This window comes from Rhincodon typus, chromosome 4, assembly GCF_021869965.1.
Source record: "Rhincodon typus isolate 14 chromosome 4, sRhiTyp1.1, whole genome shotgun sequence".
NCBI lineage: Eukaryota > Metazoa > Chordata > Chondrichthyes > Orectolobiformes > Rhincodontidae > Rhincodon > Rhincodon typus.
The window spans coordinates 89,257,030-89,314,825 of record NC_063335.1 but is presented as its reverse complement, the minus strand read 5'-3'; the positions used below and the strand labels follow the sequence as shown (position 1 = coordinate 89,314,825).

At 41.1% G+C, this 57,796-nt stretch overlaps 1 protein-coding gene across 2 annotated transcripts; it reads right to left on the bottom strand.

Moving 5' to 3' along the window:
- Positions 1–10,298: 10,298 nt before the first annotated feature.
- On the bottom strand, positions 10,299–53,234 carry nradd (neurotrophin receptor associated death domain). Of its 2 annotated transcripts, none has more exons than XM_020514408.2 (7): positions 53,074–53,234; positions 52,593–52,742; positions 19,509–19,641; positions 17,086–17,442; positions 14,696–14,891; positions 13,910–14,052; positions 10,299–13,157 (listed from the first exon to the last, which is right to left on the bottom strand). In XM_020514408.2, the coding sequence occupies exons 2-7, from the start codon at positions 52,626–52,628 to the stop codon at positions 12,850–12,852; spliced, it is 1,173 nt and encodes a 390-aa protein (XP_020369997.2). In that variant the 5' UTR covers positions 52,629–52,742; positions 53,074–53,234; the 3' UTR covers positions 10,299–12,849. The 2 variants fall into 2 exon arrangements, with proteins under 2 accessions (XP_020369997.2, XP_048452373.1); XM_048596416.1 differs by having other exon boundaries at positions 13,916–14,052.
- Between the last annotated feature and the right edge of the window lie 4,562 nt (positions 53,235–57,796).

Here is a 57,796-nt window from a genome sequence, read left to right as displayed (position 1 = left end):
CTAGGCCCGAAACGTCAGCCTTTCTGCTCCTATGATGCTGCTTGGCCTGCTGTGTTCATCCAGCTCTGCACCTTGTTGTCTCGGATTCTCCAGCATCTGCAGTTCCTACTATCTCTGATTCAAGGATTGTTGCATTTGGTCACCATTCTGGGTGTACTATTTTCCCACTCATTCTAGTTTGGAAGCAGGCCACTCAGCCCATCAAATCCACACCAACCCTCCAAACAGCATTCCACCCAGACACACCGCCTACCCTATCCCCATAATCCCACATTTCCCCTGGCCAATCCACCTAACCTGCACATCTTTGGACTGTGGGAGGAAACCCACGCAGACACGGGAAGAATGTGCAAATTTCACACAGACAGTCACCTGAGGATAAGATCAAACCCTGGCACTGTGAGGCAGCAGTGCTAACCACTGAGCCAACATGCTGCCCCAAATCTTTCTGTGGTGTAAGGGATACAGCTGATGCAGTGGAGCTTGATTCACAGTGAACTGAGTCAATTTCAATTGCTTGTGACTGCTGAACAAGGAACATACAAAGCCACATAAGCACCTCTACTTAAGAAGGATTCATGATGACTTTGGAATGACAAGGGATTAGATTAATTGGTAAAGGATAAAAGATCAAGTACCAGATTTCTGTCAAATAAGATGGCATTGCCAGCAGCTAAAAACATCCTGCAGCTGGAGGAGGTATCCCTGACTAATTTACCATGGCTAAGGCCATGGAATGGCAACATCTTGTATTAAAGGTGCCATTTCCTGTACAAGTTAAGAAAGTAGAGATATTTAAAATATTAGCACAATATTTAGGACCAGTGGAGAGACAAGACAGATTGAATGACTGTGAGAGTGCACTGGAAATCAAGCCCCACTATTCCTGGAGTTGTTAGAAATGTGAAAATTTAATTAAACTACTGAATTACCAATTTTACCTAGCTGTCTAATTCAGGTTAAAAAATGCACACCATCCTTTTCATTAACAAAACAAAACAATTTATTGTAATCAAACTGGTTGTTCCTCCCTTATTGTCGACAAACAAGTCTATAGTCACCTTCTCAGGAAGCAATCACTTGTTACTGAGCTGAGCACTCCAGATGAGCACAATTGGTCCTGATTGAAGAACCAATCAAAAGACTTTTTCTAGGCAAAACTGCCTTGAACAGATACATACAAAGACAATATGTCTAGCATTCCCCAGCCATATTTTAATCAGGTGACCTTGTAGACTCAATTCACAATGAGTTCCGATAACTGGTTTTTATATCTACAGCATGTTCTTTCACAGTTTCCAAACAGCTGTTCTCCTTAGTTGAAGGGTCAATAACTAGGGGGCATACTGTTAAGGTGAAAACAGGGGACTTGAGGAAAATCTTTTTGCCCAGAAGCTTGTCGTGCACAGCCTGGGAGGTTGGTTGAGGCAGGAAACCTCACAACCTTTAAAACATAATGGGATTGGAATTGCAATATTGTTGCATTCAAGGCATAGGCCAAGTGCAGGTAAGTGGATCTAGTGTAACTTTGGGAATACAGATTCAATGGGCTGAAGTGCCTCTTCTGTACTGTATAATTCTAAGATCTTTACCCATTTTTAGATCACTGTACAAAAAAATAGAAGTGGGCTCTAAAATACACCAGGTAGCGAGTCATTCGAGTTAATGAGAATTTAATTGCAGCTAAATCTACTTAAACATAAGAGAAATGAAACTTTAACAAATTGAACATGAGGAATGAGTTAGAGAAAAAGAGTTCTGAAGAATATAATTAGATATTCAGCAGGGAAAATAACACAGAGAGGGGTAAACTAACAGAGGCATGATAAAATGCTTAGAAAGATAGAAATTAAGAAGACTTCAGATGGAGAAGAATACTCTGATGAGGAAAAACCCTCGTCATGTGAAAGTCCAATAAGGAAATGTTAAAAGTTTGCAGAGGCCTTAACAAAATTTGGGGAAAAGGTTTAGAGTAATTCTTTATGTCATTTGAAAAGGTAGCAAAACAAATGAATTGGTCAGAGGGAAACTGGGCATTGCCCATGCAGATCTGGTAACACCCATGAAGTTTATGATTTTTTTATTCACTCATGGGACATGGGCATTACTGGCTGGCCAGTATTTAATGCCCATCCCAGCTGCCTTTGAACTGAGTTGCTCACTATGGAATTTCAGAGGCCAGTTCAGTCAACCACGTTGCTGTGGCTCTGGAGTCACATGTAGGCCAGATTAGATCAAGATGGCAGTTTCCCTCCCTGAAGGACATTAGTGAGCCAGATGGGTTTTTCTTGACAATGGTTTCATGGTCATCAATAGATTCTTAATTCTTAATTCTGATTTCTTTTAGATTGTGGCAGGATTCAAATCTATGTCCCTAGAACATTATGTGAGTTTCTGGATTAATAGTCTAGCAACAATACCTCTAGGCCATTGCTTCCCCTGAATTACTATCAGAAGAGGGTTCTATAGATTATGAGGGTTCTATAGAAAGGGCTAATCTGGGTGCACACAAAGCACGCAGGCAAAAATTTGAGAAAGTAGACTGGGCAAACCTCAAGGGAATTTGATAAGGTAAAGCAAAGTTATTTGACAGAGTGCTGCATACATTACCAGTAAACACCATGTATGAAGCACTCAGAGAATTTTTTTCTGTTAGAAGTATTTAATAACTTATTGCCGTAGGTAATTAGAACTCAAGTTGAAGAACAGAGGGTTGCAATTTCTGCTGATTATGAACTGATCCATAAAGTAAACCCTTTTTTTACCATGGCATGTGTCCAGGTAAAGGATGGACATCTGGGAATTCCCTGGGATATCTTCCTTAAACAGGAAAGGATAGTACTGAGGGTGGAAGCGAAAATAAAAGGCTGAACTGTTTTCTTTGTACCAAAATAGGACACTTTCATTTAGCATGCAGGAAGCCCATGGGACTTGTTAGGACTCTTAAAAGGGAGTCCGAAAAACAAACTTGCAAAGTAAATACAGCGGATTAACTGGTAGCGTTAACTACAACTATGAGACAAAGGTAAACAATGCTGAGAGTTAACTAAGGTAGATGAGAAATAGAGAAGATTTTTTCAAAGGATACTGGTGCTGCTGAGTATCTTGTTCTGGAGAAGGGCATAGTTTTTCCTCCAGAGAGTGCATTGCTAGTCAAAGTTTTAATAACTTGAATAGGCAGAGAACGCATGCCTATTGTGCAAAATGCAATTTGCATTTACTTAATGTCTGGAGCAGTGGTAGTAGGAATTACTTAGAAATTATCTGTGGATGGAGTTGACTTACTCCTAGGTAATGATTTGCCCAGACTGATGGGTATAGCTTTGCATATAATTACAGGCAAGTCCCAATGAGCTGAAAATGGATGGAACACTTACAGGAACAAGTTCCAGGTGTCTCTCCATTGTATGCAATGACCAGAGCAACGGCGAAACAAACACCATCACCAGAGGTCAAAGTCACACCACAATCTGAGGTTAGAGTAGGCAAAAGCTTCTTCAAGGAGGAAGATAATTCACAAGAAATATTTGGCAGGTGTTATTTAAACAAGGCTGAAGAAACAGATCCAGAGTTGAGCAAGTTAACTCAATCAACCCATATTGAAGCTGTGGTTGAAGGTGTTCCAGTGTGTTATTGTGTTAGAAATAGATTTCTGATGACGATGTAGAGACTTCATCAAACATGCTGATGAGGAATGGACAATTGTTTATCAAATACCGGTATTGCCCAAATATTCTAAGGAGATATGACTACAGTTATGGACTGGATCAAATCCCCTCAAAACATATCAAGGAGATAGCCTAGACCCTAATTTTTAATCTTATTTAAAGGCAAGTGTAAGGCACTGTATTCCAGATGTGATTTGATTGGTCAAACTACTAGGTTTTAAGCAAAACATGCTTTACTCTTCCATCATTGTTAAAATAAAAACAACAAAAGAAAATTGGCAAAACTTTAAAATTGAAATACAAAATAACATATATTTTAACTGCTACTCAACAACATCCAATAAACACACACAAGGCAATTTCAGCAAAATGGGTTTCCCTTACTTGCTATCACCAACAGAATGAAACTAGCAGCAAAGAGAGTACTCAAGCTTTTGTAGCAGCAGAGTGTATCTAGCAGCTTCAACTCCAAAACCCCAATTTCAACAACTGAAAGCAACACTAAAATCTTGGGTCTATGTGAGCCTGACTCCAACCAGTCATGTTTCTTTTCTCTAACTAAATAAAAAACAAAGCTATTTGCTCTGCTTTACATGGAGCAGCGACTCAGCACCAGGTTTAAAATGCCCATCTTTGAGAGAAACAGGACAGAACAAATCCTTCTTAAAGGCACATATCATCACACTACCTAATTTCCAGGTATAATTCTATGGAAGACAATTACAAATAAAGTAGTGGGGGAAAACTTCATTCTGTTTTTCAATCATTGCAGACTATCAATTGAAATACAGTCAGACCAAGGCTCCAACTTTGTGTCTAAGGTTTTCAGGACATAATTAGTAATTTGGGTATAAAAAAGATATCCCCATCATATAACATCAATAAAGAAAAGGAGCTTTCGAGAGATAGCTCAGACTCTCAAAATAATGATATCTGCATTCCTTGAGATGATGCAACACTCACAATGGTTTAGGTAGGGAATTCCTAGCTAATGGTCTTTGCTGGTCCTTAGTTCCAACTATATATTGGATCAACTTAGTGAACAGTAACATTATTGAAGAACGTTTGGGGTTGTCATTGCATTGAGAACTAAATCAGAAGGTTATGAGCCTCACTCTAGAGACTCGAACAGATAATCTTAGTTGATACTCCATTGCAGGACTCAGTCAAGTGTTTGAGTCTTATTCTAATCTTACTGGGGGGCCTCAGTTAAGGGTCATTGACCAATGGGCAAGATGTCACCCAGGTTGAAAGGAATAAAGAAACAATGTTCCTAACACTGAGAATTTATAAACCATTTACAGGATTTAACATCATTCAAAGGGAAGCCCCACTAATTCCTGTTCTCATTACTACATTGAGACCAGCATTGTACACCAGCATCTCACCTCCAGCATCCAGCTCACTGAGGCAGCCACCACTTGGTTCTACCTTTACCTATTGATATGTATCGAGAGCACTGACTTCCCTTCTCTCACTAACTCTGTTAACTTTGAATTTCTTGGTCTCTCCATTTCAGTTACTGATTTACTGCTCATCAGTGAAACTAAACCCAGAAATGGAGTCAGTTCACTCCACCCTCACTCCTCAACAATTGCTTTTCACTCCAGAACTGACATCAGACTCCATATTGACTCTACCATAAAGAGCAATTAATCCTACTCTCACCTCCACCTCAATGCCCAACTGATCAACACTCAAGATCCAGGTAATTGAGTTCAGGGGTCAGTTTGTTAGAGACAGACACACACCTTGGAAGTCTGACACTGTAGCTAGGCAATACTCAATCTCAATAGGTTGCTGCTGAGCAATTTACCTAGCACTAACCCACATTGTACCTGATCTGACAATATGTAATGGGACTGTACAAAAGGAGATTTGGTCTGTATCTGACCTGTCCTGTACCTGCCTTGAGAATTACCCTGAGACAGAGTAAAGGAAGCCTGTGTTATACCTGAGCTGATTCAATAACAGTGGGTGATCTCTTCCCTGTTGTGCTTCTTGAAATGAGAACAAAAGAATGTATCATTTTATTGTAATTAAACCATAGTGACCTCCCAGGCTGACAGTGACTTTGAAAATATACATTGGCACAACTATTCTTGTCAGTTACACAGAACAGAACAACACTGGGCTGGATCCTTTCTTTGAAGTCAAACACACACTCGTGAATCGGAGTACTTTCCATCAGGAGGTCAAAGCACCAAAATAAATTCCCTCTCCAATATGTGGATGCAAATATGAGGGAAGGAAAGCGAGAAAGTTTTTGATTAACCTCGCATGTCAAGAAACCTGAAGCTGTGGCATCCAGTTACCCAGTGAAAACCTTGCAGATGTCTGCAGGGAATGAGATGATTAGGAAGTCAGATGAAAGCTGGCTCAGACTCACCTTCAGTATTGGAGCTTCTCTCGGCCTTTTACAGCTCTCCATTTCTCAGTAAGGTTCTGCAACATCACTTAGGGTAAAATGCGATACAAACCTCACGGTTTTCATGTCGAAGTAAAACCCTGAAATAGTGAATTCAAATTCTACGAATGAAGAAGTGTGAAACAGATATTTAATGAACTTCTGCTTGATTTCCCCTTCCACTAGTCTTCTAAGCCAGACATCACCTCAGTCTTATGCTAACACCAATTCTGTACCGTAGCTTTCATTTTGGCCGTGAATTGCACTTCCTTTTCCCTGGACCTCAATTCTCACTAAACTGATGACCGTCCAACTTTTCTTCAGGACCCCATGTCAACTAGCCGATATGGTCAACAATTCCCATTCCCAACTATTGTTATCACCCACCTTTCACCCCTCTTGCCCATTGCACTCACGTTTAATTTTCCTTCCCTCTCCAAATCTTTGCTCTCACTCCCAATGTTTGAAGACTTTCAGTAAGGCTTTGATCCTGTTAGAGCACTGAGTTAGCTTCAATTGTAGTCACAAATGACTTGCAAGTGACTTTAGCTGAGGTGCACTATCCATCATCATCATTCTGGAGCCTTTGACACAGACAGCAAACCATCTGACTGCCACATTGTGACCTCTGAATTTCATAATAATCTATCCTTGATCCCATGTCTTCCTTATCTGTATCTTGCCCTTGACAAAATGACCCGAAAACTAGATTCATATTCCACATTTGTATGCTGATGACTGCAAGCCCTGCCTCACCATCACCTTTCAACCTTTCCAATGTCTCTGTATTGTCAGAATTCTTGTCTGATATCAAGTTCGAGAACCAACCTGCTCTCCACCAATGATTGTAAATGCGAAGGTTTTTGTCTTCAGCAATAAATTCCACACGCAATGCTAACAATTTCTTTTCCACCCTGCCCAGCGTCTCTGGCTGAAGGCAACTGTTCACAACCTTGGGATCTTACTTGATTCGGAACTAAGTTCCAACTTTATATTCCCTCCATCATAAAAACACTTACTTCCTTCTACATGTATAACCAGCTTCACCCTGCCTCAGTTGGTCTTCAAAGCACCTCATTTGTTACAAAATTGCTTTTGGACTTCCTGCGATTACCAAAAGCACTATAGAAAATCTTATGATCTTTCTCTGCCGAGAACTCTGTTAGCCAGGGTCAATGTTTTGAAATAGCTTCTGATATCTTACAGTAAACCATCCCACTCATTCGTCAACTTTGTCTTTGTTGATCTACTTTGGCTTCTGTTTCACTAGTGGTACCAATTTACATTTTCTTACATTGCATCCAAGTCCCTGTAATGCCTAGACCCACCCCTTCCTCAATATTCTTCTCCAGCTACACGAAGCTATCTGAACTCTGCTTTCTTCCAATCTGGCCTGTGTAACTCCAGTTTTCTTTTCTCCCCATCATTAGCTGCTGTGTTTCACTGTTGAAGCACAAGTTTCAGAAATTCCCTTGGCCTCTCCACTTGTTGCTTATCCTTTCAGATCCAAATCCTCCCCACATGCACCAAGCATTTTTGATTGCCCCCAGGTAAACTCTCTTTCCTTAGTCCAGCATTAACTTTTATCTGATTGCACTCATCAATTGCCTTGCCATATTTTACATATTCAAGGAGCTACATAAATGCAAGTCATGATTGTTATGATGTTGGTAACTTGTGAGATTGTAACTATGGTAAGTGTGTTTAAAAAAGCCATGAAGCATTGTTGTTGAACTCATGTAAAAATCTAACTGGATCACTAATATCCATCCTTCACAGGAGACAATCTGTCTTTGTTATCCAGACTGGGTCTAAGGGAATAACAGTCATACATGATGTGATTATTTCAATAGGTGCTCAGCAACCTGAGAGGACTAAACGCAGCCTTTCTGTTTACATCTGAACAACCTGTGGTTGTTCTGCTTGTGTGAACCTACAACGTAACAGGAAGTTGATCAACTAGGAGAAGTCTCACATGTTCCTGTTAGCCTATGAATGTTCCTGCTGATACACTACCACAGCTGATTTTTCCTTCAGCCCAGGACCCTGTATCTATTTACTGCACTTGCAGTGTTCAGTTAAGGCAGTATTGAATGTATCTGATAGTTGAACCATTGGGACACAAGTACCTTCACTCATCAAAGTAGAAGCAGCTGGTGCCTACCAGTGACCTAACTGGGAAATGTTGAACTTGTTCTGAGACTCGGACCAATCACAGCTCAGACATCCATCCTAACCACTTCAGTTAAAATCAGCAGATTAACGTGAATGCTACTTAGTGTCAGTGTTCCCTAGGTCAGTGAGGAAAACACACAGACTGTAATGTTTATTTACACACAGGAGTAGGCCATTCATGTCTGTTGTACTACTCAATGAGATCATGGCTAATCTGCACCTTAACTATATACCTGCCTTCACTCCATATCCCTTGAAAATTGCATTGAATAAAATTAATCTCAATCTTGGAGATGTAACGTGTTCTAACAGACATTTTTTTGAAAAAAAAGTTTGTTAATGGGATATAATCATGACTAGAAAAGGCCAAGGTAGTGGGGGTACAGTTTGAGTAGTGTAGGAGCTCCAGACTTTGACTAAAGTTTGTGAAAATGTGCTTTGTGAATTGATTGCTAAATGAACTGGTTCCAATTTGAAAACTGTGCCCATTGCTCTGCATTACTGCAGCAGAGGAAATGATTTATCGCTATCAATTCTGGTGAATCTATACAGGACTTCCTCCTGGGCCACTGTATCCTTCTTGAGGTGTGGTTTGCCCAACCTCTATACAAATCAAAGATCGTTTACTCCGCTTTGATGCCAGTCTGAGGTTCACTCTCTAGTTTCACATATTAATTGCCCATTTGAGTGAAGTATTCAGCGCACAATCACACAGGATAAAAAAAAACGCAATGTTCTAAGTGTTCCAGCCACTCCAGCTGGCCTTCCAAACCCAGCAGTAAATGTGTTCCATACAAAGCAACTGTCAATGCCATTCGGAATGTCACAGCCTTTCACTTTTGACCTCTGCAAATCTGAGCGCATTGAAGCTCTGCTTACACAGAGTATCACATTCTCTTTCAAAATCGCTTTGATCTCAATTAAAGCCATCTTTCGTTTGCAGTTAATGATGGATGGGGGCAAGCAGTATAGCAGTAAGAGTAGCTGAAACCTCAGCAGGAGCAGTGCTAAACTCGGGTAAGCCATTTATAGATGCAGAGTCATTCTCCTGCTCCCCCACCCAACTTCCACATTTATACCAGATCAGACTGGACAACGACACGCTCCACAACCAAATACATCATTATGACAAAGAATGGACAGTTGTGTGGAGGCTAGCTGGTGCCTGTGGAACCCCCTTTGAGAAGAGGGAGGAGAGGAGAGGGGAAGAGCAGGGGAAAGTTTACATTTCTTATTCCATGAAAATAAATGATATCAGCACATTACTTAACGCACAAGAAAAATAAACCACAAGCAAACTGGAGGGGGTGGAACTTAGTATTTCAAATGTTTATTTGGAATGAGAAGATAATTTCAAAGAATATAAAATTTCTTTGTCAAACACAATTAAGTAATAACAGCACAATGAGATGAAGATTAAACGGTCTGCAACAATTCCAGGGCAGAAAACCCCTCAACTGCATCTCTTCATGCTTAGGAGAAAGTTCCAAAAAAGAAGACATCAGCCAAAGAAAGCTGACAATTCCTCATTTTTCAAAATCCCAGATGTCTATCATTTACACTTTATCAATAAAAAGTACACTGATACATACAAGGATAATGATTTGCCTTAAATTGGCATTACAGACAATAAATCATTGGTAATACTTTGTAATGCTGGACATCGGTTGACATTTTAGTTAATGTTGCAGTCATTTTGATTTTCTCTGCCTTAACATTTCTTTTAAAAGAGTGTTTGATTTGCCCACCTTGAGAGCACAAAATTCAATGCCGATCACTGTAAAGATTTTATTTTGGCCACAGGGAAAGCAATAACACAGGGTAAAAGCTTCCACTACACTTCATTCTCAAATCTAGCCATAGCAGAGCAACACCCACAAACAATGCTCCCGAAATTTCCACTGGGTGAATGTCAACCAAGGATCACAAGTTCTACAGGAACAAAAACAGAAGTTGCTGGAACAGGTCAGCAGGTCTGGCAGCACCTGTGAAGAAAAAAAAATCAGAATTAACGTTTCAGGTCCGGTGACCCGAAACGTTAACTCTGATTTTTTCTTCACAGATGTTGCCAGACTTGCTGAGCTTTTCCAGCAACTTCTGTTTTTGTTCCTGATTTACAGCATCCGCAGTTATTTTGGTTCTTATCACAAGTTCTACTTCTTGTTGCATTGTGCTCAATTATCTTTGGGAATTGGAAACTATTTGTTCTGTTTCCCATTTCACACTTTTAAGTAGGTCACCCCACAGTTGTATTAGTTCTGTCTGTGGACAGTTGTGCTGTTTTCTCACCAGGGCCTAGATTGAGAGACCTGCAAACTCATGTCACGTAAGACTAAAGAATCATGCACCAACTGCAGAGTCGAATACTTTACAACAGCCTGCCACTCCCAAAGTAAAACATACCCATGTCCCCAATAGTTACATTTTCAGAATTACTGACTTAAAAGTCAGTTTTTGCTTGCATTCTTTTGGCCTTCGAATATAGTTCCCCAAAGCCACCAATCCCCTATCCATCCAAATAACCATATATTGTGTGGGAGCCTATCTAAATCTTTGCAAGATATTACAACTCAAAGGGTCACATTCAACATTCTATTAATGTATAGTTCTCAAACATGTGTGACTTCAGACCATGTACGGACGGGTGAAATTACTCTGCAGATCACCTACTAACCTACTCGCTTTCATGTGCCATTCCAAAACAAGTCAACATATAGGAAAGGCTGGTGTCTCATGAAAAGCTGTTGATTCCAAGCTGGAGAGTTTCAGCCTCAGTCCTGGGCTTCATGGTCAGTCACTTCATCCTCTTCAATTTCAGCTCCACAGTGATGAAAATCTGATCACGTTTGTACAATGCAACAGCATCTTGAACACTGTTTATTAAATGACGATATTGTTGTTGCTCAGACCTACGATAATGGATGCTGTGCAAGTCAAAGCCAGTCTGGTTGTGGGGTGTCATGGCAACGGCAGAGATAGGATTTCTGGCCTGTTGCCTGGCCTCATTCACGCTAATGTCTCTCAGTGACTTACATCTTGAACCATGTACAGAAGACCTGGAGAAAGCCCATGGGCCACTATAAAACTGCAAACTGCAATGGAGGACAGCAAGAGACTGAACATTTGCTAATATCTGTCCCCCATTTCTTTAAAACATAGGTAGTTTTGATAACAAAATTAGCACTTCTCCAGCTTCAAAGCTGGAATGCAGCATTGACTGGTGCTACAGTGTCACATCCAGCAAGGACACGGTCATTTTAAGTGGAGCTGCAATTCCAAAAAAAAAGCTCATTTGTAAAATAAACACAAAGGTTCAGTTATTTTTGCAGTCAGACTTATTGTTCAGTTGGCCATTTTATCTGTAGATGTTTTGCAGGGAATCAAATCAACAGGCAGTTATTTTAAGTGAACAGCGCCTAAACCATACAAACCTGGTTTAGGAGTCAACAAAATCAACTAAAACCGCCCATGTACACAAGGAGTGTGATCAAGACTGTAGACTGACTGGACATCCAAGCCAGAGGTCCAGAAATGACATTAACTATCTGAATCCAGTTTGGTGCTAAGAACCACAAATTCCTTTCTCTTGTTGTGGACAAAGGATGAAGCTTTTCCTTACTGTCCAGAGGCACACACCCATCCCTTAGTGAGAAGTGCCCACAACAGTCTTTGGTCATCTCAGAAAACTGGCTTAAGTGTGATGCTATTTCAAGCTGAAGAGTTCACTGACATATGCTATCCCAGACAAAGAAGTCACTGAAGTGAGGTAGTGGAGTGAAGGCACTAAAAGGGATCTGTTTTATTTTAAAATTTGTTAATTCACAGGATCAGAGCTTTGTCAGCATTTAATACCCATTCCCAATTAATTAACCTTGACAAATTGGTAGTGAATTATCTTCTTGAATATATCAGTGGCTCACTGACCACTGCAGAGGCCAGTGAAGAATCATGCACATTGGTGTAGGTCTGAAAACACACAGACCAGGCGAGCAAAGATGTCAAGGTTCCTTCCCCAAGCAGGTACAGTGAACCAGACAGGATCCTACAACAATCTGCTGGTTTCACAGTCACCATTTTCATTCCAGGTCAATTCATTGAATTTAAACTCCCAAGCTGATATGTTGACATTTGATCTGATGCCTGTAGATATTTGGCAAGAGCTCTTGGATTCAGAGTACAGTAACATTACCAATACCCTGGCTTACCCCACTCAGAGGAGACTGTCAGCACCTTACAAAGAGAAGAAATTGAGCAAACAGAAACCAGTAAAATGGAGCAGACTGTTCTGCCCACGCAGCTCATGCATAGGATACCTAAAAATGAAACAAAAAAAAAACTCACATCTCAAAACATTCTAAGATGTGGGCCAATGGCAAGACTTCATCCACTGAGTTTCACAAATTCCATTCCAATTCCCATACAGCCAAACCGATTGTCTCACCATTCTGTCCTAGCTACAGTCAAGACGTTTTCTCATTGAAAAAGTTGAAGAGACTCAGCACATTTTGAGTCTGGGGTGACCCCCTTCTGCCGAGAGAAAAATCTTCAACACCTGAAGAGGGTGAGGGTGGGTGCTGAGAGTGGGCGCTGCTCCTTACATCACAACAGTGAGGTCACAGCTGACTCCGATTTTAGACACTCTGCGATGTCCTCCCTCTCCATCCTCCCCAATGCCTTGCAGAGTACATCCAAGCTGCCGCCATCCCTCATCGACCAATCAGACAGCAACGTGTGAGCCGGGTCCTCTCCACGGCTAATGGTGGCCACCCGCTCCTCATCATAGCCCAGGTGGCGTGCCAGACTGCGCCAGTCAGGTCGGGTGCCATCCTGACTATCGAGCAGCTGTTCAACCTCTTGGCGTTTCTGCAGTGGGAGCTTGCTGTACATGGATGGGTCAACATGAACAACTGACAGGAGAGAGGGAAGAAAAAGAACAAAATCTGGTTAGACATCTAGTTGTCTATACAAGAACCACTATTGAGTGTCAACACCTGACATCTGGCTGATGAGACAGAAAACAGCATGCCTACGAGTGAATGAAACATCTAACTGCAGATGCTGGAGATCTCAAATAAAAACAAATTGCTGGCAAAACCCAACAAAACCAATGAAGAGTCACCAGACTCAATGTTAACTCTGCTTTCCCACCATGGATGCTGCCAGACCTGCTGAGTTTTGCCAGCAATTTGTGTTTTTGTCCTAGAATTGAATTACAGGCTAGAATCTAAACTGAGGGATTTGGTTATTTATAGGAAAGAGAACAGCAGGTATCCAGGAACAAATTCCAGGTTGCAGCTAACACGTGGCATCTTGCATGGTCATAAGGAGGACTTCTTCCTTGAAAGCAGAACTGAACCTGAGAAAAGGAGAGTGCATGAAACAGCACTCCTTACTTTCAACTCCAAAGCCACTCCACTATTTCACCACTTTTTCCATACATCTAATCCTGAAACCTTCAGTCCATGAAAGCAGGCTCCTACCAGTGGCTCAATCTATTCCAGGATTAAACGTCTCACCTAACTTTCTTACTAAACATACATTGGGATCAGAGCCTGGCTACGATGCCTCTGCAGCCGCACACACAGACTTTGATGAGCAGGTAATGCACTGAAGGACTTTCACAGCACAGACAATGTCGGTCACTGTCAAACTGTCATACCCTTACTGAGTTGTGGCTCATGGAGGCTGTGGGTGTCAACAAACACGCCGCTGTCACCATGCAGCTTCTCGCCTTCAGGTCCCGCGTCAAGTTCACCAGCTCGAGCCTTCGCCAGCTGCTTCTTCTGCTTACACGTGTTCCAGCTGTAGGGGGAGAGAGAGGGAGAGAGAAAGAAGTGTAAGAGCGAGGAAAATGATATTAAAGCAGAGAGACTAAGAGTGGGGCAAGTGCGAGCAAGAATAACAGAAAGGGCCGACAGCAAGGAGGGTGAGAAAGTCAGCAAGAAAAACAGGAAGGGGAGAAAGGAGCAAGTGAGAAGTGATGATGAGGAAGAGTGAGTGAAAGGAAGATGAGAATGAGTCAACAACTGGAGTCTCGGAAAGAGGAGATGGATTTGGCTTATAAAAGGGAGGCAGCACATGAGGGTAATAAGACACAAGCAGAGCTACAGGAAGTGGGACAAGACCAGTAGTCAGGCTTATCCACCCAACAGCACAAGCACAAAATCAAACTACATGAGTTAATTAAACATCTCTTATTCCTTCACCTTCACTTCCATCCCCCTCCCCACCAAATTGATCTCTTCCCTCTTCTCTGCTGCTAACCAAGTATTTAGGACAGACCAGGGATTAAACTTCAGGCCTTTGGAAGCTCAATCTTACACTCGGTGGTGACTTTCCTTCCTTTCCAGAGGTGGAGGACACAAACAGTAACAAAATGTGAAGAGCCATTCGCCCTTCCCTGAAATAAAATCTTAATCTGAAGTTATTCGGCTGTAAAATTCACCATTTCACAGTGACGTAGATCACAAGTCCCATGATGACTGCTGCAAGAATGGAGAAGTAAACTGGAATGATGTTCTTTCCTGTATCGTAAGCAGTGAAGTTGACTGTACCAGATGCAGGTTCCACAGGATTTACAAACTTGGCGTCATCTCTCACTGGCTCCACTTCTGGCCTCCTCAGCAGTGACGAGTTTTTGCCTAAACAGGAAGTAGGAGGGAATGAAAGCTACATTTTAGATCCACTGTGCAACAAAGTCACTGCAAACAATTCTAAGTTTAAGAAACAGCAGAGCTGAAAATCAAAACAATAGATGCTGGAACTGAAAGAATGTAGGAAGCATTTTGGATAAAAGAAATAACCCCAGGGTGTGATTATAGGCTCTGTTCAGAAAACTACACACTCATAATCATTGTGTAAATTTATTCAGGACAGCATTTCATGCTGACATGTAGATGCTCCTACAAGGAATGGCTCAGTTCTGGAACTAATTCTGGGGAATGAAGCCAGACAGCTGTCCAAGGTAGTGATGGTGACCACAACACTGCAGATTTAGAAGTTTGTTATGGAAAAGGGAAAAGACAGTCTGCAAAAAAGGGGGCTTTGGTTTTTCTTTTGGTTGGTATTGGGTGGGGGAGTGCACAATCTTATTAAAGTGAGGCAGGATTTGGCCAAAGTAGACTGTGAATAGCTACGTTTACCAGAGTGCAAGTGCATCTGCGGGTGTTCAAATTAGAATTGGCAAAAACACAGGCCCAACATGTTCCCTTTAGGGTGAAATGTAGGAGCAACAAGCCCAGAGAGCCCTGGATGTCTAGGACTATTCAGGACTAAATATGAAGGGAAAGAGAGGCTTTTAAACAAGTACAGAAGGGGACAAATCAATGGCAGTCCTAGTGGAGTACAGAAAGTGCAGGGGGAAGCTTAAAGCAATTAGGAGAGCAAAGAGTTTCATGACAAAACACTGATGGGTAAATTAGGGAGAATCTAAAGGCATTATATAAATAGGGGTAAGAGGAACTGTGAGATTCTTGAGAAAATTAACTTAGTGAGTGAGGAGGTTTTGGGCTTAAAAAGTAGGAAATGTTTTTGACTTTTATCCCAGGCTGCTGTGGGAGGATATTACAGGGGTTCTGACCCAAATTTTTAATTCCCCTCTAGCCACAGAGAAGATGCCAGAGGACTGGAGGACGGCTGATGTGGTTTTACTTTTCAAGAAGGGTGGTAGAGATAAACCAGGAAATTAGAGCAGTGAGTCTCCCATGAGTGGCATAGAAATTAGTGGAGAAAATCCTGAAGGAGAGAATTAATCTCCACTTGGAGAGATAAGTTTTGATCAGGGAGAGTCAGTATGGCTTTGTCAGAGGAAGACCATGCCTAACAAATTCAACTGACTTTTTCACGGAGGTGGCAGGTCTGTAGATGAAGGATGTGATTGCACTGGAGGGAGTGCAGGGGAAATTCACCAGGATACTGCCTGGAATGGGCAGTTAGGCTACAAAGAGAGGCTGCATAAGCTCAGGTTGTTTTCTTTGGAGCAGAGAAGCCTGAGAGGGACCTGATTGAGGTGTATCAGGTTATGAGAGGCATGGACAGGAAGCAGCTGTTCCCCTCAGCTGAAAGGTCAGTAGAATTAGAGTTAGGGAGCATAATTTTAAAGTGAAGGACCGCAGGATTTGGGGAATTGATGAAAATTCATTTCACCCAAAGGGCAATGGGAATCTGAAATGGACTGCCTGGGAGGGTAGCAGTGGCAGGAATTCACAACTTTAACATAGTACTTGGATCAAATGTTGGAAAGTAGGACTAAGGCAAATTAGTTTTTATCGGTGCAGGCACAATGGGCTGAAGGGCCTCTTCTGTAGTGTATGATTCTACAAGATACAGGTCTAAAGGACAGGACTACATTACATGTAGTTTACGCCAATTGTGAAGATAGCATGATGAGGAAAAAAAACTGAAACAAGCCAGGGTCTCTTCCCTGGCATGAAACTCTGATTGCAGTTTGGTGCGTTTGCAAAGTCTTTGAGTGTCTTGTAGTACTTGGTTTATGATCCCTGGAGTACAGAAAATTGACATGTAATCTGTTTAAGGTGTTGAAAATGCTGCGGATGTCGGGAATTGGCTCAAACTTTTAAAATGAAAATGTTTGGGTAACATTTATTGTTGCATCATAGATTGGGCACAGGATCAAAGGATTAAAAATTCCACTATTCTCCCTTGCCTCCACACAACCAAGTGGATGTCCAGAACCATGGGGGTTGGCCTGACATAGAAATTCTCGATATTTTTAGAAAGGTCACCGTGTAGTGCTTTACAGGGGAGTGCAGCCCAAAAGAAGTTACAGATTGAACCAGAAAAGACAACAATCAGAATTCCAATAGGGGGCCTTACTCAGGCAGACCGTATCAGAGGTCACTTGGCACTCTTGCAGAACAAACTGATCCTGATCACAGGTCCGACAGGGCGCACATGGTTCAGAGTTGCTTGCTTTCTCAGAGAAGGTGCCTTCAGGGCAAAGCTCGCACATGACATCTCTGTCCCTGCTGCACTGCTTCAGAATCTGATTGCCCCGTGGACAGATGGAACATGGCACACAGCTCCTGCTACCAGCCTGCAGGTAGTACCCTTCCATGCACTGACACTGGGTGTCAAACGTGGCGTTGCAAAGGGACAGGATCTCCATCTTGTCAGGACAGCTTGAGCAGGGCTGGCAATGAGAGAAGCTGGCACTGGGTGAGAAAGTCACACCTGCAATAAAACAAGCAAGGAAATGGAATTAGTACAATCTAGGAGTGTTCCCAGTTTTAATTCCCAAATACTCTCCTACCAACCCATACAATTTGTAAATAGATAAAGAATTTGCACTTTTCACAATCCCCAAAACCACTGAAGTACTTCGCAGTCAGTGAAATACTTTTGTGTATAGTCACTATTTGTAACATCTGGCACCAAATCTGCACACAGCAATATCTTAAAACTATTAAAAAAGTGACTGGATAATCTGACATTAATAGAACAGTAACAAATGTTCAGGAGCCTGGGAAATCTTATCTGCTCTTCTTCGGAATAATGCCACTTTATGCTTTGCAACCACTCAAGTGCCTGGGGGTAGGGAGGTCCATCTGAAGGGATGCACCTTCAACAGTGCAACATGTTCTCACAACTTCAACACACGTTATAGTTTTTATTCTTTATGAGGGATGAGGGCGTGGCTGGCTAGGCAGCCCCTCACGTCTCCTTTGACCTTTCCCCCTCTGTCTTAAATGCATGCCCCTTAGTATTAGACATTTCAACTCTGGGAAAAAGATTCTGACTGTCATTAATGAATGTTTTTTGGTGATACATTTCGGTCAAAAAACTTGAAAGGACAATAACAAAATAAAGGGTACAACTTTAAAATGGCTGCAGGACCACAGAGGTCTTTATTATTTTATTGGATATGGACATTACTGGCAAGGGCACCATTTGTTGCCCATCCTAACTGCCCTTTAAACTGAATGACCAGCTGGGCCAGTTCAAAGAGTCAACCCTACATTGCTGTGGATCTGGAGCTACATATCAGCCAGACCATACATGGGTGGCAGATTGATTTCCCTAAAGGGCATTGAACCAGATGGCGATTTTTAAAATAAAGCAATTGATAACTTTTCATCAGGAAACCATTGCTGGAACTAGCTTTAAAACAGAATTTAAATTCCACCAGCTGCTATGGAAGGATTAGAATCCTGTCCAAAAGCATTACTGTAGGCCACTGGATAACTTATTCCAGTGATTTTATCATTGTTCCATCATCTATCCATAAAAGCATTAACGACGGCCAACAGGTTGAGAGAGCAGTTAAAAAATACCAGACCGTATCCTGGTTTTATTAACAGAGGCATAGAGTACAAGAGCAAGAAGTTTACATTGAACTTGTTAAGAAACTAAAACAAAGTTGCTGGAAAAGCTCAGCAGGTCTGGCAGCATCTGTGAAGAAAGAAACAGTAAACGTTTTGGGTCCGGTGACCCTTCCTCAGAACTTTCTCAGTTGTGAGGAAGGGTCACCAGACCCGAAACGTTAACTGTTATTTTCTTCACAGATGCTGCCAGACCTGCTGAGCTTTTCCAGCAACTTCTGTCTGTGTTCCTGATTTACAGCATCCGCAGTTCTTTCAGTTTTTATTTTGTTAAGAAGCTAGTTTGGCCTCAGCTGAAGAATTGTGTCCAGTTCTGGCCACTGCACTTTAGGGCGGATGGAAAGGTATTGGAGAGAGTGCAGATGTGACTTCTAAGAATGGTTCCAGGAACGAGGAATTAACGTTTCTTAAGATAGATTGGAGAAGCTTTATGACTATTTCCCGTGGAGAAGAGAGCTGCAAAGAGATCTGATTACAAGGCATTTAGACAGAGTAAACAGTGAGAAAATACTCCCACTCACAAATGATTGAAAACAAAGAGCACAAATTTGAAGTAATTGCTAAAGGAAGGTTAAAAAATACAGCAAGTGATTAGAGTCTGGAATATACTGCCAGAGAGCATGGCGGTGGCAGGTTCAGTAGAGGAATCAAAAGCGAATTAGATGTTATTTGAAAAGGAGCAATGTTTAGGTTGTAGGGAGAAGACAGAAGAACAGCACTAAGTGAGATGCTCATTTGCTTTATCCGGGCTGAGTAGTTCTGTGATTGAGGACTAAAGCATACGAGGTGATTTCAAAACAAACTAGTGCAATGAACAATACACACATAGTTTGAGAAGGGGGAGAAAAGGTGGGGAAGCAGAGAGGGAAGAAAGCCAACATTACCTTAAGCGGTTACAGACTGACTGTACATACTTACCATCCTCACAAGGCTGACATTGGGTATTGGTGGTGTTACACTCTTTAATGACACCATGACCTGCAGGACAGAGGTCACAGCAGTCGCCCTCCAATGTAAATTGTCCGCTGTGACAAGAGTCACCTGCCATCACCTGCAGCATCAAGAAAAGAAGATTAAACGAGATTGATCAGCAAGGGTAAGGCCAGCTTTTCCTCCTTAAGATGTCAATTTGCACCATGATTACAGATTGCTACAAAGTGGATGTCTGAGACCTAAAACCGAAACACCCAAACAGGAGCCCCTTGCTGTATAATCTGTAAAAGGAGTGTGAAAGTGGTGTAACCTGCCTTTCAGTAACTTCTAGTGGTTAAAAGAAAATAAACCCCTGACACTCACTTTACAATCAACAAGTAACAATTTATTTATCTAACTCTAACAGTGGACAAATTAACTAAACTGTTAACAAACCAAATAAATTCCTTCTACCTACTAACTATTCCTAAATAAAGCAAGATTCTAATGGTATGTTGTTCCAATAAATACAAGACCCACTTATATATGTTAAAAAATATAGAATTTAGTCTATCGAAATTACAGCCAGATTAAGTATCTTCCAGAATGTTCTGTGCCTTCTCTGTTGATTCTTCTGTCAGGAATATTAACTACTTGTGCCGTCGATAACGTTGTTATTTAGATGTTGCTTTCTCGAAGACAGAGGAGGCTACAAGAGCCAGCGATTCTCTCAAGAGCTGAGCACCATTAGCTTTGGCAGATGGCAGCTAGCTTTGGGGTCTCTGTCCAATTGCCCCTTTCTTTTTATACCCTTAATGACATATCACTATTTCTTAAAATAGGACTTAAATTTAAGAATTTTTTGATATCCAAGTACTTGGTTCAAACTGATTGGCTAAATTCAAAAGCTGTTATCTTGGTAAAACTGTTGTTTGGCCTGCTACCTCTACGGCCTTTCGGTATAAATATTTCAAGTCGCGTGCGCTCTGTGTACTTGCAAACTTTCAAGCTGCGGCTCACAAACATCTATTTGAAATCTCTAAGCACAGAAAAAGCACATGACCTTTTAAAGAGACCACACAATGCTCTCCCCCCAGCATTTTACGAACACCAAATTCTAAATTCCTGCCTCCCAATCCACAAGTACTCTACCCAACTTTAGTTTTTTTTAATTCATTTGTGGGATGTGGGTGTCGCTGGCTAGCCAGCATTTCTTGCCCATCCCTAGTTGCCCTTGAGAAGGTGGTGGTGAGCTGCCTTCTTGAACCACTGCAGGCCTCCTGCTGTGGGGTGACCCACAGCTATTAGGGAGGGAATTCCAGGACAGTGAAGGAACGGTGATGTATATCCAAGTCAGGATGGCTGAGTGACTTGGAGGGGAACTTGAAGGTGGTGGTGTTCCCATATATCTGCCGCCCTTGTCCTTCTAGATGGAAGTGGTCGTGGGTTTGGAAGGTGCTGTCTGAGGATCTTTGGTGAATTTCTGCAGTGCATCTTGTAGTCAGTACATACTGCTGCTACTGAGTGGTGGACAGTGTGAATGCTTGTGGATGTAGTGCCAATCAAGCGGGCTGCTTCGTCCTGGATGGCGTCAAGCTTCTTGAGTGTTGTTGGAGCTGCACCCATCCAGGTAAGCGGGGAGTATTCCATCACATTCCTGACTTTTGCCTTGTAGATGGTGGACAGACTCTGGGCAGTCAGGAGGTCAGTTACTCACCATCGTATTGCTGGCTTCTGACTTGCTCTTGTAGCCACTGTGTTAATGGGATGATCCAGTCGAGTTTCTGGTCAATGTTAGCCCCCAGGATGTTGACAGTGGGGTATTCAGTGATGGTAACACCGTTGAATGCCAAGGGATGGAAGTTAGATTGTCTCTTATTGGTGATGGTCATAGCCTGGCATTTGTGTGGCGCGAAGGTTACTTGCAACTTGGCAGCCCAAGCCTGGATATTGTCCAGATCTTGTTGCATGTGAACATGGACTACTTCAGTATCTGAAGAGTCATGAATGGTGCTGAACATTGTACAATGATCGGCGAATATCCCCACTTCTGACCTTATGATGGAGGGAAGGTCATTGATGAAGCAGCTGAAAATGGTTGAGCCTAGGACACTACCCTGAGGAACTCCTGCAGAGATGTCCTGGAGCTGAGATGATTGACTCCTAACAACCACGACCATCTTCCTACGTATCAGGTATGACTACAACCACTGGAGAATTTGTCCCCTGATACCCACTGATTCCAGTTTTGCTAGGGCTCCTTGATGCCACACTTGGTCGAATGCAGCCTTGATGTAAAGGGCTGTCACTCTCACCTCACCTCTGGAATTGAACTCTTTTGTTTACATCTGAACCAAGGATTGTAATGAGGTTAGGAACTGAGTGGCCCTGGCGGAACCCAAACTGGGCATCTCTGAGCAGGTTATTCTGAGCAGGTGCTGCTTGATAGCGCTGTTGATGACACCTTCCAACACTTTAGTGGTGATCGAGAGGAGACTGATGGGGCGGTAATTGGCCGGGTTCGATTTTTCCTGCTTTTTGTGTACATGACATACCTGGGCAATTTTCCACATACCAGTGTTATAACTGTAGTGGAAGAACTTGGCTAGGGGAGCGGCAAGTTCTGGAGCACAAGTCTTCAGTACTGATGCCAGAATGTTGTCAGGGCCCATAGCCTTTGCTGCATCCAGTGTCTCCAACGGTTCTTGAGATCACGTGCAGTGAATCGAATTGGCTGAAGACTGGTGTCTGTAATGCTGGGGACCACTGGAGGAGGTCGAGAGGGATCATCCACTCAGCACTTCTGGCTGAAGATTGCTGCGAAAGCTTCAGCTTTATCTTTTGCACTGATGTGCTGAACTCTTCCATCATTGAGGATGGAGATATTTGTGGAGCTTCCTCCTCCAGTGAGTTGTTTAATTGTCCACCACCTCCATTCATGACTGGATGTGGCAGGACTACAGAGCTTAGATCTGATCCGTTGGTTGTGGAATCATTAAGCTCTGTCTATCACTTGCTGCTTGTGCTGTTTGGTGTGCAACTTTAGTGTTTTGCCAGGTCAGTGGCTTCACTAAATTGATACCTCGTCTTCAGGTATGCCTGGTGCTGCTCCTGGCATACCCTCCTGCACTCTTCATTGAACCAGAGTTGATCCCCTGGCTTCATGGTAATGTTTGAGAGTGGGATATGTTGGGCCATGTTACAGATTGTGCTGGAGTACAATTCTGCTGCTGTTGATGGCCCACAGTGCCTCATGGATACCCAGACTTGAGTGGCTAGATCAGTGCAAAGTCTGCCCCATTTAGCACGGTGATAGTGCCAAACATGATACAAGTTATTCTCAATGTGAAGGAGGGACTCTCTCTCCACAAGGACTGTGCGATGGTCACTCTTACCGATACTGTCATGGACAGATGCAACTGCAGCTGGCAGATTGGTAAGGATGAGGTCAAGTATGTTTTTCCCTCTTGGTGGTTCCCTCACCACCTGCCACAGACCCAGGTGATCCATCCAGTTTCATTTCTTTGAGTCTTTGTAGCGATTGGTACAACTGAGTGGCTTGCTGGGCCATTTCAGAGGGCAATTGAGAGTCAACTATATTGCTGTGGGTCTGGAGTTACATATCAGCCACACCTGGTGAGGATGGCATATTTCCTTCCCGGAAGGGCATTAGTGAACCAGATGGGGTTTTCCTGACAATCGACAATGATTTCATGGTGATCAGTAAATCCTTAATTCCAGATTTTTTTTAAAATTGAATTCAAATTCCACCAACTGCCATGGCAGGATTCGAAGCCAGATCCCCAGAACATTACCTGGGTTTTTGGATTAATAGTCTAGTGATAATACCACTAGGCCATCGCCTACCCGTACCCAATTTCACAATACCGCCCCCCTTAAGAAAACAATGAACCATCATGATGAAAAGATGGCTTCATTTCTTTTTTTTGGAAACCTTAACTTCATTATTAGTAAATCTATCGCTTATTAAATCATGAGTTACACATTTTGCACTAATTCTGTTAAAATATAACATAGAACACTGCCGTTTCTATCTCGTATAAACATTTCTGTTTTAAACTCGTGATAAAGCACCTGTGAGAATATGTTCACAACCCGTAGCATGTACAATCTGTAAATTAAATACTTGTAACATAAGACTCCAATGAAATAATCTGGTGTTCTCCTCCTTAAATCTTTCCAGAAATGTCCAAGGATTGTGATCAGTGTACAAAACTGTCTCTGATACATTGTTTGCAACGTAAGCATTAAAATGTCATAAGGCCATTACCAAACTCAATAACACTTTTTCAACAGTTGAATATTTTTTCTGGTGGATATTGAATTTCTGAAAAATAGCTGTTTGGACTTTCTATTCCACAATCATCCTCCTGTAACAACACAGCTCCAATACCTACATCGCTTGCATCAACAGCAAATTTAAAGGGTTTCAAGAAATTTGGTGTGGCTAAAACTGGTGCGGTGTTTAACGCTGCTTTTAAATTCTCAAATGCCTCCTGGCATTGTTCTGTCCACCGAAATTTTGTGTTCTTTTCTACAAATCCATCAGCAGTGCTACCACCCTACTAAAGTTTGGTACAAATTTCCTGTAGAACCCACTCAATCCCAAAAAATGTATCACTTCTTTTTCCGAGGTCCTCGATGGTCTTCGTCTTCACGTTCCTCAGTGTCACCCTTCCGTGCCCGATATTGTGCCCTAAGAATGTCACTTCTGCCTTCGCAAACTCTGTTCCAAGTCTACAACCAACTTTGCCTTCCGTAGTCTGTCAAAGAGCTCCGTCAAATACTCCATGTGATCTTCCTGCAAATGGCTAAAGATCACTAAGTCATCTATGTAGGCGGTACAATTAGTCAATTCTGCAACAACTCTGTTTATAAAGCCTTTGAAGAATGGCTGGTGCATTTTTCATTCCAAAGGGCATGACTTCAAAGTGACACAGCCCAGTTGGAGTAGAAGCTTCTTTCTCTCTCTCCGACAAAAGGTACTTTCCAGTAAACACAAAATAAGTCCAACTTTGTGATGTAAATGGCTTGTCTTACTTTTACCACACAATCCTCCGGCTTTGGAATTGGGTATGAGTGAGATTTTGTCATAGCGTTGACCTTCTGATAATCTATGCAAAATTGCTGAATACCATCAGGTTTGGGAACCAAAATGATTGGCAAATTCCACTCACTTTGACTCATCCCTATGATGTCTTCTTGCAGCTTCGCATCCACTTCCTTCTGAACCTGTGCTGCTTTGAGAGTATTAAGCCTGTAGGGGTGTTGTTTTATCAAAACAGCATTCCCTACATAAACCTCATGTACTATGGCATTAGTCCTCCCCATTCTATTTCTACAGAGGTCCTCATAGCATTGTAACAAGCCTTTCAATTCAGTTCTCTGTTCCTGAGACAGATAGCTCACCACTCTATCCCATTCCTTAAGGACTTCCTCATTATTCAATTTATTCTGAGGCACATCAAAATCCAAATCATCTGAATTTGATTCCTTGCTCTGAGTGGCAGTAACTAATACCTGTTTCTTCAGTTTTCTTTCCCTGTCGTAGTAATGTTTTAGTACGTTCACATGACCATACCTGATAAATTTTTTCCTATCTGGCGTCTTTACCAGATAATTGGCCTGACTTAACTTCTTCTCAATCTGATAGGGACCACTGAACTTTGCTTTGAGGGATCTCCTACCACTGGTAACAGCATCAACACTTTATCCCCACAGGCAAACATATGAATTTTAGAATTCTTATCTGTTTCTTGCTTCATTAGGTGCTGTGCCACCTTTAAATGTTGTCCAGCTAACTCACCTACTCTATTTAATCTTTCTCTCACCTCAGATATGTCATCCAGCTGTGAGATCTCTGGCTTTGGACCTATGAACTTTTCCTTAATTAATTTTAAAGGCCCTTTTACTTTGTGTTCAAATATCAATTCAAATGGAGTAAACTGAGTCAATTGATTTGGAAGATGTCTAACAGCAAATAATTCAAATGGGATACCTTTATCCCAAACCATAGAATCCCTGCAGTGTGGAAACAGGCCCTTCAGCCCAACAAGTCCACACCAACCCAACCAGACTGTAACCCACCTAATCTACACATCCCTGAACACTACAGGCAATTTAGCACCAATCCACCTAGCCTGCACTGGACTGTGGGAGGAAACTGGAGCACCCGGAGGAAATCCATGCAGACACGGGGAGAATGTGCAAACTCCACACAGACAGTTGTCCGAGGGTGGAATCGAATCCCGGGTCCCTGGCGCTGTGAGGCAGCAGTGCTAACCACTGAACCACCCTATTAAGCCTAGTGCACCTGGTATTCCAGGCAGTGTCTCATCCAAATACTAACCAGGCCTGAGTCTGCTTAACTTCTGCAATCAGACAAGATCGGGCGTTTTCAGCCTAGTATGGCTGTAGGCTGTGCCCAATCATTTGGGTAATCCTGGCAATAAGTCCTCAGCATTGTCTTTAGGGTCTGATGCCACCTTTCCAATGCTCCCTGGCATTCAGGATGCTATGCACTTGATTTAAAGTATTTGATGCCGAAACGATCCATGACCTCTTTAAATAATTTGACAGTAAAATTGGACCCTTGGTCTGACTGAATCTCCCTGGGTAGTCCATAATGGATAAAGAAAGCAAGCAACTCCTCCACCACTTTTTTTTTATCTTGACATTCTGGAATGGAATTGCCTCTGGAAACCTGATGGACATAAGCATTATGGCTAGCAAATACCGGTTCACACTTTTGGCTTGTGGGAGGGGACCCTCAATTATAACCTGTGTAAAACATTCTTCAAATGTGGGAACTGGCATCAATGGCGTTGGTTTTATCACCGCCTGTGGATTTCCTACCATCTCACATGTAAGACAGGTACAGCAAAATTCAACCACATCTTTATGTAATCCAGGACAATAAAAATGCTTCTGTATCTTAACCTGAGTCTTCCTCACTGCTAGATGACCTCCTACAGATAATTCATGTGCTACCCGCAATACGTCCTGTCTGTATTCTACTAGCAACACAATCTGGTGAACTTCCATACATTTCTCATCTGCAATAACCTGCCATGGTCTCCATTTCCACCTTAAGATTTTATTCTTAAGGTAATAACATTCTGGAATACACTCTGATTCGTTTTCTGGCTAGGCTTTCTGATATAAATCCTTTATCGTCTCATCTTTTTGTCATAATTCCATTAATCTTTCAGAACTAAACACCTCTGCCTGATCCTCTACCTGCTTAGGTTTTCTTTTATCATCTCATCAGAGTGTCAGCTAACTGGACCTCAACCCCTTCATCTTTTTCTTTTGTTTTCCCTTCTTGTTTTAACTTATGGCCGTGGGATTTTGTCACCACACAGTCTGAAAGATTCCAGGGTATTTTTCTTTTAACTCCTCAGTTCCATGGTTTTCTTTTGGCTTTTCCATATAATGGGCATCACTCCCACCTGTGATCCAGTTATATCGTTTCTAAGAACAAACTGTATTCCTGGAATAGCCAATTTTCCATCATTCCCACTATCATTTCCCCAGTCTTGTTTGGACTTTCTAGCCTCATGTTACACAGGGGAACACTACTCCTCTCTCCATTTACCCCTCTCTCGGGCAATATTTAAGAAGGAGTGCAAATACATTCATCTCTTACTATTAGAGACAGACTGGCTCCTATATCTCTCAACATTTTAACTTCTTTACCTACTCCCCCGTTCTATCTGAGTAAACCTTACCCACACAGGTGAAGTCTTTGAAAAGATCAGGCACTATGTTACTCTCCAGCCCGTGACTAGGCTGTGCACTCTCCTGCAACTCCTCGACTTCTCCTGGGATTTCCTTCACTACCACAAATAATCCCACTGGTTTATCCTCTTTTACTGCATCCTTTTTGCCATTGCCTTTCCTAAACCACTAGCACTGTGACTTTGTGTGTCCCACCTTATTGCAGTGAAAACACCTGAGGTCTTTCACCTCTTTTCCACCCTCGTGGGTTTCTTTCTTTCACATGTGGTAAAGTGTTCCCAGTATGATCTACTTTTTATTTTTCATTGAACGATCTCCCTCTTTCCCAATTTCTATTCCTCAAAGAATGAAATTACTGTCAGAAGTTAGATTTTGATTTATGCACTAATACATATTCATCCGCCATCTCTGCAGCTCTTCCCACTGTTTTAACTTTCTGTTCCTCAACATGATTTCTTATCGCTACTGGAAGTGAGTTTTTAAACTCCTCCAGCCGAATAATATCTCTAAGCTCCTCATATGTCTTCTCTATCTTTAATGCTGTCACTCATCTATCGAAGTTGATCTATTTAATTCTTTCAAACTCGATATAAGTCTGACCTGGTTCCTTTCTTATATTTCTGAACTGTTGTCTATATGCTTTTGATACCAATTCATAAACATGCAATACAGCCTGTTTTACTCCTTCATATCCGCCTGACACCTCCTCTGACAGCGCTGCAAACACCTCACTAGCCCTGCCTACTAACTTGGTCTGAATTAACATTACCCACATAGCCAGTTCATCTTTTTAACCACTTTCTCAAAGGAAATGAAAAAGGCTCTACATCTTTTCCATTACATTCTGGTAATGGTTTGACATATTTATCTCTACCATATATATATCCCTACCAGGCTTTGGCTACAATGGGTTTGCTCATCATCACTATTCTCCTCACTAAGCCAACCTTCTACCTTCATCTCTATCCTTTTATGTTGACTTCCCTGTTCAATGCCAACTTCTGAAAATCAAATTCTCTCTCTTTCTCCCTTTCTTCTCTTTTTCCCTTTTCCTCTGCTTTGGCGATTCTTTCCTTTTCTCTTTCCTCTGCTTTTAACCGTAATTCAAACTGTTTCAGTCCCCATTCTTTTCCTTCAGCTAGGAATCTTCTTTCCCTTTCTTTATCCTCTAATTCCAATTGTGTCATTTGTGATTTAATGTTGTTCTAACTCCACTGCATGTGACTGTTTCTCTGATATATTTAAATTGTAATGGAGTTACAATTTCAGCTTTCTTATTATCCCTAGTCAAACCCAATTTTAGCATGCTTGCTAATTCTACAAGTGTCACCTTCTTCTGTCTTTCTAAATTTTCTTGGCAAATTTGGGAAGCATCTTTGCCCCCCAGAATCTCTTTAGCAATGTTAAGAGACATTTTCCCACTTTTGATTTAATCAACAGCAAGCAACCAAAATTAAACAAATTTTCCACTCCTCACTTATGTTTTATTTAAAGATCTAGGACACTAGTCCCCAAGTCTGATTAAATCTACTGGGACCTTCTGTACCCTAAATCTGTCCAAATCTGTCCAGATCCCAGATGAGTCCCCAGTCTGTTATAAGTGGAGGTTGACCTGTAAGAACTAAAGGAAACACCCAAACAGGAGCCCCTCAGCTTATAATCTGTAAAAGGAGTGTGAACAGTGGTGTAACCTGCCTTTCAGCAACTTCTAGTGGTTAAATAAAACAAACCCCTGACACTCACTTTACAATCAACAAGTAACAATTTATTTATCTAACTCTAACAGTGAACAAATTAACGAAACTGTTACCAAACTGAATAAATCCCTTCTGACTACTAACTATTCCCAAATAAGGCAAGATTCTAATGGTATGCTGTTCCAATAAATACAAGTCTATATTAAAAAAATAGAATTTAGTCTCTTGAAATTACAGCCAGGTTACATGTCTTCTGGAATATTCTGTTCCCTCTCCATCGATTCTTCTGTCAGGAATGCCTTCTCCATCGATTCTTCTGTCAGGAATATTAACTATTAGTGTCCTTGGTATTTTGATGGTGTTTTCTCAAAGACATAGAAGAGGCTGTGACAGCCAGCACTTCTCTCTTGAGAGCTGAGGGCCATTAGCTCTTGCAGATGGTAGCTAGCTCTGCGGTCTTTGTCCAATTGCCCCCTTCTTTTTATACCCTTGATGACATATCAATATTTCTTACAATAGGATTGGTCCTATGTTGTCAAAACCATCAGACTTCAATTTAATAGTTTTTTTGGTATCTAAGTACCTGGTTCAAATGATTGGCTAAATTGAAAAAGCCTGTTGTCTTGGTAAAACTGCTGCTTGGCCTACTAACTTTAAAGCCTTTTGACACAAATGTTTCAATTTGAGTGCGCTCTGTGTACTTGCAAACTTTCAAGCTGCTGCTCACAGACATCCATGTTAAACCTCTAAGTACGGAAAACACACACGATCTTTTAAAGAGACCATTCAATGCTTTCTCCCTTGCAATTTACAAACACTAAATTCTAACTTCCTGCCTCTCAATCCACAAGTACTCGACCCAACTTCGCAACACAGATCTACACTCAAAAGGAACCTTTCTTCATTTGAGAGCCTCAGCGAGTACGCAGTGGGTGTTTATACCTACTCTTTAGGATGTCCTGGTAACCATGTTCAATTGAGTCCTAGGCTCAGGCAATGAAGAACCAGCTCAAATTCCCATAATTTACCGACAGGCCTCTAATGGGCAAGTCACATGAACATTGAGTAGAGAACGGAACATTCACTGTGGCTAAACAACCTGCTCACACAAAAAATGGCCACAGTGGCAACATACCCCAGTGAGACCCAAGTGAAAGGAGGGTGGCAATTGGGGTCATATCTGTATCTACCTACCTGCTGCTGCACTGGAGTTCCACCAGGGAAGAGGGTTGGATAAGTGGGCTACTGACACAGCACGCATTCAAAAATGGACAGAGGAACTGTAAGTGACAAGACAAAACCTGTGTTCTCATTCATTGACAGGGCCACAAGTCATGAACTCTCACACTCCTATTAATCTTCTTCTATTGTCTCTTTGCTGCATCAGAAAACAATGTGGGTCAATTGGAAACATTTACAATGGTGCTCAGAATGCAGGGTGTACACGTTCCACTAAAAACAAGGAACAAATTGAAGACCAGTGGGACTCCAGAGATAAATGTAAACAGAGAACAACTGCAGGTTGGGAAATGGAGGGATACATAAGGTTCATAAACAAGAGAGGAGTGGACGATAAAAACAAGATTAGGAGGGCTAAAAGGATTTAAAATTATACCGAAATGTATAAAAAATTGAAATATTTTACAAGCACATTGCATGAAGAAAAGTAGGACATCTGTATTGAGAAATGGCAATTAAAAACCAAACAGAATAGGGTCACATAACTAAAGAAAAATTAAATAATTATTTCACTTTCGTATTCACCAGGAGAGTACAGGTTATAATGACACTGGATGAGGTGGTGTGTAATGTCAAGAGTGAATTTTAACATAAAAGGGATGCACTGAATAAACTAAAACTCAAAAGAGATAATAAATCCTCTGGTCTGGATAGATTATATTTATATTAAAATAATCTGGATGAGATGGCAGAGACATTATTGCTCAATAATGCTTTAAAAGTGCATAATCCAGGTGTACTTAGCTAACAATTTAAGAACATGTGCAGAAAATGATAGAACTTCAGCTTAACATCAATGGTAGGAAAAATAATGGATTAGAAGAATATCTAGAAAAGGATAATAAAATGAATAGCATGGATTTCGCAAAAGAAAATCTGGTTTGATCAACTTTTTTGAATTTTGTGAGAAGTTAAGGGGAGAATAGACAATGGTAGTGAAACTCAGGTGAAGCGCACTATGATAGATAGTATTTGGGGACAAATAGCAGAAAGAATTCCCAGGCGGCTGGAAGATGGCGAGCAGGGGAATCAAGGTAAATAGCAGTTAATCACGAGTGGCAAGCAATGATCTGCAAGGATCAGTGCTGGGACCACGACTGTTCACAAATGTATACTGACTATCTGAAATGCAGAACCTGAAATATAATTCCTGAATTTATAGATATCAAATTGTAGGGGTAGGGTGGAAAATAGGAAGGCAACACTGACGTGGACTGGTTGAGCCAAAAGTCGTGTTTCCTTGCTGGGTATCCTACTGAATGTAATCCAATTAATATTATTCCACCATGGTCTCTCTCACAAAAGAAAAGATTGGTCAAATATTGCTACATCTCAAAAGTAATGGAACAAATCTCAGATACTATTTATTGTTACATCTCCAGTACTCCACTCTAGTTGTTTTCTCTCAAACTCTCCTTCATCTTTCTCCCAAGCAACATTGGATCCATTGCATCCTTTGGCATGTTTAATCACTTCAAGCAAAAATAAAAGGAGTGAGTAAAACACTGATAACTGATAATCATTCTGGCCTCTTCATCGACTACATACATTAAAGTCAAAACCCTCATATTTGAATTCCACACCTCCTAGACCCTTACAAAATTTTCAGGAATTGAAAAATAATCTTCCAGATTGTAAAATTGGAGGCAAAGCAAAGCTTCAGTAAAATAGGCTTTCCTGCATTTTCTTTGGAAGCATGTTCATTACTAGTTGTGAATTTTTTTTTTGAGTTGGGGGTACGGGGAGTGAAGAATTATTCATTCTTTTAGGAGTGTTAGTTCTCCAGTGGTCTTGTACATTGATCACCTGATATGTCGAGCCTCAAAGCACAAGAGGCAGAGACTTGGAGCCTGAAGGTTGTGTGACAAAACCTCTAACATCCAGACTGCGTTATGCCTCTCCTTCCTCCAAAGTGCAGACAACACAGCCTCTCTTTTCTTCAAACACTACAATCTGACATTGGTTTATCGAGTTTGGATTTCCTGTGACTGGAGGTTTTGGCAAGAGCTGTTACTCATACTATTGCCTGATTGGTGAATGAATCCTAAATCAGAACCATCAGTGACTAAAGAACTACGCAAGTTAACAGCAGCACCCCCACACCCGAGGCTCTACGGCATTGAGCAGAACCATCAGAAACAAAATGCTTGGATATTTCTGGCCTCGCTGATGTGTGTTGACAAGCTGTTCAACAATGCATCAGCGCAGACAACATTTTTTCTTCTTTCTCTCGCCCAGAGGTACTGAAGCAACATTTATTCGCCCATTTGGTCCCAACCAAGATCAGCAAACCCTGCAGAAGCTGGAGTTTCAATAACTCAGTTTCTGTGACTCAGTACTTGGGACCTGCATCAATTGCTTGAGTGTAGTTTCCACAGCATCACAGTTTTATACTTGATTAAATTTGCTTTAATAGCAACAACTTGGAATCATACTTTGTAGTAATGGGGGAGCTGAACAAGGAGGAGCAGGGGGAGGTGGGGGGTTGGAGGTAGAAGCAGTAAAGGGGGATTAAAAATGAGAGAGGGAGGAGGGTGCAGGAACAGAGGAGGAAAGAAAGGAGAGCAAAGAAAGGGATGGGGGAAATGAGAGGAAGGTGAAGATAGAAAAAGTGAGAGTGTGAAAGTTGAGGGAAAAGCTAGTGGGAAGAGAAGTGGGAAGAGGAAGTATTAAAGAGGTGGAAAAGGGAGAGAGAAAAACAGATGGACAACAAAATAATGGAAGGGAGAGAAACACGGAAGAAGGGAGAAAACGGAATTGGAGGGGTTTGAAAAAGAAAAAAGAGAGAGGAAGAGAGGTTGAAAAGGAAAACATAATAAAAAAAAACGCCAATGAACTAGGATCCTATGATTCACAGCTTCAATCGTGATTTATTCCAAGGCTGGCTGTTTCCAATTTGCATGAACAACTTCGATTGAGAAGATCAGCATACACTGATCCTGCTGGTAGACGTGTGTGACAGACAGGCAAAGAGACAGCGCATGAAAGACAGGCAGACAAAGAGAGGGGTCCATCAACCTACAGAAGTGAGTCATATACTAAATTAAAAAAATGCTTGGGCAAAGAATGGTGAATAAAGGTGGGGAGCCACTCAGCTCACCCAATGGATTGTACCATTAGGAATCGAAGATTCTTCTTTCTCCACAATCTAATTGGTCCTGAATAATTCCACTTACCTACGCAAAAACTATGAAAAAGTATAACTACTTCATACAGGAAAAGAATTGAGAAACAGTAGCTCACGGCAAATTAAATGAAAAAACATGTTACAGAGTCATAGTCATACAGCATGGAAACAGACCCTTCAGTCCAAACAGTCAATACCAAATATAATCCCAAACTAAACTAGTCCCACCTGCCTGACCCTGGCCTACATCCCTCCAAACCTTTCCAGTTATGCATTTATCCAAGTGTATTTTAAACATTGTAACTGTGCCTGCATCTATCATTTCCTCAGAAAGTTCATTCCACGAACCACATTATGTGCAAAAAATTTGCTCCCTCATGTCTTTAAAATCTTTCTCCTCTCACCTTAAAAATATGCCCACTAGGCTTGAAATCCCCCATCCTAGGGCAAAGACACCTACCATTAACCCTACCTATACCCCTCATGATCTTATAAACCTCTATAAGGTCACCTTTCAACATTGAACACTCCAGTGAAAAAAGTCCCAGCATTTCTTTATAACTCAAACCTTCTATAGCTAGTACCATTCACTTCTGAACTCTCTCTAGCTTAATAATATCCTACCTGTAACAAGGTGACCAACCAGAACATGTTGTTGAAAGGAACAAAGTCTTCATACTGCATATGAAGATTTTAAAAATAAGCACTTGGTCAGGTGCCATGGAGTAAGGTCATTGATAAAATTCATGCATGAGACATTAAAGGGAAAGCCACAGCACAGACAGGAAGTTCGTTAATGTTCAGAAAGCTTTTGCTTTGGGCAAAAACAATGTAAACACTTATGTCCTCCAGGGTCAGTTGATAACTTATTTTCTATTACAATAAGCCCTGATCATATCCAGTCCATTTTATCCTAATCACATTTAATGATACCCCTCCCAGTCCTTTCAAGTCTGCCAGCATTCAATAAGTTTATCCTGCACTCTTGAATTTAATTTTGTTTTTTTCCCTGAGCTCTCCACTACTAGAAACAAACACAATCTGCTTCTATATGCTCTGCCCAATCCTTTATAATTTTAGAATTTCTATCAAATGTCACACCATAATTTGTGTTGTTTTGAAGTATTGGTATTTGTGTTTTCTTACAGTAGGCAGCCATCAGGAAACAGTCGCAAACTCTCTCAACTATTCTATCCATAGATAACAAGTTTGAAAGCATTGTGAACTAAGAGGAAGATAAGGAAAGACTTCAAAATAACTTGAGAATGAGCAAGTGGAAAGGGTGGAGAAGTGAAAGATGAAACAATGGGGAGATATGTTAAATGATCTGTTCTGGTAGGATAAATGTATGAAAGACAGAACCACATACAAACAATAAACAGAGGCACAGGTTAGAGTGAACATTTATAATTGATTAGATTGGTGTCAGAGTGTTTTAACCAGTTCTGGGCACCACATTTTAGGAAGGAAGGACACAGCAAAAATTTATGGGAGTAGTCTTTGGGATGCAGGATTTCAGTTACATGGGTAGTTTGGAGAAGCTGGGAGTTATTTCTCTAAAGAGAAGAGATTTGGCAAGTGTTGAAAATGATGAGGGATCTCACTGAGTTGATGGCAAGAACTTGTTGCCGTTGGAGGGTCAAGAATGAGAACGCTCCAATTTAAAAAAGGTGAGTGGCACAAGAACCAGAGGTTACACGCAAATATAATCTTTTCAAAATATCTAGTGTGTAATGCGCAGGACCAAAGATTAAATTACAGCTATCAAAAAAGGAAGAAAAAAAATTGGTAAGTTCCTAAAGGAGAATTTGCAAGCTAAACAGCTGAAGAAGGCTCTTACAGAGCACTGCATAGACACAATGGCCTCTTTCTGTGTCTTAACCATTCTATGACCAATATCGGAAAAAAAAAATTATCTTTGGACTTCTGTTTAACAGCCCCCATCTCAAAACTTGGAGACCAATGGAGGCTGGTCTATTGTGAAAGGGGAGGAAACGAAAGAGCACCTTTCATGACACCCCAAAGTGCTTTATCAAAAACAAAATACTTAACGTTGTTTAAACAAAAGTTAGAAACGCAGCAACCAACATTCTTACAGCATGGCCCAGAATCAGCAATGCAATAATCAGCCACAATTTGTTTCAGTCATGTCAATCAATGGGCTAATATTGGTTAAGACACCAGGTGGAATCTCATGCTTTTGAGAAGAGCAAGTCATGGAAACTTTCTTATCCGAGGAGAAAGCAGAGCCACAGTTTAGACAATTCACAGTGCAGCACTCCCTCAGTGCTGCATCAAAGTGTCAGCCTTTTCTTTAAAAAGGAGGAGCACAGAGACAGAGACACTGATCGAGATGTCAGATGTAAGTTAATACATAGAAATGGAATGTAATTGGAGAGAACAAACAGCAGAAATATCCACTAAATGGGAAAAGTATCAGAGCAGACATCAAAAGATCAATGAATATAAACTCTTTCCATGAGTCAGTGAGCCAGGAACCTAAAGGCCATACATTTACAACCATTGTGAAAGAGCAATGAAAACTTTTTCAAACACACAAATTATAGAATGCCTGACCAGAAATACAGTTAGAAACAAAATTCAGTAAACTTTTTATAAAGTGGAAAAACTTTTGGAGAAGAAAATATTCCAAAAGGTGCTACAGGATAAGGGAAGAAGGGATAGCTCATTAAAAAGGAATCAGCGCAGATAACAAATGGACTGAATAACTTTTTTCCTACATGGTAAAATTCTCTGATTTAGGAGAGTAGGAGAGAACTGTACATCACCCGTCTGTTAGGTCAAAGATTCATTCCACAGTCTGCTCAGTATGTGGGGATATAGCTTGCTCATTTGAAGCTGCCTGGCCACTGGCTTACAGCCTAAGTGCCTTTTTACGGCCTTTAAACTGGGTGCATAAATATCTTTACATACATTTTTTTTCAAAAACCACACAGTGCACACAATAGGAAGGAATTTAACAGCTGTAGGGGCCCAGTATCTCTCTGATCTTCACCACTCAAGACTCATGAGATTTCTGGTCCCAAAAGGTTTCCACATGGTCCTTATGCCCACTATTCCTCATATTTGATGTAACATAATACACAAAGTAAACTGACTAGAAGCAGTTCTTTCTGAACAGAGTACGTAAGCACAAGCCATTATTGAAGGTATAATCCAATGTTTGAGGCTACATAGTGAAACAATCTGTCAGAATTCACTACAGGAAACACCACAACTGATGATCCTCAAATATCAGTGCTTGTTTCAAGCTGCCTTATATCACAGACCTCATACATAATCCTGAGATTGCCAGTAGCTGAAAACTGTCAGTTGTGATACTTTGGATTTCTCTGTGTGACATCGGGAAACAGCTGAAGACACTTGATGCAGCAAAGGCTATGGACCCTGCAACATCACAAATATGACATGGAAGGTTAGTGCTCCAAACCAGTCACATCACTAGCCAAGTAGCTCTCACACAGCTACAACACACAGCCATCTGCCCAAAGTGTGGAAAATTGCTCAGAAATGGCTGTTTTTTTCCCTCTCTGTACCATTCATGCAATTGCCACATCAGATATTTTTAATCAACAGGTTTTTTATGACACACCTTCTGGCTCAAAGATAGGGACATTACCACAGCCCCTCTCAGTCAACTCTCATCAGTGAAGTGACATATGGTGGTGTTGACAGTGCTATCAAATGACATTTACTCAGCAATAACCAACTCATAAATGCTCAGTTTGGGTTTTGCCAGGGCCATTTGGTTCCAGAATTCATTACAGCCTTGTTCCACACATGGATAAAGAGCTAATTTCAAAAGGTACGTGTCTGCCCTCCATACTAATACGTCATTTGATGGAGTATGGCTTCAAGGAGCAGCGCAAAATTGAATTCAGCGAAATTTAAGAAGTTATTTACTGGTTCGAGTTATACAGAATCCTTAAGAGTGTAGAAGCAGGTCATTCAGCTCATCACTGACCCTCCAAAGGACATCCCACCCAAACATACTGCCTAGCACAAAAGACAGTAGTTATGATTATAGTTGGGTTTCAGGTTCGCTGCAACAGTTCCTCAGGGTTAGTCCCCTAGGCCTAAACATTTTCTGGTACTTCAATGACCTTCCCACCATCATAAAGACCAGCATGGAGATGTTCATTAATGATTGTGTTGTTCAGTGCCATGTGCGATTTCTCCAATTCTGAATATCAATAGCAATCCATGTACAGACCATTCAGGCTTGGACTATCAAGTAAGATTTGGGTCATCTGTCACAAGGGAGAATCTAACTATTTCCCTTTCATGTGCAATAGCACTACCACTGCTGAATGTCCCGACCATCATCGTGGACATTACCATTGGTTAGCCATATAAATATAGTGGCAACAAAAGCACGGCACAGGCTAGGAATAGTGCGGTGTGTAAGTCACCTCCTGATTCCCCAAAGCCAGCCCACCATTTATAAGCCACAAGTCAGGAGTGTGATGGAATACTCCCCATTTGCCTGGAAGAGTGCAGCTCCAACAACATGAAGCTCCACACCATCCAGGACAAAGCCACATGCTTGATTAGTGCCACATCCGTCAACTGACACATTCGCTGTTGCCCATGTGACAAGATGCCACAACCTTCCAAATCTCCAAAGCCACCTTTAAAATCTACAATCTTCACCACCTAAAGCAGCAAAGACAACACCACCTGAAAGTTCCTAAGGCACATGCTGATTTGGAACTATAATAGCCATTCTTTCATTGTATGGATCAAAATCTAGGTGCTCGGCACGGTGGGCATACATACTCAATGGTTGCTGTGAATCAAGGTGACAGCTCACCACTACCTTCTTGAAGGAAATCAAGATAAACAATAAAACCTACCTTTGTCAGCAATGTTCACATCCTATACATGAATAAAATATGAAAAGCTGATATGATAGGAGCAGAATTTTTACTTTCCACCCAAAGCACTACCTGATAGTATCATGCAGTCAGAGATATGGAACTAGTGATTTGGGCAGGGAAAGATAGTGTCTCCAGCAGGAAGTCAGAGATCTTCATCTCCACAAAAAATCTTTAGGACACCAACTGGTCCCGTTAGGTGTGTGGCTCAGCAGCACGAGGTGTTTATGAAAGAGTAAATATAGACACGACCTCTGCCTTCAAATCAGGCACAAATAGGAAAATCAGCCACCACTGAATCATAACTTGCAAAGAGGGTGAAAGACAGGAAACTGGGGCTTCACTGTAAATAATTTAGATTCTTTTCCTTAATTCCACACAATAGGAGCCGACAGAATAAGCAATTAAGGAGGAAGTGAGTTCAAACAAAGTCTGTGCAGATGGTGCATCTGTGGCACAAGCTGGAGGTTATTTTGTGTCTGACAGAGACTGTTAAACATTCTCTCCCCACCCCCTGCTATTCACCAGGACTGAGATCTTTTTTCAATAAAAGGACAAATTAGAACTGTTTGAGGTCCTGAATACAACCAGCCAGACTATTTCTCAGCCAGCTCTTGCAGAACTATTTATTTGAAACACAGTCTCTGTTTAATTAGGACTGTGTTGAAAGCATTCTGGAGAAGCTTCAGTTTGACAGTATTAGAAAAAAATCTAAAAATGTACACTGGGCAGGTAAAGTGATGGATTCAGATATTATTCCCAGTTTGACAGCATGGATGAAGCCTTGCCATACAACTTTGTTAAAATAAAAATTTATCAGAGTAATATTTACCACTTGACAATTGAAGGTAAAAACAAAAATTTCACTCATTTCATTGAGAGAACAGCAGGAGCTGTTATAGAATCACAATTATGTATAGAATCAAGACTATGAACTGCCAGACAAAGTGGTAGATGCAGGTATAGTTACAATATTTAAAAGACATTTGGACAGATACATGAATAGAAAGGGTTTAGAGAGATATGGGCCAAATGCAGGCAAATGAGACTAGATTAGTTCAAGAAAACTTGGTCAGCATGGACAAGTTTCCACCCTGTATAACTCTATGACTACTAGGCACACCCAGTCTGTGATACATAGTCGGTGATGGGTCAGACATGAGGAGGGGTACATTAATTTTGAAGTAAACATTTCGCAGAGTGCAGTAGTGAAGAGCCTGTGCCTCATTTGAATGTGGGAGGGGAGCTTCAGGGAACCACATCTATCCTGGGACACGACATTAGCCACATGTTTACCCATGTTCTGACATTCACATGTTCTGCTGTGGAAGAACCAGAACAGTGCCATTCTACTTTATTGTTTGGCAGAGGTACTTGCCCTTAATGTCAGGGAACAGGGAAGGCAAGAGTATGAAGAGCTACACAGTCAAATAGTATGAAGGACTCACTGGTCTGTGAGAGCATAATTAATAGAAAACAAATGGTGAAAAATCCTGAAGAACAAAGCCAACGTAACACAGATACTATTTTACAGGACATGGAGTGCATGTAACAATGCACGATGCTTCACCCAAACAGTTTAATGTTTGGTCATGGGCAGTCATCTCCTTCAAAATCATGACTGAACAAGCTTTGCCAGCTCCATTTATCTATAGAACACATTTGAACAAGTTCAACAGTTCTGAACACACACCAGCATAGAGAAACAAAGTGGAATATCTAAACAAGACTAGGCTGTTTAGTCAACCTCTTCTGCCATTCCACGGTCTCTTCAGTATCCAAACTACATCTTCCTACCTTTGTTCCCCATTCCTGATCTGTTTGCCTCCATCCCAAAAGTTCCAAATTCATCTGGCATCCACAGACTTTAGCCAGAGAGAGTTCTACATTTTAAGCATCCTTAATTTGAAAACTGCTTCCTAATTTAAACTGTCTGTACAGCAATGGACGCAGAGTCTGCAACAAAACAGGGAACTGGAGGCCATAATATGCTGTAAAGAACCAGACAGTAGGGATTATAGCGACATAGCTGCAGAACAATCAGAACTACGAGTGAAACACTGCAGAGTGTAACATATTTAGAAAAGATAAAAAGGGGAAAGGGAGGTGGAATAACTGAACTCAATAGATAATAGCATTCAAAATGACATGGCCATCAGCAAGACAGAAATAGCATTCATGTTTTAAGGGGCTGAGAATAGAACTTGAACTTAAAATGGATAACATTGGCAAACATTTTAGAGCAACAATGTGAAACAGAACAATTTCCATAATCCAAGAAAAACACACCCTGCTGAAAAAGAGAGACAAGCTAAACATTGATCAATCACCGTGTATGAATCAAGACAAGGAAAAACGTGAGAGTAATAAAAAGTGACATCAACCAAGTATTGACATGGACTGCAGGCAAGACCATAGAAAGGAAGAACACCCAGACAAAAAGTGTAAATACTGCAAATTTAAAAAAGGTATGCAAGGAACCATTTGATGGACAGGATAATATAATTTTCAACATTACAGAAATAATCATGATAACATGATAACAAATTAATATTGTTTATTTTAGTGTTTGGATTTTGAACTAGTGGCATGTGGATTTTGGTTTGTGTGTATGAGAGGGTTTAATAATTAACTGGTCAGTATTTCTGGGAGAATGATTTTTCTTAACCCAGTAATGAGAGAGGAAGTCCCAAAAGTGATAACAGAGATTTGTTTGTATTGGGAAAGTTTTATAAGCAAACAGCATAAACAGAGGAGATTCATTTTACTTTAGAACTGATCAGGAATTTTTTTTTGTTTTCCCTCAAGGGGAAACACCCATAGCTAGGAAAGTTGAGAACTCCAAACCAGAAAAATTTGGTTTGAAGGCATTATTTGGAACTCAGTAAGTCTAAGCTCAGTTATGTAACAACCAAGGAAAAAACTACCAAACTTTCAAGACCACGAATTCAAAAAAATTGTTAAGTTACATTTATAGATGTGATCGACGAATGAACTGTCTCTGATATTTGAGTACTGTAAAATGATAGCATTGGGATAAATAGGATTGTATTTTTACTGTGTGTTTTGAAATGAGGAACATTGCTTAAAGGGATGTTGGTGGAAAGGCAATGGCAAACATCAAAGAGTGCATGGGTAAACTGCAACACTTGTTCATTTCTGTCTGAGCCAGGAAAGGCCAACCCATGGCTTACAAATGAAATTACAAACCGCATTAGATCCAAGGAAAGGGTGAAGGGGACAGGGTGAGGGTGATGGGGTGAGAAATAAATAGACCTGAGAAGTGGAAACGGTTTGAATTCAGCAATGTAGGACAAAGGGATTGATTTAAGAAAGGGAAAAGGGAGTACCAAGTTAAGCTTGCAGGGAACATAAAAACTGACTGTAAATGTATCTATAGGTCTGTGAATAGAAATAGGCCCCTTCCAGTCAGAAACAGGGAAATTTACAATGGAGATCAAAGGAGTGGCTGACCAACTAAATACATACTTTAGTTCTGTGTTCACAAAGGAGGACATAAATAACATACCAGAAATGTTGGGGAACTCAGCATTTAGTGAGAGAAAAGTACTGAATATAATCTGTGTTCGTATGGAAATGTGTTAGGGGAATTGATGGGATTAAGGGCTGATAAATCTTTCAGGGTCCAATGATCTACATCCCAGAGTACTTAAGGAATACCCAGAAATAGCAGATGCTTTGGTGGTCATCTTCCAAGATTCTATAGACTCTGGAACAGTTTCTACAAATTGGAGGGCAGATAATATAACCGTCAATTAAGAAAGCAAACAGACAACTGGGAATTATTGACGAGTCGGCCTGATATCAGTAATGGTGAATATGCTAGAGTCCATTATAAAAGAATTGATAGCTGAGCATTTGGAAAACAGTGGCAAGATCAGACAGAGTCAGCATCAAATTATCAAAAGGGAAATCATGTTTGATTAATCTACTGGAAGCTTTTGAGGACATAACTTGTAGAGCTAATGAAAGGGAGCCAGTGGATATGGTTTATTTGGACATTTAATAGATTTCAAAGAAAAGAGATTAGATGTAAAATTAAAACATATGGGATTGGGGATAGCATGTAGAGATAAATAGAGAACTGGTGGGCAGACAGGAAATAGTAGGAATAAACCAGTCTTTTCCAAATGGCGTGCAGTGACTCGTGGGATACTTAAGGGATCAGTGCCAGGTCACCAGCTATTCACAAGATACATTTAGTTCTCTCATCTAAATCATTAATACAATATCGACAAAGTTATAGATGATACAAAGCTGGGTGGGAGGATGAGCTGTGAGGATGTTGCAGAGATGCTTCAGTGTAATTTGGACAAGCTGAGTGAGTTGGCAAAAAATGCCGTATAATGTAGATAAATGTGAGATTATCCGCTTTGGTAACAAAACGGAAGGCAGATTATTATCTAAATGGGGATAGGTTGAGCAGGAGAACATGCAATGAGACCTGGATGTCCCTGTACACCAGTCACTAAAGGTAAGTATGCAGATGTAGAAGCAGTCAAGACATATTATATGCTGTCCTTTACATCTTTTATATATTTGGATGATCAGCTTGGATCATAATGAATGGCTGAGCAGGTTTGAATGGCCAAATGGGCTACTCCTGCTCCTATTTTATCTTTCTATGCTTCTACGAAACTTTCAAATTGAATATGTTACTAGCTTATTTCAGATTTTATTTTGTTTACTAAACTGGTTTTATTGGTAAACCGAATCAAGCAATGCTGCAGATTTGGTTTTGTAAAAGAGCACCTCCTTAAATTTTGCTTTTAAATATCAAAATACGATCTATCAAACACATGATATTGGAGAAACTCAGCAGCTCTGGCAACATCTGGGGAAGATAAATCCAGTTAACATTTTGAGTCTGGTGTGACTCTGAAGCTCAAGTCCTGAAGAACACTCACTCTAGAATTATTGTTAACCTGCTGAGTTTCTCCAGCATTCTCGGTGTTTGTTTCAGATTTCCAGCATCCACAGTATTTTGTAGGATCTATCAGGCCAAATTTCAGGTTGGGATCTGATATGTTCTGAAACACCACCAGATGGGATGATAATGCTTGGCAACAGCAATCCTTTAGTTCCACTTACTCATCTCCTCCCCACAGCTCTGCAATTATTTCCTCTTTGCCCATCTGCTCATCCAATTCCTCTCTTTTTTTTTAAAAGAGGTTGAAACATAGTTTATCGGGCAGCACGGTGGCTCAGTGGTTAGCACTTCTGCCTTCTGCCTCACAACGCCAAGGACCCAGGTTCAATTCCAGCCTCGGGCGACTGTCTGTGTGGAGTTTGCACATTCTCCCCGTGTCTGCGTGGGTTTCCTCCGGGTGCTCCGGTTTCCTCCCACAATCCAAAGATGTGCAGGCTAGGTGGATTAGCCACGCTAAATTGCCCATAGTGTTCGGGGATGTGTAGATTAGGTGGGTTATAGGGGGATGGGTCTGGGCGGGATATTCTGAAGGTCAGTGTGGACTTGTTGGGCCGAATGTAGGGATTCCATGATCGAATGAGCCTCCAGAATACTGGTGTTTCAGATTCTAACTACTCACTGCGTAAACTAATTCTCATGTTATAGTAATTAATCACCTTAAATCAGCATCTTTCGTTTCTCCATTTTTAAGAAAAAAAAGGCACACATCATTGGACATGGGTTATCACAGGCATGGCCAACAGTTGTTAGTTACCAATTCCCCCTGAAAGGTGGTGGTGAGTCGCCATTTGTACTCCTACAGTCTGTGGGATGTAGGTACATCCACTGGCGTGGTCAGTAAGTTCCAGGATTTTGACACAGAAACTGAAGGAACAACAAGATATTTGCAAGTCAGGAAGTTACGTATCTTGAAGAGAAAGTTGCAGACAGTGGCTTTGTGTGTATTTTCAGCCCTCATCCTTTTAGGTGGTACAGGTTACGGATTTGGAAAGTGTTCTTGAGGGAACCGTGGCAAGTTGCTGCTGCTGTGTAGCTTGTAGATGTAACACTGTGGCCACAGTACATCGATGGTGAAGTGAGTGAATGTTTGAGGTGACAGATGCGGTTCCTGTCAAGTATTTGCTTTGTCCTGGACGGTATCAAGCTTCTTGAATGTTTTGGAACTGCACTTTTCCAAGATAATCCATCACATTTCTGACTTGTGCCTCGTAGGTGTTTGATGGAATATAGGGCACCAAGAAGCAAGTTTCTTATTGTAAAATCCCTCGTTCTGAAGCCAGGGTACTTATATGGGCAGAGCAGTTCAGTTTTTGGTTAATGGCAACTCTCAAGACAATGATAATGTCATTAAATGGAAGGTAGTCAGAGTCTCTCTTGTTGGAGGCATGTATTGTCTGGCACTTGGGTAATATGGATCTTACCTGCAACTTAACCCATGCCACTTAACCCAAGCCTGAACATTGCCCAGATCATAGTGCTTTGTTACCGTTTGCCACTGCTTGTACTGAATTCAATGCAATCATCAAACATTCCCACTTAGGATCGTATGATGGAAGGAAAACCATCGATGGAAGCAGCTGAAAATAGTTGAGCCTCGGACACTCCCAAAGAACTCCTGCAGTGACATGCTGGAAGTGAAATGATGGAGCTCCAAAAACCACAACCATTTTCCTTTGTGCCAGTTAGGAGTCCAACCAGTGAGGAGTCTCCACCCCAACTCCCCAGCTCCCACTGACTCCAGTTTTATCAAAGTTTTCTGTGCTGTATTCTGTCAAATGCTGTTTGTTGGTAGTGACCACTCCATCCAGTTCAGTCACAGACTGTTCCATACATAGTGACAGGAGAAGGCCATTCAGCCCCTCAAAGCTGTTCCATCGTTCAATGAGATCATGGGTGATCTGTGGCCTAACTCCACATATCTGTGTTTGGCCCATATCCCTTAATACCATTGTTTAAAAAAAATCTTAGATTTAAAATTAACAACTGATCCAGCATCCACTGCTGTTTCTGAAAGACAGTTCCAAACCTCTACCACCCTTTGTTTGTAAAAATGCTTCCTAACATTTCTCCTGAACAGTCTGACCTTAATTTTCAAACTATGGCCCCTAGTTCTCGAATCACAAACCAGTGAAAATAGTTTCTTTCTTCACCCTGTCTTTTCCTGTTAATATCTTGAAGTCTTTGACCAGATCAAATCTCTCCTCATAACATAACCCGTGAATCCAAATACTATTCTTGTAAACTTACATCATACTCCCTCCAAGGCCAATATATCCTTCCCAAGGTGTGGTGCCCAAATGTGTGATGAGTAGATTCTGAGAGTGAGAGCAAGCTGAGTTTCTCTTTTTTGGCTTTGCACCATCTGTGGCATGCTCAGTTTAACAGATATGCCCTTAAAAACTTGGTCAGTTTGATCATGCAGTGTTCTCCCAGATGGCTATTCCTAGTACATAGTGGTATTTGCCAACTCAACCAGTATGTGATTCGAAGCAAGGGATAGGAAGTAGTTCGCTGCTACCAATCCTCCTTTGTCTTTGATAAGCTCAAGACAGAGCCAGTGATTAGTAGCAGAGGATACACTGCTGTACAGTATCTACAGAAGTTGCACTCTTCTTTGAGAGCAAAAATGTTTATTATATGACAGCAATTAGTACAAATACATTTGGTCATGTTGTAGACATGCTTGCCGAGCCGGTGGGTTTGGTTGCAAACATCGTCAGTGTGCCTCCGGTGAAGCTTCATCAGAGGCGCACTGAGGATGTTACCTAGCAGGGTGACGAAATATTTGCAACCAAACCCCCACCGGCTCGGCGAGCATGTCTATAACCTCATCCACAACCCGAGCTACAAATCTTTTTGAAAATACTTGATCACGCTTCATCTCTAGGACCTTAGTGAGCTGTTATGTCTACTCCCTCCAAAAGCTAGAGTAGCACTTCTTGTCTCCACCTACCAACATCAGTACAAGAGTGAGCATGTAATATAAACATTAATTCCTTCAGAACCATTACCTTTACAACAAGTCATGGTGATGGACACTGAAGTCCCCCAGCTAGCGTACCTTCAGTGCCCTTATTACCTTCAAAGCTTCTTCCATGGTTGCAGCAGACAGGAAGTGTTAATCAGCAGTTGGTTTCTTCCCCATATTTAACCCAATATCAGAATGAGTGAACACGAGCGTTCCCAGGCCTACACCCCCACCTGAATATATAGTGCTGTGCAGCTGCCTCTGCTGGGTCTGTCATGCCAGTGGGACAGGTTGCATCCAGGGACAGTGATGGATAAGTCAGGGACATTGAATCATAATAACAGCCAGCAAGTATGACCAAGCCATCCACAGAATGAGTTCCCCAATTTTGCTACAAGTCCTAACTGCAGGCAACTTAAGGTTGACTGGATAAGGTCTGCCTTTGCTGCTTTCAATGCCTGGGTTGTGTTGGGACGGGTCTGGTTTCATTCTTGTATCAAACTACTACAGAATTCAAAGGAGTGGCTTGCCATACCATTTTAGAGAGCAGTTAAAAGTAAACCACATAGGCTTGACCAGCTAAAGGCAGATTTATATCCCTCACGAGGGCAATTTCTCTGGTTTCTTATGAATCTATGGTTTATAATTTTAAGCACCTTTGTCAAGTCTCAATCTTCTCAAAGATTCAATCCCATATAAATGAAATCACGGGAACTCTGGAATTTGTCTCATAAATCTTTTCTGCACCCTCTCTAAAACCTTCACATCTCTCCTAACATGTGGTGCACAGAAATAAACAGAATCTTCATGGATTTCAAAAGGACAAATTTTATTTAGTCGGCCTCATTCAGTTTTGTTAACAAGATAACAGTAGATAAGGGTAACATAGTACATATAAATTAATTGAAAGTTTTGTGGAAAGCTAGATAAGGTGCCCCAAATTATATGAAATGAATAAACATCAGAGGATGGGAAATCTGCTTGCTCATTTTGCTACAAGTCAGAAAACAGTCAAGGGGGATAAATGATATTTATTCAAAGAGGTAGGTGGTGGTAAGTGGTATTCCATACAGATCAGTGCGAGGACTACTGTTGTTTTGAATTTATACAAACTATTTGAACTGGAGGCAAAAACACTATCAAAATTTGGAGACAACATCATATTGGGGGGGATAATCAATATTGAGGAGATAAGTATGTGGAATTGTCATAAGATTGGCAAATTAATTTTGACATAGAAAAATATAAGTTAATACATTTTGGCAATAAAAATTAAATTGAATATTACTTAGAAAATAAGAATAAATGAAGGCAAGCAGCAAAGAATCCTGAGTAAAAATACCCAAATCACTAAAGGAGCAGCACAAGTCAACAGGGGCAGGGCCATTTTAAAAAAAAGCAAACCAAACACTAAATTTCTAGTATTGAAAGTAAAGTTTGACCAAGTTCAGTACAACTTTGATTCTTCCACATCTGAGGCACCAAATATGATTCTTATTACCATACTATAAAAACAAAAAGGATATGCAGGAACTGGAGAAGCAATAATCTACAATGGCATTAAGAGAAATGCAGCATATATCCATCCAGCTGATGAACAGGTCAATCACTGTTGTTTTGAAGACAGAAGCACAAAGATTTACCTAACAGATCGTCAAACACATGAAAAGACTTTGATAGAGTAAGCACTGATAAAATGTTTCAAATTATGCTAAAGAACAAAACTAAATGCCATCGATAAAGAAAAGTCACCAAAACAACCAAACAGGGAATTAGGAAAGTTTACCCAGAGTGGTGAGAATATGGAACTTGCTGCCACAGGGAATGGTTAAAGCAAATAGCACAGATGCACTAAGAAATTAGACAAGTACAAGAGGGAAAGGGAAAAATGTTGACATAGTTAAATGTGTAAAGATGAGGGGAAGCTTGAGTGGAGTATAAAGGTCAACTTGAACTGGGTAATCTGGTTCTGTACTATATTGTTTATGTAATGATTTCAATACCGAACAGCCCGGCTCAAATTTAACATGACAAACTCACGCTCTGGATTTACTCACTGCAGGAGTGATTTCTTTGTACATACTATTTTATCATTTTAGATATTTCAATTAACACTTTAGGACACAAAGCTGGGTGGGAGGGTGAACTGTGAGATGGGCACAGAAATGCTTCAGCGCAATTTGGACAAGTTGAGTGATCAGCCACGATCATATTGAATGGCAGAGCAAGCTTGAAGGGTTGAATGGCCTGCTCCTATTTTCTATGTTTCTATCAGTCCTCAACCATCTACATTTCTAAATAAGATCATGCAATCATTCCTTATAACTTAACCTTTTCAGATCCAGCAAATTTGAACTTCACTTCTTCAAAACTGAAATACCCTTTCCGAAATGTGATGGCCCAAGATAAACACAGTGCTTGAGATGGGACTGAAGTTTCTGCAACGGAAGCATTACTATTTTCCCTTTTCTAGTACAGCCACTTAAGATTAAAACCAGCATGCCTGTTGTCTTAAATGCCTTTTCTACCAATGAATTACCTTTTAAAGAGATGTAGACGCAGCCACCAAATCTTTTGAAACTCCACAATTTCTACTGGGACCTCAGAAATCAGCATTTTCTGATAAGAAACAACTTACATCCTACATTAGCAAAATCTTTCCTGATAGCATAAGTCCCCATTTCCAACATTGCAGGAAATATCATGGTCTGCACACCATTTGACCAGTTTAATTTGTACTGTTCTTTATAGCCCTCAGCCATCCTCCCAACCAGGAGGCCATCTTAAGCTTTGAAGCTGTAAACAGCACTGACTGTGCTCTTCCTCTCGCTGTGGGGAATTCCTTCTGATCATAAATGTTCCACACACTATCCCCTAGGCCTATCCTACTGGGATAGCTTGTGGGACTATTTGGAGAGGAATGTTGGAGTAGGACACAATATTAGCCACAGCAGTGATTTCCTTTATGGTCAAGAGTCACATGTGCAGTTGTGACTCCCAAGTACAGCCACTTAGAGAAGGTCATAGGAAGGATGCAGCAACTGCAAAACTGCAATCACCTGTTGTTCTCTGGCCACACCATCTCCTTTGTGGCCTCAAAAAAAGTCTTACAGATCAAATTATTACGAAAAATGAATCACAGGAGGAATGAGGAGAATTTATTTTGCTGAGTAATAATGATCTCGAAAATAATTTCTGAAAAAAGGTGGTAAAGAAGATCCAATGCGAATTCTCACAAGTGAATGGTATACAAATTGATAAAGAATAAATATTGGATACCTGTGGTAGCTGGATGTGAGAATCACCCAATTGCACTTTCACGAGAGCTAGCACAGACCTAATGCGCTGAGTGGTCTCTTTTTGTGCAAGATGATTCATTGACTACATTGGATGTTACGCTACAGATGCAGGTTACAGCTAATGATACTAATGCTTTGATCACCAGGAAGGCAATAATCTAACTGACATCTAACTACCTTCTGAAGTGTCCTATCAAATAACTCAGTTATATCAGACAACCAAAAAATTCAATACAACCCATTACCATTAGGGCAACTAGTGATGGGCAACAAATTCCAACCTTAGCAACAATTTCCATTTTCCCAAGAACAAATAACAAAAGTTATCTAACAGCGTCATGAAGGCAGTAGGTGGAATCACTGCTGTGGCTAATATTCCAGGAACTAATATGACTGGGGCCCTTTTGACTGGGGCCCTGCTACAGTACAAAAAATATTAAGCGTCAACACAGCACATTCTGTTAAGCAAAACATCAGTCATGGTTTTGAAAACCAGTGGCCTTGAAATTCTTAGTCTGCATAGGTTTCAGTTGCTCAGAGTGAAGAGGCGGAACCGCTCTTAACCGAGGCAAGAACAGTGAGACCAGCTCACTTCAGATTAAAGCTGCTTTGAAATTCAGGTTCAGCCATGGGCAAAGACTCCATCTGATGCTGTAAACTGAGCGGAAACCTCCCCAAGGTTGGTTGCCCAGTCTGGTTTCAGTTTTGCTGTTGTCAGGCAAGGCAACAAATTCATCATAACCACTGACTTTTGCCCTTAGGCTTCTTTTTCAGATGGAGCCAATATGAGAGATGACAGCAAAACATCAGGAAAGACTTGAATGGCTGATCTGTTTCTAGTGACTTCAACGAAAAGTCCTTCAGACCCAGGTGGATGGAGAGAGGGAGCCGCAAACAAGAAAATTTGGCACAGGACTCTTAAAATGTAATCTCATTTCATCATCCTGAACAAAACACCAACCTCATACAGTGAGCTGTAATGCTCTAAAGTTTACTATCTGAATAGATTGTAGAATGAGCTTCTCAACTAAGGGAATCGGATATTTCCTTGAAAGGGAAAAATAGCAAGGAATGTTGAATGAGTGAGCAAGTGCAATAACCGGGAGTCAAAGTTAAGAGGATGAAAATTGGTCTTCGGCTGCAACGGAGCTTTCAAACTGGCTAGGACTTTTTAAAATGATTGGTGAAAACTAATTTCACCGCAGCACTTGAGTCAATTCACTACTTTCAACAATCTCCTTGATAAAACTCCATCCAAGAACCCTGCAAAGAGACTATAATTTAACCACTGGCTATTGATATAATAAGACTTGCATTTATATAGCAACTTGCACAGCCTGAAGTGCTTGTCAGTGTACTGCAGGAAATATAGCAGTCAATGAACACTCAGCAAACTCCCACAAGATAGATGGCAGGCAAATCTGTTTTTAGTGATAATGGTTAAAGAACAAGCATCGACCAAGACACAAAAGGAATTTCCCCTCCTCTGAGGCTAGACTTCATTTTAACATCTTATCTGAAAGACGCTGTCTTCCCCTCCCCCATTCCCTGTCCAGAAGTCCTCTGCTGTCAATCAAACACAAATGTACGTGTGTGCGTACATTTAAGAACCTGAATCAAACATGAAGCTGATTGCACAGACAGCTGAATAGACTGACTGGTCTGTAACATAAAGAATGGACACTCAGTCAGTGTCAGAGGGTACCTGTGGAACCACATCTTGAGACAGTCAGCACAATGAGGAACTAAATAATAAGAATAGACTAGAGACTGAGAACAGAGTCTGAACTTCACTGGGGTTCTATTGCACTGACCAAGTACAGGGTGTGTGTTAGCAGCTGAGGAATCTCATTATCCATTGCAGAACTTAACCACTTATGGAAAGGCTGAAAGTATCACATACACAGAAAATAATAACCTGTGAAAAACAAATTCTATAATAGAAATTATCAACCCATTTTACACAAGCTCAAGGAAATAGCCTCTCAGAAGATTTTACATTCTAGATCCCTGTCACTCCCATTACATTTTCTCCCCCCATGGGTTTAAGATATTCCAGAACTAGAATTTACAGGAATCAAGCACCTATGTTTCCCGTACATACTGGGTAGAGAGTACAGGCTGTTCAACCACAGAGGCCATCACAAAACAGCCAGTTCCTCTCCTCACTTATATGTACTCACCACTGGAGGGAGTGAGTCAACAGCAAATTGGGATTAGCATCCAAGGCACTTTCTTCACACACCGCACATGGATTCCAGAGGAATTAAGATCAACTGGATACCTGGGCTAGTAATGCAAAACATGTGGACTTGTATTGTAGAGAATATAAGTTCAAATCTCACAATGGCAGTTGAGAATGTGAGTTCGGTTTAAATAAAACAACTGATATCTGCGAAAGTGGCTATGAAGTTATCAGATTGTTGAATCAACTGGGGATTTACAGCAATGTTCTTTATAGAAGGAAATCTACTATCCTTGCCCTGTCTGGGTTAAATGTGACTCCAGCCTCACACCAGTGCAGTTGACTCTCGAGTGCCCTCTGAGATAGTTGTATCAAACCTGTCACTAGCAATTCAGGAAAAGACCCAATATTCCCCACTCATTGCAAGGAGAAGTTCAATGAAAACCTTTATTCAACACACAGTATAGTCTCGCTGGGGGTCAAATCACTGCACAAGGTACCAGCAAAAATTCTCCAGCAGATTATTCTTGTAAAAACGGACAGCGAACACCCGTTCAGGATTCTAAGTGCAGATTTATAAACCCCTTTCACATCCATCAGGCTTCTCTTCAGTCTCTCCGTCGTCTCTCTAACAGACTTGCCTTTCTTTTCTGCATATTCTCCCGAGTTTCTTGATCAACATTAAATCTCTCAACCAGCACCTAGACACAGAAAGGAGCTGGGTCGTGGTATCTTGGCGCTAGTTGCCACGTTAAAATACATAACACCGCTTCAAAAACGTGCTTCACAGACAACGAGGGGCTTTGCAGGCTCTACATAAATGCAAGTTGTTTTTATTTCTCCACGCACGCGTTGTTTTATTTTATTAAATGAAGGTTTTCCAACAGATTCAGGCAGTAAACGCAATTATAAAAAAAAAGATAAAACTGTACTATGTCTCCAGTATAACAGCAGCCTCTCCTTACCTGCGAGATGAACAGTAGACAAAACAGGAACCGCATCCTGTCCTTGGCCAGTCTCCAGTCTGGGTGGATTAAACTCAAGATCTCAGTATTGCTCAGTCCCGGCTTAAGTTTATGAGAACTTGCAAACTTCTCTGTCTAACTGATACCAGCCTGAGAACAAGAGACAGGATTCGTTACTAGAGTATAACGAAAAATGGGATAACGAGCAACGCAGGAATCGAGTCTGGCAGAGCCTCCGGCTTTGTCCCGGTACCGAACCCTCCAGCTCCTTCAAATAAAAGGCAAAATAGTGCGGGGCTTGGAAATCTGAACCTCCCGGCCTGATATGCAGCCTGGATCCCGGGAGCTGCTCAATGAACCGATCAGAGCAGAGCTAAGAGCTGAGATGGCAAGGCAGAGCCGCGGAGAGGGAGAGAATCTACCCCCTTAGCCTCAAATCTGCACTGATTCCCCCCCGCCTGAGTGAACCTACTGTACTCACCTTCAACCTCTGAGACCTTCCTGCTTTCCCTTCTCGTCTCTCTGTCTGTCTGTCTTTCTTTCTCTCTATCAGTCTCTCTCCCTCAATGACTGAAACATTTCCAATCGCTTTCTCAGGGAAGAGAGAAACCACAGACAGGGAGGGGGTCAAAATCTCGACCCCACGTGGTGTTAATGGTTGTGGGGAGGTGGGGGGAACATGCTTTTATTCTGATTGGCTGAGAGCTGCAGTATCAAAACTGCTCTGGAAATAATAACTCTGTTAACCAGATTTTCAACTCTTAAAGCCACACCGCACAGAACCGTCATTTTCAGATGTTCAACTATTAAATATTCAACTACTCAATATCAAACTAATTTGTTGTGTTCCTCTAACCACGGCGACTAGGCAGAGGGTAAAATAAAAATAGAACAATTAACATCATCACAGTAGTAATTAATAAATGAAAAAAATACCACCGAGACGGAAAATAAAGTTCAGCTGTATTTAAAAGCATTTCTGGATATAAAAAAAAAGTAAAAGAAAAGACAAGCGTTTATAAACCCCTTTCATGTTTTCAGTCAACAAACCATATCTAGATTGTAGCTGCTTAGATTCTGCAGAGGAGTACTGTGGCCAATTAGTGTTTGGCAAGATGATGCCAACAGCAAAAGAGATGAAGAACCAGTTAACATTTATTTATAGTTTATTTTTTGGGGCATCATTTTAGTCACTTCTGTACATGAAATTCTGCATTGGGATCTTTTACACTATCCTGAGAGGGCAGACAAGACATCAATTTAATGTCTCATCTAAAAGGTGGCACCTCTGACTGTGCAACACACCCTCAGCGCAGCATTGAAGTATTAGCCTAGATTTTATGTACAAATCTCTAGACTCAGAAATGGATTTACATTTGTAAGAAGTCTCCCAGCAGTGTGAAGTGCAATTTTAAAAACAATTTTCTTCATCACAATTTTAAAAATTTTAATGCCTTCTGCGTTCAGTTTACTTTTTTCTCTTCCTCTGTACTGCATTCCCTGTCCAGGACTTACCGGGAAAAGTTTACCAATGTGTGCTGTACATGTTAACATTTCTCCTGAGGACATGAATATCAATGATAAGGAAGGCATTAATCACCATTAATCATTAATCTCTTAATCATTTTTGAGAAGGTGTAACCTCTCCTTGAATAAGTCTAAATAGGAAAAGGGTGCTCCCATGATGATGTTAGGTAGGTTAAATTATCCTGTGTCACCTCAGACATAAGTATGGTGATAGGATGAGGTCTATTACGGCATTTACTCCAAACAAACCCAATTTATCCACTTGTCCAACATCAGTGCATTTTCCAGCAGTGACTCAACAGGGTCCAAGCATTATCAGAGAATTAGCACCAGGCCCTTTGGGAGTGAAATCAAGAAATATCTTTTCACAGAAAAGATCGTGAAAATCTTGAACCCTCTGTTCCTGAAGACATTGTGGATGTTGGGGCAATATTCATTTTCAAAATTGTGATCAGTAGGATTTATGCTGCGTAAGGGCAGCAAGGCGTGTGGAGCTGAATGTTATTGGTATCCTAAGTAGATATGATCTAATGGAGAACAAACTCAAAGGACCGATTCACCTCCTGCTGTTCACATGTAACTGGAGTGAGATCAAAAATGAGATCTCAAAATAAAAACAGAAAGTGGTGGAGGGACAAAGCCTCTCCCCTCCCCACATCCATAATCTCCTCCAACCCCATAATCCGCTAAAATGGCTGCACTTAGAGTAATAGAGCCATACAGCACAAAAACAGACCCTACAGTCCAACCAGTCCATGACAAATTGGTTTCCCAAACTGAATTACTCCCATTAGCCTGCATTTGGTCCATTTAAACCTTTCCTATTCATGTCCATGTCCAAATGTATTTTAAATGTTGTAATTGCACCCATCTCCATCACCTCTGGCAGCTCATTCCAATCGCTCACCACCCTTTGAAAATGTTGCCCCTGAGGTCCCTTTTAAATCTTTCTCCTTTCACCTTAAAGCTATGCCCTCTAGTTTTGGACTTCCCTACCCTGGAAAAAGACCTTAATTGTTCATCTTATCTATGCCCCTCAAGATTTTATAAACCTCTAAAAGATCATCTCATCAAACTCTTATGCCCCAGGGAAAAAAGAACCAAGCCTATCCAGCTTCACCTAATAACTCAAACCTCCAGCCTTCTTTAGTTATGAGCTCTCACATGTATGAAGATAAGCATTAGAAGAAGGAGTAGGCCATTCGGGCCCTCAAGCCTGCTCCACCATTCATGGCTACTCTGGCTATGGCCTTACCCTCACATTCCAATCTACTCCCAATAAACTTTGACTCCATCATGCATTTCTAGCTTTTAACACTTTACCATTAGTGCTCACATCTTCAGTTCCTTAGATCTTATGCTGAGGAATTATCTCCCTAAACCTCAGCTCACATTCCTTCTTTAAGATACTCATTAAAATCCACCTCTTTGTCCAAAAATTTGGTCATGCGACCTAACACCTCTTCATGTTGTTCGGTTTCTTTATTTTTTATATAACACCCCTGTAAAGAATCTTGGGGCATGTGTTACATAAATTTAATAATATTATCAGTACAAAAATAAATGTAAATATTGCAGTTGCCAAGCCTTCAAAAACATGTTCATTAGGAAGTCAAGCAACCCTTCCATTCATCCATCAAACTCAGGAATGACCCTGAAGAAGGGCAAATGTCTTTCTGAAGAAGGGTTCCGACCCGAAACGTCAGCTTTCCTGCTCCTCTGATGCTGCTTGGCCTGCTGTGTTATCTCCACACTGTGTTATCTCAGGAATGACCCTGCCTCCTCCCTTTTCACATGTGCACCTTCTCCTTTACCTGCTTTAGATCATCAAGTGATGCTGCATGTCTGAAGACATTGGTATCCTTTAAACTCTACCCAAAGGTAACCTTACCACAGTGACAACACTGCTGGAAACAGAATCAATGTAATAGAAATAAGGAAAACTTCATATAAGGGTAACCAATTTTCCTGTATTGACTGAATGTCTCCATAAATACAAATTTATCTTCATTGAAAACAATTCTGAAGGAAGCATCATCAGTGCAAGGGAAATTTAGTTTTTTTTTCAATTTCATAAACTCTTTCTTATGTTGTAGAAATATTGGACGGGGGGATTAAAATGAAAACAAGAAAGACAGCATCTGATGCAGTTTTTCACAACTTTAAGATGAAAGGGTTTTACAGCAAGTAGGCTGTGATTCTGTGATAGTCACTGTTAAAATATAGCAAGTGGTAGTCTAACACACATTTGCCCAGCTTTCCATGGTCTAGCCTCCATAAACATGAGTTCGTCAATAACATGACCTGCCTACATCTTATCCCTGTGTTCACTGATCAGTAGCTCCTGGTGATGCAATGCCTCAATTTTACATTTCTTATCTTTGATCAAAATCTCAGATGAATAAGTTACTATATTTAGCATCTCAGATTGAGAAGGTCACCAAAAGAGTGAACAGTTCTGAGGTTCATTTCTAGAGAATTTGGGTAAAATAGTTAAATTTAAGTGGAAACTCAGTTAGTCCATAAAATAAACTGTGTGCAGCGTTATTCTTCATATTACAAAAAAAAGGGATGCATGTAAAAAGTGTGGAAAAGGTTTGAGAATTGAGAAAATCTAATTCTTAGGAAAAACTAAGCAGGCTAAGTTCTTTTCTCTAGAAAGAAGATATAATTAATTTCTTTAAAATTTTGAACTATTTTCATGGAATAGATGTTTCTTTTTATTTACTTGTGAGACTGAATCTCACTGGCTGGTCAGCATTTATTATCTGTCTCTAGTTGCCCTTGGCAGTGGTGAGCTCTCTCCCTGAAGTGTTACAGAACATCTGTTATAGGTAGGCCTATAGGGAGTGAATTCCAGGATTTTGACCCAGCAATGGTGAAGGATCAGCACTATATTTTCAAGTCAGGATGGTGAATTACTTGGAGGGCAATTTACAGATGGTGGCAAGTAGGGACTATTCCATCGCACTTCTAACTTGTGCCTTATCAATAGTGGACAGACTGTGGGGAGTCAGGAGGTGAGTTACTCATCGCAGTATTCCTATCCTCTGACCTGCCCTTGTAGCCACTGTCTTTATGAGGCGAATTCAGTTTCTGGTCAATGGTAACCCTCAGGATGTTGATAGCAGGGGATTTAGTGATGGTAACAGTGAATAGATTGTCTCTTATTGGAGTTGGTAATTGTCTGGCATTTGTGTAACTTGAATGTCAGACCAAGCCTGGATATTGTCCACATAGAGTCATAGAGTAATACAGCGTGGAAACATGCCCTTTGGCCCAAACTGGTCCATGCTGACCATGGTGCCCACTCAGCTGGTTCCAATTGCCCGCATTTGGTCCATATCCCTCTAAACACTTCCCATCCATGTACCTATCCAAAATTTTTAAAAATCCTGTTGCATTTGAACATGGACTGCTTCAGGATCTGAGGAGTAAAGCATGGTGCTGAACATTGTGCAATCATCAGCAAACATCTCAACTTCTGACCATATGATGGAGGAACGTTCATTGTTGAAGCATCTGAAGATAGTTGGGCCTGAGGAACTCCTTCAGAGATATCCTTCAGCTGGGATGATTGACCTCCAACAACCAGAACTCTGTGTGTGTGTGTGTGTGTGTGTGTTTGTGTGTGTGTGTGTGTGTGTGTGTGTGTGTGTGTGTGTGTGTGTGTGTGT

Coding starts and splice junctions, on each gene's coding strand:
- nradd (XM_020514408.2), bottom strand. CDS start 52,628: ATGCGGTTCCTGTTTTGTCTACTGTTCATCTCGCAG. Junction 17,443..19,508: donor ATGTCAGCCTTGTGAGGATG/GTAAGTATGTAC, acceptor GTTTTATTGCAG/GTGTGACTTTCTCACCCAGT. Junction 14,892..17,085: donor CTCTGATACGGTCTGCCTGA/GTAAGGCCCCCT, acceptor CTTCCTGTTTAG/GCAAAAACTCGTCACTGCTG.